Below are 59,824 nucleotides of genomic sequence, written 5' to 3' on the forward strand. Positions count from 1 at the left end.
AGTATCTAGGGGTTCCTCTTAACAATACAAAACAGAACCAGCTTGAGCCCTCACTCAGTAACCTGCGAAAGTGAACCACCCCCCCGGTGCCTCTAAGAAGCAATACTTAATAAAAAGGGAAAAGGACCGGAGTATTCATTGGGAAAACACCACAACCATAACTCTCAAACATCACTAAGAGCAACCACCACCCCAGAGTTCACTGGGCGGTGTCCTTTGCCTCTGTTTCTCACCTTGCGGCCTGAAAGTCCAACAGATGTTCCTTGGACGGGCCACTGCCCTCTCCCTCCACTGCACCGCGCTCACAGTTGCTGTCCTTGGTCAGCGAAGACCCAGAGTTCAGGGGGGGTGAGGCATCAAGCAACACCTCAGCTGGTGCAGCCACCATTACATCCAGGCTGCCTCTCCCCTGTGACATCACGCTCTGAGGTTCCAGCACTTGCCCCAGCTCTCAGCAATTGCAGCTCGCAGTGATTTCAGCAGGTAGTGGGGAACCGGGAACCTGTCCGGCACCAGGTCTCAGGCTCAGCACCCGGCTGTCACTGGTTGGGTCAGTGATCACTAGAGCTGAAAACAGGGACGCTCAGTGGAATCCAGTCAGCTCTGTCTTTACACAGTGGATAGGAGAGGATCAAATGGTACCTAGGCACAGCTCACACCACCATGCAGGAACACTTGGCCCCACCCTCTCCCCCTTTCATTGGGATTTGGCATGCCTGCCCCTTGCTTAGTGAGGATCAGTTTGGGGTGAGCCCCTCAATCGGGCAAGCTAAGTACAATTCTGCTGCCCTTTGCTCATACAATAAGGATAACATTTCATTACCTTTGCACTCAATACTGAAGTGATTTGTAACCTACTACCAGCCAAAATTGATCACTTTGGCAAAGTAGCTCCATCATGCTCTGCATCTAGGTAGAGGAGGAGTGTTCACGCAAATATGGTCTGTTCCTGAAACCTTCTTCCCCCAGCGCATCACTAGACATTAGGGGAGAGCTCATTCAGACCCTGCTTACATAAATGTCAGCCCAGACAGAAGAAGGGAAACCCAGAGTTCTGAACTCTGGTCTTTGCTAGAAAATAAAGGATACATTACTTTGTTTTAAAATTACTTTGTAGTTTAAGATGTTTAAGATTTGGGAGCTTGATTTTCAGGCATTTCACATGCACCACTAGAAACAAAGCAGATACATTTAGGGACAGGAGGGGAGCACTGTATTCCTTCAAATGAGCAACAGGCCTGTGAACACACATGCAGCTGCAGATGTCTATAAACATGCCTGCGCTTGTTTAAAGGGCCCGATCCAAAACCCACTGAAGTTAACAGGACACTTTCCACTGACTTCGATGGACTTTGGATCAGGCCTTGTGTGTCCTAGTGTGACTTAGTATGTGCATGCACATCCCGAGCTGGTTTTCTACAGCACCTTAACTCCAAAGGTGGTGTGAATTCAATAGCAATTAGGTAAGGGAGGTGAAGCTTGTAAAGTGGCTCTATCTTATAAAAGCCAAAAGGTCACCAGCAATAGACAGCTTCAAAAGAGCGTCCTGGGAGCAGGCTTTGTTTTTTTAGAGGTTCTATTTAAACATGTAATGCCATACAAGAATAAGGGCAGCAGCATGAAGGCCAGTTTCTAGTTCTTGGACATGGGTGTGTTATGATCAGTCACTTCCTAGCGAGCAGGAGAGTTTCACAATCCGAAACTAAATATGGCTGATTACAGCCAAAGGTAACAATGCTGACCTGCTACTTTAAAATCAAATCCTTAAAAAGAGATTACAGGTCCATCCATGTTAAACAAAACAGAAAATATGCCCACTGAAAGGTAACCTTAGAGCATGTCACACTGGGGCAGTGATCAAGGAGACCCTCACTTGGAAACAACAGAGGTGGGGCAGCATCCAGCACCGCAAAGGGGAAGCACAAGCTTCCTGAACACAGGGGAGGAGCAGAACCTGCTCAGAGAAGGGGGGAGGGAAGTATGCAGCAGAAGTATGTGAAAAATGTGCAGTTATTAGAAAGGGAGAGGAATAACAATGAACCAGATATGGAGGAGGAGCACAAGAGAAAGTCCTGTGATTTCTCACCTCTTGGAGGAGACTGCCACTGCAGTGAGAATGCTTGTCAGGGGAGTGGGAACACTTCTACAGCTAAGACTGCCAACCACAAACAGAACACTCTGAGTTATTAAACTCTGAGCAGTACTCTCTCTCTCACACACACACACTCACTCACACACACACACACACACACACACACAGAGCTGTGTTTACTCCTTACAAATAAAGCTCAGCAGACCTATGAAGGGGTCTCACATAAACATACACAAAAAAACTAGGCAGAAATCAAGAGGTGTAAATTCTAACATGAGAAAGTGAGTTTTTGCCAGAGTCTATTATAAACCATGAGAAATGCAGGCAGAACTCTGCTTGGGAGGAGGGAGAGGAAATTGGCTGCTTTAATACTAAATAAATAAAAATCAAGTCTCTCAGGCACTGAAAAGGAAAAGGCATTTTAAAAAGGAAATGAGATAGCAGCATGAGTCTGACTCTCCGTTGGTTTTATCAAATGTGGCACAGATTAGCTTCCCACACAGAAACATGGCAGAACATGAACAATCTCAGCCCACTGAATCTACCCAGGAGTGCAGCAAAAAGGCACTTTTGCCCTCAGAAAGCTGACTCTGTTAATGAACGGACCTCCCAGCAGTAGGAGTTGCAGAGGTGAGAATTCCCTCCCTCCCCTGCAGGGAGTAGCTCAGAGTGAAGCATACAAGGCCTGCAACAATAGGTTAAAAAAGGCAACTCGCCATCCCACTTGTGAGAACCATTGTGCACTCTCCAGCCCAGTTTCACCTTCTACTTTCATCCCCTCTGGTGTATTTTGAACTTTTCTGTCTCCAGCAAGCCTCACTAATTTTCCTTTGTCTATTGAAGACGATCAGCTTCAATCAGGCAGATGCCACGTACGGGATAGCCAGGCAACTCTACAAGCTCTGCCATGTCAACAGTAGTAGTTCTAGAAGATCTATAGCCAGGCTAACAATATTTGCACTTCTCTGCTCAGGCAAACTCTACATAGCCCCACAGTGTGAGATGCTGCAGATATAACCAAAGCTACCACAAGATGAGGACTACACATTAATAGGAAAGCCTGAGAGAAGAAGGGAAGGAGAATTAGCAGAGCAAGGTGACAGGGGAGTGAGTACATTAAACTAGGCTTCACAAATGTGTGTGATAGAGAGTTAAGTCTTGCAAAGCTCCTCGGCTATTAAGAGCTGAAAGCTCGTGGGCAGTTCAAAGACAGAGATGCTTGGCAGCAGTAAAACCCTCTGCTTTGGAGAGGTAATACAGTCTTCATAATGGAAAAGCTGCTCAGGGAACATGGTCTGAAATCAAACCCCCTCTCCCTTCCCCTCCCACCCATCTGCCCCAAATAATGAAACCATCACAGCACATGGGATTTCAAAGGTTCTCGTAGAAACCAGGCTACAAATCTATTTCAGTTGTCCAGGAGAACCAGACTAATCACAGCCCTAGTCTGAAGCAATCTAATCTGAATCATGCTGACTTGCTGACATGTATTTAATAACCCTGCATGCATTATGGCACACCCAGCCAGAGACAAAAATGACAGAGAGCCTCCTGCTTCAGTTTTCTTGGAAAACCACCACCAGTTAGAGGGGAAACGGAAGATTTATCTTCCCAGCCTCTTCCTTTACTAAACTCCTCTAGCTCCGCTCAGGAAGCTGCACCCTCTGCGGCACGTGGCTAATTACGTATGCCCTCTCCCTAAAGGGCAAGATGAGGTGAGCCCGCCATTTGGTGGCATTACATCACAAGAAGCCAGGCTCATTTGGGACAGACAATTGTGAGATCCAAGTTCTCCTCTGACAAATCGCTTTGAAACAAATGTCCTGGCATGAGGCAGCTATGGCTGTACTCTGGCTGTGGCGAAAAATCCACCTTCAAGCTCCTTTTAGTGCTGATCACGCAGACGCCTTATCCTGAAATATGGCACATCACCGCTTCCGGCATTAAACAATCGGTGCAAAACCCCAACTCCATAACTCAGAGTGGCTCACCGTCAGTGGAACAGCAAATACTGCCAAGATGTTAATGCCAAATTAGCTGAAGATTGTTCTGCACAGAGCAAACCTGCTAGCAACACACCCCCAAAGCGCAAAAGCAGATGCCAGCTGTTCCTCAACAACATGGACAATTTCATGCATCATGTTAGAAAGGGTCAGAAGACATTTTCCTATTTTTTTAATGGTCACTTTCACAATAATTTACAACGTTTGCCGTTACGTACATTATGTATCCATTTAATCATGAAAAATGCTAATTCATTCAACCCCCGGTAGAGTAAGTGCTGTCCAAATGCCCTTGCTAAGGTCCGCTACTCACTCCTCTGTTGTGCTTGACGCACCTAGCTAAGCGAGTTTCCCATGCTGAACTTGTGGAATCTGCTGACCCCTCCCCCGCGTAGGCGTGCCTAGTGTTTGTTCTCTGCTCATTGCAAGTACCAAAACTGGGGAACAGGAAACCGTGAAGCATCGGGGGAGGTAGGGTTACAGTGCTCGAGCTCTACGCTCCAGCATGACTAAGCCTGGATAATGGGACACATGTTCTAACAACTCACGGGGTCACAATTCAGGTACTTGCATCACAGCGAGACTACTGGTCTCAGTGTAGCATCGAATTAGCTGGCGTCACAAAGCTGATGGTTCAGCACAGCTGCAGGCTCTGCACGGGATAAGTCCAGAACACGGAGTCAGGCGTGAGATGCACTGGGACATGAGGTGCACTAGCTGGCAAACCTGCATGAGCTACACCTGGCTCAAGCTAATCCCATTAGTCCCTCATTTCTAGGAGCACCGAATTTACTCACGAGATTCTTAATAAAAGAAGAGACCTGAGCCCAAAATGCAAACAATAAAACAGACAAAGGTGTATAGCTAAACTGGTCCTCAACAAATGTGAGAAAGTAAATTTAAGGGTTAATCTCTTCCCCACAGCCTTAAATTACACCCTGGCCATTCCCAGTATCTCAACAATTCATTTTTAAAATTCCTTGCCAAAAATCTCTACTTTCCATTAAGTTAAAGTGTATTCATTTTTATCACTTTTCACTTCCATTCACTTCCACAGCAGATCCAGCATCCTGCCCTCTTGGGGCGGAAACCAAGGAGCAGGCTGTACTTCCCAAAGCCATGAAGCAGCCCAGCACGCAGCAAGGCAAAACTGCAGACAGCCAGTCTTGCTTAGTGGAGAGAGGGGAGAAAACAAGAGACCAGGCTGGGTGCTGTGAGGTAGAGCCCTACACAGGGCTGTTTTTTAATCCCGTTCCCGCTAGTATGGTGATGGGTCCTGCAGGACCCCAGTCCTCCGCAGGGCTCTCCTGTGAGGAATGTCAGAACTTTGTAGCGGGGGCAGGGGGAAATCAGAACTTGAACTTTACTTCTGAAAAAGGATGAGAAAAGCATTAACCTTACGCCTCTGCATGCAAATCCAAGCTTTAACCCACATACAGTACAAGAGAACCGTGGCTTCCCAAGGATCTATCGGCTAGTGCTGGTGTTACACCAATGTCAGTGTCAGCCTGGCAATCAGATCACCCATTTATGGGATGGTTTTTATTTAACACACTGAAACAAAGGAAGCGTTTTGCATAAGGCCTGGGAGGAGCGAAGAGTAATGGGTTGCTATGAGTCGTTCTTCCCCAGCATGGACGGAAACTACTTCCTTTGAGCTCCCTTTCACCAGACTTCCCTCCCACTCTGCAGTCAGTAACGTGATCCATAAAGCACCTTTGACAACTCCAGTGGGAGAATTTCTGGCACAATAGGCTGCAGCCCCTTTCAAAATGGGTTTGTTTTGTTTATTTATTTTAAAGTCCACTGATCATCACAAAAACATGGGAAATGCAACTAATGAGAAAAAAGTCCAACCAAGATCTAAGAACCCAGAGCTACAGGTAGATGTTACACTGTGCTGCGTGGCACAGGTGCGCATACAGGACGAAACGACACATGCGCACAGCAGGTAGACGCGTGAAGAGAGATGGGTTCTATTATATTAATCGCTGGACGATGACAGCGTTGAGCAGGTTGGCTTCCTTCAGGGTTTGGTCCTCGTCAGACAGCTCTTTATTCGGGAAGGTGGTCATGAGGACAAAGCTGGTAGCAGCCATCGCTGGCCGGGCATCTACTATGAAGAGCCGGATGTCACGGATGCTGTCCAAGGGGATCAAACACACAATGGTGACCCTGTTATTTCATTTACTGCACAAATGTGTGGGAAACAGACTAACCTTACCCCTCTTCCCGAAGGTGTAAGAGCCTGCAATGTCACAGCATCAACACTACCAGCAAACGGCAAAAGCCACATAAAGCAGATTTCACATTTAAGCTACTTTTAAAGATGACTTTTCATTTTCTGTTGCATATCTATACAGACACACGAGTTCCCTGAAATAACACATGAAACTGCTTTCCACCTATTACAAGTGAGGCTAAAGCCTTTGAGCATAAGCTGTGATCACAACTAGATAGTCTTTGTAACTTCCTGCCTTAAACACATGCAGTGATTGGTGGCTATACTAGTAAGTTTTTAATACCTGCAGATCACCATGGTGTCTGGACACGTCGGTGGATCAAGAGATTCCTGCATGTATAGTTTGTAAAATGCTTTGGTATCCCTTCAGGATGAAAGGTGCAATGTAATTTATAAACTGCTGGATGGGCAGGAGAGCAGCATTCCGCATAAGTGAGGCAGATCCCAGATTATCTGATCCCTTAGGGGGCATGATACCATCGTGGATAACAAGGGGGCCTGGAAAAGAGATTTGTCTTCCAGTCTCCCCTGCTTGAGCAGAGATGTGGTTCAGTTCTCCTATAAGAACTGGAGAAAAGTACGGGTGACCAGCTGTGTTCTCCAAGAATGGTTGGCTGAGCAGGACTCCAGCACAGAAGTCACATGCTTAAGTCCTACTGAGCAATGGACTCCATGGAATTAATTTTGCTCCTCCCGCTGAACCTGTTTTAAAGGGAACCTCCTCTCTCAAGCTATCTGCAGTGAAGAGAGTGGCTAAGCAAACAAGTTTTCAGAAGAAGTCAACTGAGCTAAGTTCCTTAATTATCTGAAGATGTCCAAAGACCTTGGGATAATTTAGTTGGCACTACAGACAGTTACACTGAGAATACTGAAGTGTTCAAATGAGAGATCACCAGTTCAACAGCTGTCACTGTTAGGAAAACAAATCCTATCCTACTAATATTTAACAATCACCAAACCCCGCAATAATTCTGCTCCTATTCACCTATACAGAAGGATCCCCAGAGCTCCCTTTAGCTGGCTAGCCAGGATTTTAACATCTGCTCCAGCTGTGTACAGTTCACAGTGTCACTCGGGCCTTCCCAGTTAGTAACCTGTGTTTCCCGTTGCCCTTGTACCTGTGGCTGTGGTTAAATTTCTGGACCAATCGCCCGCCATCAGCGAGCCGGATTTGGATGTTGGTGGTGGGCTCTGATTCATCAATGGTGATAGAAGAACTGGCTTTGGCTTCGTTCTCTGCCTGCTGTGCTGGAGAGCTGGTGCCCATCACCTGGGGGGCAGTGCTAAGAGGAGGAAAACATAGAGGACAGGTTTTATAAACCACCTCTTTCCAGGCCCAGGAATCAGGATTCCCACTTAAAAAGAGGCACAGATGCAAACATATTAGCACTGAGAACAGGAACTCAGGAACCAACTGGTGACACATCAGGGGCCCTCAGACACTTATCTAATCTCCAAACCAACCTCTCAGAGCCAACAGATTATACAACCTCCAATGTCTTCCAATCCAACCCCCACTCAACCTGACTTAGACATTCCCACACTTCCAGACATCTAATCATGGTCCCTACTACCTCCCCATCTCCTCGCTTCGGATTGATCTCTTGACTAACTGCTAATGAGGGTGCATATCACACACAATATTTAGCATTTACAAACATTAAAATGATTAATCACCACCGTACCGCCGCTCTGCAGGGCAGATATGTTATCCTCTTTTTACATACAAGGAAACAAAGGTTAAGTGATTTGACGTAGGCCACAGAATCAGAGGCAGAGCCAGGAATCAAACTCATGTTCCTGGCTCAGAGACACGTGCTCAGACCTCTGCAACACACTTTATATCTGCCATCAATGCCGTTTTGCAATTGATTCACAGGGGTTTGCAATAGGGAACTAACAGCAAGGAGTTAAAGCCAGTCCTTTGTATTTGTTAAAAACACCTGCAACATTAAATGCTTATAAAATGTCAGCTATTCCGTCACCCTAACAAACAGCCAAATCAACTGCTATTTTGTTAAAGAAAGAAACCGTGTGAGCTCAGATGGCCTATGGCAGCAGATACCAAATCAGTATTGCTGTCTTCTCACCTGCCCAGTTTCTGCCCCTCTCCAGTGAAAGCCCTGAAGGCACCTTTGGATTTCACAAAATCCTCGTCACGGTGGTCCTCCATATCCAAGTTCACTTGTCCACCGCGTGCTAACCTGCGGAGCTCGGCTGGGACTTCCCTGGAAGCAAGAAGAATGTGCATTGTAATAAAATCCATAGATAAAGAGCTGAAAACTACCTTCTGTTGTGTCTTGACACACAGGTGGGCTCCTCTTCTGGAGCAGCTTCAAAATGGTGCCCTCCCCTTGCCAATGGCTACAAGAGAGACAGGCATGCAGAAGAGATTACAGAACATGCACCCAGATAATGCTTGCTTCCTATTTATGCTGCCCAGGGAACTGTCACCACAAATGCCAGTCCCATCACAGGCTATTAGAAACCTTCCCTCCTGTCCCCAGGAATCAAAGCATCCTTTAGTCATCATCTCATCAGCTAAGCAGGATTTGAGGAGGACTCATCTTCCCAGGGCATAACACACATGAAAGTTTTCTCGCACTAGTCTGTGTTTAGGATAACCTGCCTTTTGTAATCCTCAGGAGTCTGCATCCCACATATGGAAGAGACTGTTCCCTCACTTCTAATCCTCAAAGTCTCCTATCCCTTCATGGGATGGGGCTGCTTCAACAGCTAAATACCTGATGTAAAGGCAACCACTGTATTTTACCCACCCCATTGCTACCACGTTAAGAAACTAATGAAAATGCTTCAGATTAAATGAGCTATTTATACTAAGCTCTGATTCCCAGCACCCTGGATTTCCTACATTCCTATATTTTAGCGTACAGGCGCTTCCTTCTCAGACACATCCCATCAGAGGTCCCCCCAAGCCTCATGCTGCATACCCTCTGCGGATAGACTCCAGAAACTGGGCATTGGATGGGTCTTGGTAGCTCCTCAGCTCCCCATTGTCTAGGCTGAATCCACTCTTCCACAGCTTCAATACGATATGTACCTGCAACCACCCCAAGCAGAAAAGTTAGCTCCTTGCCAGTGTCTTGATAAAACATAGCAATGACTGGCAGTGAAAAGCCTGCCCAGCGGGATAATTTCAGATAGAGGGTTGTGCCCCTGTGGGGACTTCCCTAAGCCAACACAGACAAAAGAAAGAAAAACTGTTGGCTGGCTGCTTGGTGGTGTCACTCCCCAATACAAAGCCACCATCACAGATCACCCTCTTTTTGGCAGGTCTGGATAAAAAGCCAAAGAGTGCATGGGACAGGTAGACTGAGCCACACACCCACCCCAGAGGTGGCCTCTCCAAGCTCACAGTGGAACACACTGGTCAGGTAGAGGAGAGAAGTCTGCACTGCTACTGCGCCTCCTCTGGGGATACAGGGAATTTCATTCTCCAGTGCTTTCTATATGCCACCTTTCAGGAGCATTAATTTCACAGCTAGAAATGTTGAGAAAAGGTCCTTGAGCTTATGAGGAGCTTCCAGGCTTTTAAGTTACACTTCAGCAGAACACTGCCTACAGAACGCTTGATTATTCATTAAATCTACAAGTGGAGGAAAGAGCACTCTCCAGTCTAAGAATTTACCAAAGCTAGGCTTACTGCACCTCAGCCTTCTATGACCATTTCCTTCTCTGGGCTCATCAAGAGGGAAAACAGATGCTTTGTAGCTAAATAAAATAATCCACTAAGGAAGATCTTTGCAAAGTTGAAGGGTGAGAGCTACTCACATCCTGACCAGAATGCTGCCTCCTCTCTCCTGACACATAGGCCGACTCCTCCTCTGGAGCAGCTCCAAGGCGGTACCCTCCCCCTGCAAATGGCTACAAGAGAGAGGCATGCAGAAGAGATTACAGAATGATATGCACCCAGACAATGCTTGCTTCTCCTTCACGAGAATATTGCCATGAGTAAACATGGGCTTCACTGTACCAGCAATATGGTTATAAGCTATGTAACACATCTCAAAGCTGCAGTGGCCAACTTGTTAGCCAATGAATCATCTGACCCCCTGAATTAGCTTTTCTTGCCATTATGGCACATATGCTAGATCAGCGCTAATGGAGGGGTAGCTGTCCTTACAAGAGAATCCCAGCACTCACCAATATAGAACAGCTGTCACTGAGCTGGTGGAGGGAGATCACCTCCATTAAAAACAGATTTAAATAAGGAAAGGAAAGAAGACCCCAGCATTCCTCACTTTTGGTCTGCTGCTCTCGCCGGGGCTCTTAGCTGGCCGATCGACAGCCACCGCTCCATGCTCCTTAGCTCCTTTGAACAGATCCTCCACCAGCTCATTGGGGCTTTTCTTCCTTGGTGGGCCAACGATCTGCTGCCCACTTCTTTCCGAGCCCCCAGCATAGAACCTGAACAGAACAAACAATCATCATCTAGGGACTTGGGGTTAGTTACTTGGACAAATGATTTTCCAGGACGTGGACCTGAGAAGCCCCAAGAGGTTACAGGAGCAGACTGAGTTTCAGGTCCAGGATGTGGCTGCCCACACAAAGAGTTTTTGCTCTTGCACAGTTGGTTATTCTCACTTTCTCTTCTATAGTCATACAGTTTACTGGGAAGTGTTCATCTACTCTGGCCAATCACTGTAACTGATGTGAACAGAAAACCATGAAATGAGGTCTCTGCCAGACTCAGCAGCTTCTTCTGTAACAGAGTTTGAAAAGCTGTGTATTAACTAGTGACAATCAAGTAATCTCCTAGCCTTAAAGCTCACAAATTTAACAAATGGGGGGAGGGAAAGAGGGAAAGGAGAGAACCTAGACTAATGGGACTGGTTATCTGCACTCCTGAATTCTACTGCCAGGTACACCACCAAGTTAAGGCACTGAACTGATCTGTGCCATTAATCTACCCATCAGTAAGATTGTTTATATACTTGGCCACCTCACAGTGATGGCTCCATTCAATTTGCTTTGCATGTCACCTATAAACTACTTATAGAATCTGAGACACATAGGGCTGGAAGAGCCCTTGAGAGATCATCCAGTCCAGCACCCTGCGCTGAGGCACAGTCAAATAAACTGAGACCATCTTTGACAGGGTGTTTGTCTAACTCGCTCTTAAAGTCCTGCAATGACAGGGATTCCACAACCTCCCTTGGAAGCCTATTCCAGTGCTTAACTATCCTTATAGTTAGAATTTTTTCCCTAATATCTCACCTAAATCTCCCTTGCTGCAGATTAAGTGGATTACTTCTTGTCCTACCTTCAGTGGACATGGAGAACAACTCATCAGTGTCCTCTTTATGACAGTCCTTAACATATTGGAAAACTTATCAAGTGCCCTTCAATCTTCTTTTCTCAAGACTAAACACGCCCAGTTTTTTAACCTTTCTTCATAGGTCAGGTGTTCGAAACCTTTCATCACTTTTGTTGCTCTCCTTTGGATTCTCCTCAATTTGTCCACATCTTTCCTAAAGTGCAGCGCCCAGAAATGGACACAGTACTCCAGCTGAGGCCTCCCCAGTGCTGTGTATAGGGGGACAATTACCTCGTGTCTTTTTAACATTCCTGTTAGTACACCCCAGAATATTAACCTTTTTAGCAACTGCAGACTCATATTTTTGACTCATTCAATTTGTGATTTACTACAACCCCCAGATTCCTTTTAGCAGCACTACTTCCTAGCCAGTTATCTCCCATTTTGTAGTTGTTCATTTGATTTTCTCTAACTAAGTGCAGTATTTTGCACTTGTCTATTAAATTGAATCTTGTTGATCTCAGACCAATTCTCCAGTTTGTCAAGGTCATTTTGAATTCTAATCACGTCCTCCAAAGTGCTAGCAATCCCTTCCCCAGCTTGGTGCCATCTACAAATTTTATAAGCAAGTCATTAATGAAAATACTGACCAATATCAGACCCAGGACTGACCCTGCAGACCCCACTAGATATGCCCTCCCAGTTTGGCAGTGAACCACTGATAACTACCCTTTTGAGTACAGTCTTAACTAGCTGTTTACCCATCTTATAATAATTCAATCTAGACCACATTTCCTAATTTGCTTACCAGAACGTCATGTGGGTGACATATGGGTTTCAGAGTCCAGGCTCCACCCCAAGGCAGAACATATACACTGCTATTTTTAGCTCTACAGCCCAAGCCCTGTGAGCCTGCGTCAGTTGACCTGAACTCTGAGACTTGGTGCAGCAAGTGTTTCTTTACAGTAGACATACCCTTACTATTCTTCCTCTCGCATCAGGATGGTTTGCTATTGAGCCCCTAATACTGTCTCTTTGAAAAACTGCCATCTTTCCTGAACTCCTTTTGGGACCTTACCTACCAGTTCTGAGTTTGTTACTGTCTGCTTTTTTAAGTCCATTGTTACTTTCACTTTCACTCCTTCCATTCCTTAAAATCATGAAATCTATCATTTCATGATCATTTTCACCCAAATTGCTCTGAACCTTCAGATTTTCAACTAATTCCTCCTTGCTAGCCAGAATCAAATCTAATATGGCTGTCCCATCGATTACTTCCTCTACTTTCTGAAACAAAAAATTGTCCTCTAATACATTCCAAGAACTTATTGGATATTTTGGGTTTTGCTGTATTATTTTTCCACCAAGTGACTGGGTAGTTACAGTCCCCCATTACTACTTGTGTTTTGCATATTTCTGTTATTTGTTCTCAAAATGCCTGATCCACTTCTTCCTCCTGATTTGTTAGTCTACAGTAGACCATGACATCACCCATTTTTTCCCCTCCTTTTATCTTCATCCAGAGACTTTCAACTGGTTTGACTCTCACCTCCTTCTGGACCTCAGAACAAGAGTACATATCGAGGTACAATGCAACACCTTCTCCCTGGCCTATCCTTCCTGAACAAGCCATAACCCCACTATACCACCAAGTCTCTGTGATGCCAATTAAGTCATAATTTAGTTTATGGAATACTTCACGTTCTTCCGGTTTACTCCCCATATTCCTTGCATTTCTGTATACGGACAGCTAAGCTATTGAGCAGCTTCCCCCATTGCTACCCCTCATGTAGCTCCAATGACCCCCGCCCCATATTTAGTCCTCTGTTAACATCACTTTTTTTTGTACCTACCTGTGGGCTTTTATCACCTGCCCCTTTTGAATCTAGTTTAAAGCTCTCCTCGCTAGCTGTCATTATAGCTGTCACTGCAGGAAATTTCCCACTAACATTTCCTAAATGATGCTCAAAAGAAGGGAAAAACCCAGATGAAAAGGGGAACTGCAACTGCATTCCCATACAGCAGCATCACAAACAAAGACATGGGAGTGCTGGGGCTCACTGCTCTAGCAAAAATGCAAACACTCATTTTGCAAGCCCTGGGATTAACTTCTCTCAACAATGGGGAGAAGGACATGCATTCAGAACTGTACTGATCACCACTGAATTTAACATCTCACAACTCTCAAACCAGTACAGAGAATTTCTACAAACAGTGCTAAGCCTGTCCTTGCAGACATCATTTTCATTGACTAGCCTTTCAGAATAAGACTCAGTGAGCATGAAAACCGGAGACTCGTCAGTAGCGATTAAAACACAGATTTAAAGAAGGTTCTGTATAGTTCCATACTCTCCCACAAGATAAAAGACCATGTGGTTTATATATTTAACCGGAGACTGACCGTTGTCCCTCTTCCTCTTCATCATCATCTTCTTGAGCATGAACAAGGTCTCTGAATGATGTCACCCGGTGGTCACTGTAAAAAGATAACCAAATAAGCGCACACATTCCCCAAAGAGATAGATAGATATCAGACATGTAACGTGAACTATAAAGCAGGAAAGTGGCTGTTATGTTGTGCTTCTGTCCTCTACTATGCATCTGGGTTAAACAGCATTTATTTCCACTGAACTTCAGTTCTTGCACTAATTAAACACCCTCTATATACTGATCAAATGGCAGCTCAGAGGGGACAGGTACTATTGCTGTCCTCATTAACCATTCAGCAAAGTCCATCTGCTCTTTCCCTCTTGGGGACTGTTGTCAAAATAAGGAAGACTATCCTAATATCCTACACCGGTGGTTCCCAAACTTGTTCCGCCGCTTATGCAGGGAAAGCCCCTGACAGGCCGGGCTGTTTACCTGCTGTGTCCACAGGTTCGGCCGATCACGGCTCCCAGTGGCCATGGTTCGCTGCTCTAGGCCAATGGGAGCTGCTGGAAGCAGCGCGGGCTGAGGGACGTACTGGCCCCTGCTTCCAGCAGCTCCCATTGGCCTGGAGCAAAGAACTGCGGCCACTGGGAGCCGCGACTGGCCGAACCTGCGGACGCGGCAGGTAAACAAACCAGCCCGGCCCACCAGGGGCTTTCCCTGCACAAGTAGCGGAACAAGTTTGGGAACCACTGCCCAACACTTAGCTCCCTCCCTGACTTCAATTAAAAACAACATACACTCTTAGAATAGTCTAAACATATCTAAGAGATCACTAGAAACAAACAGTTTTGTGCCTTTTGTGTCTTTATGATATATAAAGAAAGATCTGAAAGGTTTCTGTACAAGACAAAAAAAAGGAACCTGGATTGAAGAAAGCTGGAGTAGAAGAATTTCTGCATTTATACAGTGGGTTAATCTGGGTCCCTTCCAACCCTACGGACCTGATTCATCACTCCACTAGACCATCGAGTCACATTGGTGTAAGAATGGTGAATCAGTCTCCAAGTATCTCATCCTCTCCCCATTACATCGACAAATACCAGGTGAGTGTACGCACAATGCTTGATAAGGGGTCACGAACACAACAAACGTAACAAAGCTTCAGTCATTTCCCTGCAGATGTACTGGATTTAGGAACCTTTATTTATCCACAGAATAGTTATGGCATAATCCCGAAAAATGCAAGGTATCTAACGCGGCCCTGTTTACAGAGCCTCTGTTAAAGGTGAACGGAGTTCAGGTTACATGTCTGTTGATCCTCTGTGTTTCTGCGGAGCTACCTACTAGGGAGCTAACTGAAATGGCGATTTTTTGTGATGTGGACACTTACCCACTAGAATCTGCACTTAGACCATCAAATTCATTTTACACAGACAACTACCAATCAGATGAGAACTCTCTGTGCTTCAGATCCCTCATCTGTAAAATGGGGATAATATTTTCCTATTTCACAGGGACAAAATCAGGCCAAATTCATTCAAGCTTGTAAAGTGCCTTGACACCCTCAGATAGGCGGCGTATAGAATTGCAAACTATTCTAGAGAATTATAGTATTCTGTATTACAGAGAATGTTTAGATCTGCTGAGTTCTCTTCTGGCCCCAAAGCAAACTAAAATAGAATAATCCATTCTTCTTGAGCAATGAGGTAAAATCATTCTACAAAATTCTTTGCATAAGATGTGCAATCACATCCAAGGTAGGGGAATACAACACTGCTGGGGTTTCACAAAGGCTAATGAAACTTATGAAATAAAGCTGAACAAAATTCATGGATGTCTTCTCTGATAAGGGTCATACAGCAATGTGATGGGCATAGTGTAAGTACTTCGATAGGTGGCTTCCACTCCCACATGTATAACTGCTTAATGAGCAGACCCATATAATTTGCAAAGTTTCTCCTCACCTGGGTGCAGTGCCTCTGGACACAGAGCTGGCAGTTGGCTGAGGAAGCGTTACAATATCTTCATCACCCCCGTCCTCATAAAAACTAGCTAGAGCAATCTGAAAGGACAGAATTACAGCGGCTTTTAAGAAGACGACCGATCATCTCGTACATCATTGCTGTCAGAAAGATGTCAGAACTATATCCATTAAAAAGATTAAAATACTGCATTTACTTAGAACTTTTGTCACGCCCAATAGCTTAAGCCACATCTACTCTAAGGAATTTTACAAAACAATTTCCACCTTCAGGAGTCTTAAGCAGAGATAAGGCTCATCTAGCAGCTTCCAGTTTTTTTACTGCCATGTTAGGGGTTGCCTACACTCAGAAATGTACTGAAACATTTCTTCTGGAATAACTCCTTGTGTGGATACTCTTATTCCAGAATAAGACTGCTTGTTTCTGATTTAGCTTACTCTACTTCTAAAGTGGATTTAGCTAAATCTGAAAAAGGTAGCCTTATTCCAGAATAAGAGTATCTTCATGGGGGTTTATACACAAATAATTATTACAGAACAGCTATTTCAGTACATTTCCAAGCATGCACAAGCCCTTAATTAAATGTGCTAGTGTAGACATGGCCAGAGGGTAAGTTTGCAGGGAAAAAGGCAATTGGTCAAATAGGTGATCATGCATTCACTTACAATTTTCAGGTCCTGTTCATACCATGGCTGAATCTGTGCTAGCAATAACTGGTTTTCACCCCTTCTGACCAAGTGGATAACTTTTACAGATCCTTCCACTCTACCTGACTGGCTAAATACAGGAGTCTATATCATACACAATCTCGATTAAGCATATTTCATAGACTTTGAATAGTTTCAGGTGTCTGAAATTAGGATTATCAGAAGAATTTTCAGTGCTCTTAATATATATAAGGGGAAGGAGGATGATCTTGGGAACTACAGGCCAGTCAGCCTCACCTCAGTCCCTGGAAAAATCATGGAGCAGGTCCTCAAGGAATCAATTCTGAAGCACTTAGAGAGGAAAGTGATCAGGAACAGTCAGCATGGATTCACCAAGGGCAAGTCATGCCTGACTAATCTAATTGCCTTCTATGACAAGATAACTGATTCTGTGGATAGAAGGGATAAGATGGATAGAAAGCTGGCTAGATTGTCGGGCTCAACGGGTAGTGATCAATGGCTCCATGTCTAGTTGGCAGCCGGTATCAAGCGGAGTGCCCCAAGGATCGGTCCTGGGGCCGGTTTTGTTCAATATCTTCATAAATGATCTGGAGGATGGTGTGGATTGCACCCTCAGCATGTTTGCAGATGACACTAAACTGGGAGGAGAGGTAGATACGCTGGAGGGTAGGGATAGGATACAGAGGGACCTAGACAAATTGGAGGATTGGGCCAAAAGAAATCTGATGAGGTTCAGCAAGGACAAGTGCAGAGTCCTGCACTTAGGATGGAAGAATCCCATGAACCGCTACAGGCTAGGGACCGAATGGCTAGGCAGCAGTTCTGCAGAAAAGGACCTAGGGGTTACAGTGGACGAGAAGCTGGATATGAGTCAGCAGTGTGCCCTTGTTGCCAAGAAGGCCAATGACATTTTGAGATGTATAAGTAAGGGCATTGCCAGCAGATCGAGGGACGTGATCATTCCCCTCTATTCGACACTGACGAGGCCTCATCTGGAGTACTGTGTCCAGTTTTGGGCCCCACGCTACAAGAAGGATGTGGATAAATTGGAAAGTGTCCAGCGGAGGGCAACAAAAATGATTAGGGGGCTGGAACACATGACTTATGAGGAGAGGCTGAGGGAACTGGGGATGTTTAGTCTGCAGAAGAGAAGAATGAGGGGGGATTTGATAGCTGCTTTCAACTACCTGAAGGGCGGTTCCAAAGAGGATGGCTCTAGACTGTTCTCAGTGGTAGCAGATGATACAACAAGGAGTAATGGTCTCAAGTTGCAGTGGGGGAAGTTTAGGTTGGATATTAGGAAAAACTTTTTCACTTGGAGGGTGGTGAAACACTGGAATGCGTTACCTAGGAAGGTCGTGGAATCTCCTTCCTTAGAAGTTTTTAAGGTCAGGCTTGACAAAGCCCTGGCTGGGATGATTTAGTTGGGGATTGGTCCTGCTTTGAGCAGGGGGTTGGACTAGATGACCTCCTGAGGTCCCTTCCAACCCTGATATTCTATGACCACACAGCCTGTTTGGGTTAATCACACTTCTATAAAATCTTATGCCTCAAGCTAACAAAACTCAGTGATAAATATTATTTACCTGAATAGGAGATTGCCTCAACTAGTTACACAGATATTTGTAAATTTCAAAATTACAAAATGGAAGTGATTTGTCACCCAGTTCTTGCGCTTGATGACTTAATCTGCCTCTAAAGAGTTTCAGTTCATATTAAAGTATAACAGGTATGGGGGGGGGCGGCATTACTGCACAATATTGTGAGTCAAGACTCTTGGCTCCATCGCTGTGTGGACCTGGCTGGACAAGTCACTTCACTACTGTGCCTCCCTTTCCCTATCTGGATAATACTTATGTCAATGGTTCTGTGAGGCCTAATTAATGCTAGTAAGGAGCTCTGAGATTTTTGGATGAAATGATGTGCCAGAGAAATGCGACGGGCAGGGATGCGAAGGGCATGCAACAGGCGCCTGCAGGGGTTTACAGGAGAGCTGGGAACTCACTGCAGCCACATCTTGAGAGAGGCGACCAGCTCCAGGACGGCTCCTGAGTGACGGAGACCGAGTCTTCCGCAGGCTGGTGGGCGGGGGACGGGTTTGCACAGAGCAGCCAGCGGCCAGTTCAGGGCGTGCAGCGCCTGGGGGAACAGGCCTGGGGGGCCCTTTGCTCGCGCGGGCACCGGCCCGGCCCAGCCCGGCAGGAGGAGCGGCCTGAGCCCGGGGAGGCGCCGGGGGGCGCTGGCCGGGGTAGGGAGCAAGGGGAGCAGGGCCGGGCCAGCAGTGAAGGCGGGGCCGCGGGCGGGCGCCGGGGAGGGGAGGCCGGGATGGGGGGAGCGAGCCGGAGGGGCCGGGGAGGCCGGCCCGAGCCGGGCCCGGGGGAGGGGGGAGGCCGGGCCGGGCCCCCCCATGCCGGGATGACGGTGCGGTTCCGCGGCGGCCCCTCCCCCGGCCCGGCGCGGCGCTACCTGCAGGTCCCAGCCCGCCGACTCCAGGAAGAAGCGGGCTCGCTCCTCCTCGGTCCCGGTCACGGCCACGAACTCCCTCAGCGCCTCCTGCCGATCCGCCATCTTCCCGGTGCAGCGGCCAATCCCCCCCGGCCCGCGCCGGAGGCCGCGCCTGGCGGGCCGGGCGTGCAGCACTCAAAGCCCTCCGTGCGGAAACGCGCGCCGCCCACAGCGCCACCTGCCGGCCCCCAGCGCGACGGGCAGCGGGAGGCTTCCGGCCGGGCGCAGAGGCGGACACACGCTGCCCTCTGCTGGGGGGAGATGGAAACGCAGGGGCCCCTGGGGAGATGGAAACGCAGGGGCCCCTGGGGTCCCCAGTTCAACCGCCTGCCCCCGGTTCCCACGTGGGTCCCGTCCCACCAAGGTCCCTGCTGGGTGCTCAGCCCCCTCCTGCATCTGACCCCCAATCACACCCCCAGGAGCTGGGCCAAGGGAGGGAGAGACACGGACCGTTCCAGGGCCAGCCGGCGCCGGGGCTTAGGGCGCCTCTCCTGGGGTGCGTCAGGACCCCGGCTCCGCCGAGCTCGCGGGATGTGGGCTCAGTTCCCAGCCCTGTCACGGCCTCCACGGACAAACCACTTACGCTAAGAGCTTTAAAAACGGCCACTGGTTCTGGGTGCCCAACTTTCAGAACTGGGCCACTGGTTTCTGGGGCCCAGTTTTCAGAAACACTCAACATCTCACCGTCCCCCACTGGGAGCCACCATGCGAAGGGTGGCCTCTCTGGAGAGCAAGCCTCCAGGAGCGTGCCCCAAACCGGAGCCACTCCAAAATCACGGGGCTGCTTTTGAACATTTTGGTCCCGATCTCTCTGAGCCTGAGTTCTCCTTCCACACAATGGGGATAATAACCTCAGCCTACCTCACAGGGTGCCAAAAAGATAGAAGCCCAGACCCTCCAAGAGAGGGGAACTCAGGCATGGGCAACACTCAGTCGTTTGTGAGCTGCTCCGATACCACGGTGGCGGGGCCATAAAAGGACTAGGCAGATTAGACAGACGTGAAGGTTTGTCGTTAAAACCATTCCCACAGTGGGGGAAACACTTCCACCAGCAGAACCCAGACTTGCACACTCTCCCCGGCAGCATGCAACCAGCAGGGTCCCCGGAGATAACGGGCTGTAAGAGCAGGTCACACTGCAGTTCTGCTCTGCAATACGTCCTGTGACAATGGGATCGGTGGGCAGGCAAGTGAAGGACTCACGGCACATCTGGGGGTGAATTCAGGCATCTTCAGAGCAGCTTATCTTAATACAGAAGTAAATGCAAAAACTGTCCTGCCGTCTTAAGCCCCAGAGGCAGGAGGCTTCAGACCGAGGCTCAAAGCAGCAATTCCCTGTTCTCATCTCCCCCCATGTCCCAGAGCACAGCCCCATATGGCCACCTCCAGGATCTGACGCTGCTTAAAGCAGAGGCTGGTTATTAACAGCCAGACCAGCACGTTGTTTCATTTTCACCTTATTTGGATTTTTATTTCTCACCAGATTTTTTTCCTCATCCCCCTTCTACCCACATCAGGCTGTGACACCGTTTTGGTTACCCAGGGTGTCTGCGGTGAATTATTAGTGCTTTGATAAGCGGGTTCTCCAGTACGGAGGGGAGCTGTGGTACAGATTACACAGCCCCCCATCCCCAACCCTTTCCATACACAGAGCTCCAAACCTTTGGCAGATGCTCTCTGTGGCCAGGGGGACTGTGCTGCAGACAGCTGACATGGTCCTCCAGGCAAGCAAAGAGAGACCCATGAGCAGAGGGGACTCTTCTGTGCATGGACCAAGTGGGTTTCATTCCTCCAACCCCATATTTTCTACCCACAGTTGTTCCATCCTGGCACCTCTTGTGGATGGAGACCAGTCTGCTGCAAATTGAGCCAAACCCTGAGTCCATGAGGTACTGGGCTGGGCACCTGGTTCTGGGCAGAGATTGGTCCCTGATCCTAGCTCTGGGTCTCTCAGGTGCAGGCCCCATGGCTGATCCCCTTCTGAGGCAGTGGGACCCCACAGTCTGACTGCCTCAGACCCCAGACCCAGTGCTTCAGCCCTCCCAAGCTCCCAGTGCTTAAACACTCTCCCCTCAAGTCCACGTGACTGTGGGAGCTCTGGTGTCTAGCTAAACCCTTCAGCAGGGCAGGAACACACCTAACACAGGCTTAGCAAAGGAGATTCTCACCCACAGCTGCGTGGGGGTCATTTGGGTGTGTGTTTGTTTTGAGCACAAGGAATGAGGAGGGCTGGCCGCCCATAACTCCCACAGGACTTGTCAAAGCAGCAGTCTTGCTAAGGCCCAACATTCAAAACAACCTGAGTCAGACCCCAAAAATCAGGAGACAGCCCCCCTCAAATTATGAGATTAAAAAAAAAGATGAATGGTTTTTGAGCTGTCTTCTGGTTTTTGACCCCACCCCACCCCACCCCATGTGTGTGTGTCGTGTTGTGTTGCCAGTTTATAGTGGGGGATACAATTTTGGCCACTGCATCCCGACAACAATTAATTCCATGCCCCAGCCCCCACATCAGCTCTGCACCCCCAGCCCTACCTCAGTTAATATCGTGCCCTCCAACCCTGACCTCTGCCCCAGCCCATCAACTCCGCCCACCCAGCCACGCAACCCATTCTGCAGCGCCCGGTGCCCCCAGCTCCGCACCAGTTAGTTGAGTGGCCCACAGCACAGCAGGGGTGCTTTATAAGCAGTACAGACAGCAACACACTGATCAGCCATTGCATTAGCTCATCACTCAGGGGGCGTTAAGGTCGCTGCTGCAGAGAAGGACTGCCAGCTCCCAGGGGCTTTCAGGACTGTGGGCATCAAACCCAGATCTCAAAACACTAGGAAATGCTCAGCCCAAGTCCCCACAACCTACGCCCACAGAAAATGCTTGATTTGGTCCTTGACTGACTACATGGGACAAGTTTGAGAGTAGCAGCCGTGTTAGTCTGTATCTGCAAAAAGGACAGGAGGACTTGTGGCACCTTAGAGACTAACCCATTTCTTTGAGCATGAGCTTTCGTGATAAATTTGTTAGTCTCTAAGGTGCCACAAGTCCTCCTGTCCTTTTTACATGGGACAATTAGCTCTGACTCCGTGGTAGGTCAGCCCGAGGACTCTGCATGTCCGGGTAAGTGCAGCCCCCTTCGATGGGGTCTATTTGCAAAGGGAAGTGATTACCGAATTACCTGCTGCCCTCTCACAAAGGCAGGAGGCTCCAGCCAGTCTGAAAGTAGCAGGAAAGGCGTAATAAAGCTCTATGGATTGTGAGCTCCCTGCTCGCATCAGCCCAGGGGGCCAGGGAGTCGTGCACAGTGAGTTCGTTCTTCGGAGGTTGCCCAGAGCCGAGAGGCGGGTGATTAATGGGGTGTGGGGGGGAGCTTCCATTTATCACACTGTGTTGTGATTCCCACAGTCAGGCCCAATGGCCTCTTCCCGGAGAACGATATCATTTAAAACCCCGCTCTCCAGGCTGCTCCCGTGATTGGTCAGGGCAGACCCAGCGGTAAGAGCACGTGACTAGCTCTTTCCAATCAGGTCACCGGGTCACATCTGCAAAACACCCAGCTCCTGCCAGCCCAGGGAGCAAGAGTCTGGGCCTCAGGGTCGAACCCGCAGGACTCAGGGGCGCTGCTGCGGGGCCACACTATGTGTTAAACAGAAGTAAATTGCATTTCACCCCATCTTAAAGGAATAAAATCAATAATTAAATTTCTCAGATTTGAGCTTGCTCCCTGAAGTGAAGGTCAGTGCAGACAGCGCAGAGAGACAGGCGGAGTGGCCAGAAGCCAAGTCAGGAATTCCATGTCAGCTGCTCCATCAGGAGGTGGATGAGCTTGGTGGGTACATCCCATCAGGCCTGGGCTCCCTCTGTCCGACCAGCAGGGCTCACTGCAGGTGCATCCGTGGACCCATTTCCTGGCCTGCGGGGATGGAGGCGCAGACAGAGACGTTGGCAGGTGGCGACGGTGCAAGAAAACCAGGAAACAGCCCTGGGGCTGCAAAAGGAAAGAATCCAACTGAAGAAGGAGAGTCAGTCAATGACCCTTCCCTGAGCATTAGCCCAGCCCAGCCAGGAGCCCCCCAGGGCAAAGTGTCTCCAGCGCCTCACATCCCTGTGCTGGAGAACGTCCAGACGGTAAATCATCGTTAGTCTGGCAGCGGAGGTGTTAATTCTCCAAGGCCCATTGCTCCAGGGGACCCTGCCAACCCCACCGCAGCCCAGGGCTGGCTGCGTAGCAGGGGAAGAGTGCAGTGGGCCCAGTCCCCCAGCCCCTGCCACTGATACCCCCTGGCTGCTGGGACAAACACAGGGTGGAGGGCCCTGCTGCCACTTCTGCGTCTCCGGAGGATGAGGGGAGGACAGCCCTTCTGCTGGCCGTCAGGGGAAGAGGCCCCTGCTGCCACTCCTGAGCAGAGGAGGGGCCCTGCCACTGCTCCCAGGAAGAGGGTGGGGGGCCCTGTCATTGCTGGGGGGAGAAGGGGAGCCCCCATCTGCCCAGACACCCTCCAGCCTAGCCCAGATCACAGCTCTTGTATGCCCATGTGGCTAAAGCCTGGACTGCATAATCCAGCCCTGCCTGAGCCAGTTACTCTCGTCTTCCCAGGAATCACCTTCTCCCAGCAAGTTGTGACCCCAGAGACATCCAGAGCATAACGCTCCCTTCCCCAGGGGGCTTTGTCCCTGGGCTGCCGCATTAATGCTGCTCATGCTAGTTCCTGTGCTCTGCCCAGCGCAAATTACAGAAAAGCGACAGGTACCCTTTGCTCATCATGGAGAGGAAGGAGACAAGGAGGAAGGCGGCAATCAGTGCCTTCTTCAGGAAGAGCCAGATCCAGAGAGTGGGGCTGGCTAACGGCCCCCTACCTGTGGTAGAAAAGTATCAGATCAGCAAATGGACAGGAGCCCCCTGGGAGTGTCTGTGAAGTGTGTGAGCGTGACCTGCCCAGAGTGTGACCCACCCGGCATCTCCACCGAGGCACAGCACAGACAGAACTGCTGGTTCTTAGCCATCCCGCACATGCTGCCATGCCCCTGCACCAGGCTCAGATCAAGCTGAACCTTGACCTAGCCCAGCAGGGGATGCTGAAACCCTCACGGATCCATGTTTTGCTGGAGAGATTTGCAGAGAGAAATTAACAGTTCATTCCCGTACCTCTCCCCCGTGGGGAAACATGAGAAGGGAGGAAAAATAGCAAAAAGGGTCCCCACCCTGCTCTGCATGGCTTCTCTCTCACACACACGTACACAAGCATTTGCTGCTCAGCTAGGTGTGGGGGAGGCAGGAAGGGGGAATCTCCAGAGCAAATCCAGAGTTAGAGCAGAAATTCCCCCGGTCCTTCCTGTACTGCGGCCCCCTCTGAAGAGGCATAAATCTTCCCCTGGCCCTACTTTAACACCGGTTCAGTGAACTCCCTGGTGAGTGTCTGGGCTGAGCTGGGTTTCTTCCCCTCCCTGGTACCAGCCCCTCGTGGGGAGGGACGTGTGGCTGGGATGGGAACTCACACTCACCGCTCACAGACACGGCCGTGCCCGCGCCGGATCTGAACTCCTCAGCGGTTCCCAACACCTTCTTAAACTTCACACAGCGATAGGTCCCGGCGTCCGCGGGGCGGGTGTCACTGATGCGGATGGTGAAGTCTGTGTCAGAGCCACTCACAACCCGTGTCACCCGGGGGAATGATCCCGCCTGTGCATAAACGAGCTGCCGGTCCCCGCCCGAGCCCTTGAACCACTGCACGGGTCCTACTGGAGCGAGGCCGGTCACAGAGCAGGTCAGAGTGAGAGTCTCTCCCGCGGACACCCGCACGGCGTCCTGGGGCTGCAGCAGCTGGAACTCCTCGGCCCCCGCGGCCCCTGGAAGGAGAGAACAGGCCAGGCTGGGGGAGGCTGGTTCACAAGCCCCCGCCCCGCAGCAGCAGGGGGCTGAGCCCCAGGCACCGGGCACCGCTGTGTGGATCCTGACCCCAGCCCTGCCTAGAGCCGGGCCCTGCCCGGGCGGGGGGGCTTCAGCTCCCTGGGGAGCGACTCTGTGTTGCTCCACAGCGACCCCTGCAGGCTGCCCCAAAGCCGCGTTTCCAGAGCTCCGCCCCGGCTCCCGGGGGCAGGCAGGGACCAGGGAGCGGTTCGCTGAGCGTGAGCAGGGGAGCCGGGGCAGGGACAGAACCTCATGGGCACGAGCAGGGACAAGGGCCCTGAGCCCCCGCTGCTGCGCTGCTCCAGCCACAGAGAAGGAGCTTCTGGGTGGGTCACTTACTGCCAATGAACGGAGGGTTATTTTGCCCCTGGATGGCCCCACACAGACATGGCACCCGATGGAATCTGAAAGCAACACGATTTAAAGGGATAAAAAGAAATATTTTAACCCACATCTGACTAACCTGTGGAATTCACTGCTGCAGGATATTGTTGAATCTAACTGCTCTGTAAGATTTCTACAGAAAGATCAGACGTTTATAAAAATAAGAACAGCCCCTGCAGTGGCATGAGCTGGGAACAACTTTAGACACTGTTTCCAGTTCTCACACTCCAAAGCATAAGGTGATCACAAGCTGGGGTCAGGAAGGTTTCCTCTGGGATATAAACTACACAAGGGTTTATTCCTCCCTTTAGAGCACCTGGCATTGCCCTCTGCTCAAGCAGCAAGAAAGCAGACAAGCCGGCTTGCGCTCGCGTGGGCCGTGTCTGTGTTCTGCACTCACCAGGCATTTCCAGGAGAAGCAGCAGCACCAGCCATGGAAGAGACAATCCAGACACAGGGATCGACAGAGCCATTTTGTTCGCAGAGGGGCGACCTGTCAGCACCACGGCCTTTGCCAGCTCTCCGTTGTCCGAAGAGATACTGAGAAGTTGGAGGTGCAGGATCAGCCCTTCCCCTAATGCAGAAGGAAGTGGGTTGCGTTAGTGACATTTCCTCCTCCCACCTCTGGGCAGACTCAACTGGTTTTTCCCACCATGAATTTTACTTCTCACAGCGAAGCGGCTGGTGACCCGTGTTCTCTCATGAAGCCTCATGTAATCCAGCCCTTTGTGTGCCATGATCTTAAGCAGCCATGCTAACGCTGTTGGGGTATTGAAGGATGGAGAGAGGGGCCCTGGCAGAGTGCGGCTCTTTGGGAAGGGAATTCCCTGACAGCCTTTAAATCTCCCTCCCGAACACCAAAGCAGAGCATTTACCAGCCACTTCACGTTGAGAAACACTGTCCAAAGAGACATCGGAAAGCTGGGCCCGGAGGCCCCTGTTCTGGAGCTAGTCCCTGGCTGTGACTGCTACCAGAGAGGCTCCTTCAACACACGCCTCCGTGTGGGGATGGCACATGGTCACTCGTGGCACCTGATGTGTTAATTAGAGATGGGCTGGGTAGGGAGAGGGTGAATCTGAATTAGGTCTAGGCTGGAGTTTGGGTTTGGGAGTTAGTTTGGATCCAGTTTGGATGAGAGAAGAAAGAAGGTTTGGCTAAAAGCACTGGACTCGGCTCCAGGAGATGTTCAATTATCTGTGACCTTGGGGAAGTCACTGAGTCCTTCACGGCCTCTGCTCACATCTTGAAATTGCCTTTGTCTGACTTGGCTAATTTGATGGTCAATTATTTCGGACGGGGAATTGCCTCTTACACTGTGTTTGTACAGCACCTAGCACCAGGGGCCTAGATCTCAGCGCTGTGCTCTAGACTGGAAACATAATCCTGATGATCATTAATAAATCAATGGGGGCAGGTATTAAACCATGTCCCCCTTCAAATATATGCGTGGGTTAAGATTTGAGCGTCTGTTTTTGTCCCATTTCTAGTCTTAAAGCTCCATCAGCCTCTGCTCCACTGTGTTTTCATCTCTGTGCTTCTGGCGTCCTGTTTGCATAGGTCCTGGTTCTCAGCTGCTTGATCCATTACGTCTGCCATGAAACATTCCAGTGAGCACCAAGCAGCGAGGTGACGGGTCTCTGAAGTGTAATCGCGAAGGGCGTGACACAAGAGCTTTGGGTTTTGCAGCCATACTGCTAGTTTAATCATTTTTCAAAAACTGACTCCCCACCCTCCAGCCATGAACATCCAACCCACATCCAGCCCCAGACTCTGCACAGCCTACCTGAGACTTGCCAAGAGAAACAGACCCAATGGGCCAGATCAAAACCTCCTGCCATAAAATCCTGTGCGGGGCCAGGGAATTGCCTCTAAATTCTTCTGTCGAGGGCAGAGGAAAGAGTGGCCTTTGCCCCCATAGCAGCAGCAGTGGGTCTGGCCCCAGACACTGTGGAGCTCGCTGTATCCACCAGAAGCCAGGTCCATCAGCCAGAAAGCTCTGTACGGCTGCACCAGCTCTGGGGCCCTCCGCAGCTCTCTCCAGCTCCCTGGTGGGGTGACTCCACTGGCCCCCCCACTGCCAGGCCTCCCTCTGCCAACAGCGGCCCCTGGCTGCCACAAAAGGGAGGCAGGTTGTGTTGTTCGTTGTGGGTCTCTGGAAAATGTCAGCCCACCTGGGCCGTAGGGACAGAGTTGCCATTGGTGCTGCGAGAAGATGCGCGTGGGTCGGTGGACTACAATGCCCAATCCAAAGCAGTCCCAGGGCAGCATCTGCTGGCAGTAAACACCTTGGGCCCGGCTTTTCGGTGGCTTCAACTTATCTCCAGAAATTGCACAGGCCCATTTATCGGCCACACCCTCTGGACATGGAGTTCCCCCAGTTTGGCACATGAACAAGCTGGGTGGTGCTCAGCTTCCCCTGCTTGTGCCAAGGCCCCTGGTCCCTGCGGACTGTACACTCAGAGCCTGGGAGGCCGACCCAGGAGATCTGACCCTGGGCGTGTCACTTGGTTTTACAAGGACCAATCAGGGTGGGTGGCCAGAGAACTCCAAAGGGACTCAGCAAAGTCTGAAATTCAAAACGGGACCAGCCAGCACAAAGGGTGTGAATACACCATGAACCGTCCTAGTGTCCAGATAAACCGTGCGCCCCGACCTTAAGTCTCCAGGCTCTTCTGGATACAGAGACAGGTTTCCCAGACAGACTATAACCGTGTAGCCACTTTATAAATAACACAAGCAATGACAAATGGTAAGAACAGATGAGTCGCTATGTTATCTAGTCACTCACAGACACTTCTCTCAGGTGGGGTAAAAGATGCTCCTGTACAGTGTGTGGAGGGGGTTTCTGCCACCCAGGCCCGCCTGAGACATGGGACTTTAAAACAGCTACAAATGTTAGGGAATTGCTCCGTGACATTTCCCGTCTCCCCACCCCAGCTCTTCAGTCAGGGGTGAGTTCAAGCATTGCCAGAAATTATTACACAAATTTCTCCTGCCTCTTCATGGCCAAGCAGAGGCAGGAGGTTCCAGCCGGAGTCCAGAATCACAGAAAGGCACAAGCCAACTCTACAGATGGTCTGGGCTCCCTGCTCCCATCACTTCTGTGTCCCAGAGCACAGACCAGCAGGGTCAGCTACAGGATCCAACCTTGCCCAGAGCAGAAGGCGGGTGCTTAACAGGAGGAATGGGGGTGCAGCGAATCCCTTCATTTTCACTTTACTTCGGTTTCCATTTACCACCGTGTCTTCTCATCCCTCCCATCTCAGAGTCAGGCCCAGAGGCCTCCTGCAGGATGATAATAGGGTTTGATCAGGCTGCTCCATCACTGGGCCAAGTTCGACCAGTTCTCTCCTGCAAGTCATGGCGTCACATCTTCAAAACGCCCAGCTCCTGCCAGCCCCGGGAGCAAGAGCCTGACCCTCAGGGTCGAACCCACAGGACTCAGGGGGGCTGCTCCAGGCATTACACCCCCATATTCCGCATATACTAGTTTTGCTCTCTGTAGTGAAGGTAAGAGCAGACAGCACAGAGGGTTGGGCTAAAACAGTGCTTCTCAAAGTTTTTGTACTGGTGACCCCTTTCAAATACCAAGCCTCTGAGTGCGACTCCTCCCCCCCAGAAATTAAAGACACATTTTTTATACTTAACACTATGTAAAATACTAAATTTAAACCCTATTGCTTAACATGAATTTACCTTTTCCCATTGCTTTTAAATTAAGCCTAAAATACATTTTTATTGAATTAAATATAAGCAGAAAAGTTATTTTTAAGTAGAATTTTATTTTAATAATAGACAGCAATTAATGACCTGAAGCAGCCAAAAACCAGTGAGATGGATGATGCTGTTTATTTGACACAGGAAGTTTTATTCTTGGTGTTGTTTTAGAAAGGGTGCATCTGATGTCGTCCTTCACATCTGTCTGGGTCCAGCTTCCTGCACCACAGATCCAACTTCATCTGGAAGGCTCTGTTTTTATTAGTCAGGTCTATTAATGTTGAACGTTCTCCCTGAAGCGACAGATTGAGATCATTAAGGCTACCAAAGATATCAACTAGGTATGCCAAGCAGAGAAGCCATTTCTTGTCCCTGAACGTTTTGTTCAGCTCTTGTTTCTCTTTTCGCAGGAAAAGCTCTGCCATCTCTTCACCAAGTATAAAAACGCGCTTTAATGTGCGTCCCCTAGGGAGCCATCGGACTGGAGTGTGGAAAAGCAGAACTTCATCTTCACTTCCCGTTTCCTGGCAGAGCTCTCGAAAGAGATGGCTACTCAGAGCATGAGCTTTAATGTAGTTTACTGCTCGTCGAACAACATCCACGACAGCATTAAGGCCTATTGGCAATGTCTTTGCAGCTGGGACTGGACGATGGATTCCACAGTGAGTGACAATCCCATTAGGTGAGACGCACTTTACCTTCTGCTGAAAGCCAGACCACGCACCCATCCTGGCTGGAGCACCGTCCCGACAGATACCACAAAGATTCTTCCACTCAGTGTCTCTGCTTTCCAACAAGGCGTTCACCTTACTGAAAATGGCCTGCGCCATTGTGGTTGTTCCAAGTTGTTCACAGACGAAGAATTCATCCTTCACATCCCCGGCGTTAACACACCGTACGGATGCGACCAGTTGTGCGCAGCGAGTAACATCAACTGTTTCATCAAGCTACAGGCTGAACATACTGAAAGCAGAATGTTTAATTTCAGGCACAACTTGTTTCTTGATATCTTCAGACATCTCACATATTCTGCGCTTCACAGTGTCATGAGACATGGAGAGCATATTCCAGTTTTTGGCAATATCTTTGCCAACCTCCATCTTTTTGCCTCCTGGCAGAATAAGCTCCTCGCCTCCAGTACACGGCGCTTTGGTACAGGCAGTTCGTAGGGACACAACGTAAGAGGCCTCCACCGTTGAGGACATTTGCTCTCGGAAACTTCCATCAGAATCAAGCCCGGCCGCCTTCGTTGCGTCTTCTCCGTGTTTCGATTTTTCGCCTCGGGAGGTCTAGTTTCCAGATGTCGCTGCGGTTTGCACGGTTTCACTGATTCAGCAGAGAAGATTTCACAGCAAATGAGGCATTGCGGTTTTTCAATACCGGAGGTGAGGATATTGGAAAACCCATTTTAATGTAAGACGAGATACAGTCGTTTTGTAGCGGTTTTAGCAGGACAGGTGGCCATTCTTTTCAGGAGAAGGTTTGCGCTTGTGTGTCCGACTGTTAATTCATAAAGTACCTGTTCAGCTGCGAAAGAGTCAAGCCCTCTAATGTTGTCTCAGTATCAGGACCAGCCATAGGAAAAATGGAGCCCTGGGCAAACTTCTATTTGGCGCCCTTTTTTGGGGGGTGGAGCAGGGCTGGAGGTGGAGTGGAGCTGGGGGTGGGGCTGGGCTGGAGGAGCTTGGGGCTCTGAGGTCCGCACATGGCGGTGACGGGGGCTCACAAGCGCCTGGCCGGGCTCACAGCCCTGTGTGAAGCAGGGCTGGTGGTGAACCACCTCGTGCCTGGCGGAGCTCCTGGCTGATAACCCTCAGCATGGCCGGGCTCCGCCTGACAACCCCTGTACAGGGATCGGGGCTCACAGCGTCCTGGATGCCCCAGCTCAGGGCTCACAGCCCCACGCCTGGCCGGGGTTCGGGCTCGCAGCCGTGCACGGGGGTCGGGGTCAGGTCTCACAGCCCCAAAGCCCTGCACCTGGCCAGAGCTCAGAGCCCCACTCCTGGCCAGGGTTGGGGTTGGGGCTCGCAGCTCTGCAGCCCCAGACGGGGGTTGGGACTCACAGCCCCGCGCCAGTGTCAGGGTCGGGTGTCGTGGTTGCAGCCCGGCACAGGGGTCGAGACTCATAGCTTGCAGCCCCGCTCCTGGCCAGGTTTGGGGTTAGGGCTCGCAGCCCCACATTGGGGTGGGAGTCGGAGCTCGCAGCCACGCGCCGCTGTTGGGGTCAGGGCTCGCAGCCTGGTGCAGGGGTCGCAGCTCATGGCTTGCAGCCCCACGCCAGGGTCTGGGCTCGCGACCCCCCACACAACTGGGTCGCGATCCCAAGTTTGAGAACCAGTGTGCGAGAAGGAGCAGGGAGCCCAGTCAGGATTCGCAATCAGTAGGCATGAGTGAGCAGTGGGTATGTCCCGTCAGGGGCCTTGGCTCAATCAGATTGGCCAGCAGGGGTCACTGCAGTTCCACCATATAGGGACTCCTTTCCTGGACTGCAGAGATGGAGGCTGCTGACAGAGAAGCTGGCAGGTGGCGACAGTGCGAGAAATCTGGGAAATAGACCAGGGGCTGCAGAAGGAAAGAATCCAACAGGTGAATGAGGAGAGTCAGTCAATGACCCTTGCCTTAGCATTAACCCAGCCCAGGGAGGAGCCGCCCAGGGACAAACTGCTCTAGTACGCTCCATGTCAGCCCCATCACGCCCTGAGCTGGGGGCGGGGTGTCGGGGAGCAGTCATCTCACGCTGTATGTTTAACCGAGGGGAGATTTACTCAGGGCTCTGACTCTCCTGAATTTCCAGTGACTGTGACAAGCTGGTACCTGAATTCTCCCCTCCCTAGAAAGGGGAGGGACCCTCCTGGTCAGGGATCAGGACTGGATCAGGAGTATTAGGAAGCCCAGAGGAGAGTGATGCTGAGGAGGATTCAAGGTATAACTGTTGTGTTCCCTGAGGGATGGTGTCACCAGCTTTGGGCTGAGGATCAGGCTTTGCAGGATGGAACTAGCTGGGGGTTTGTCTCTTTGGGGCACAGATACGGGGACCTGGGCGGCAATGCCAGGGGAGGCTGGTTAACAGCAGTCACAGGGCTCTGGAACTAAGGAATCTGGTCCACAGCCACGAATGGGTCGCTGGGACCCTCTGTACAGGCCCGGCGCAGGAGAGAGTCAGGGATCTGGGAATGCCGGGCCCTCGGCTGGAGTGGGACTGTTGTTCTTGGGGGTGAATACCTTGGGGCAGGATTTCCAGCAGCGACATGGCTAGGACAATGTGCCTAACATGAGATAAAAGGGAACTGATCCCCTGTGTGTCCCTGGCCCCTGCAAAGCTCCCTCGACCCGCCTGGCTGTTTGGGGCAGGGATTCCGGAGCTCACCAGGGGCCCTGGACTGTGTCCCCCAGGGAACCTGCCCCAGCGGAACCCGGGAAGGATTTACCAAACGGAGGGAGCATGTGGAGAGGAAGCTTCATGTGAACAGGAGAGGAGCAAAAGGGCTTCTATGTGACAGGGGCGCAGACAGTGATGGAAAGCCTGGCCAGCCCTGCCAGTTCCCCATGGAGCTCACCCTGAGCCAGAAGGATCCACTCTATGGGGCAGAGCAATTCATTTTGCACTTGTACACAATCCTTGGGGTCTCTGATGCCCGGTTAGAGCAGCAGTTAGTGCCCAGGGAGATGGCCACCTGGTGATGGGCCCCTTTGGGCTCTAGGAACTGCATTGGGGCCCTGAAAAAAACGACCCGGCCACTCGTGATCTGGCCTGGCATCAGACTGGGAGGATCTGTATCCTATGCGCAACCCCAGAGACATCCAACCCCACGACACTGACTCGCTGTGAGACATTAACGCTTCCTGCTCTGCTCCTGGGCTGCAGCATTACAATCAGTTCCCTCTGGCTCCTTTTTAATGCCCCAGGGTAACTCACAGAAAATCAACATTTACCTGGTTACTCTTTACTTCTCAGGAAGAGGAAGAGGAGGAAGGCGGCAGTCAGCATCTTCTCCAGGAAGAGCCCGATCCAGAGAGCGGGGCTGGAGAACAGGCTCTGACCTGCAGTGGAAATGCCTCAGATCAGCCAATGGAGAGAAACCCCCAGCAGACAGGAGAACTGCTGGTTCCCGGCCTTCCCGCCCTGGCTCACGTCACCTTTACCAGGCTCCGAGGAAACTGGCCTTCCACGGGGCTTGGCAAGTTCCTACCTGTGAACAGCAGTTTGGCAAATGGCCTCTGCAGAGTTTGCCCAGCTCTGCCTGGCAGCTGTATCTAAACGCGGCTGGTTGGCCCCACGGAGGCCCAGACTCTACAGTGGAGACCTCGAGCTTCGCAGAGCAGGAGAATAAGGACTCAGGAACCACCTGCACTTTTACTTAAAAGCCTCAAATCCCTGAGCAGTGCCGGAGTCCTTGGATCACCAGCTCTGCGGGAGTCACCGTGTTCGAGCCCCTCTCCAAAGGACATTCACACCCTGCAGGGCTGCAGAGAGCATCTTCCCTCGGCACAGAGCGCAGCCAAAGTGGCATTTCCTGCTCTCAACCTTCCCCTTCCCGTGGCGCCCACGGGCCCCAGGAGAGCAGAGCTGAGCAATAATCCTGGAATAAAAGAGTCGCTGTTACACTGAGGCGCTCCACTGCTGGAGATGGGCTGAAATGACCCCTGGGTTCAGCAGAACAGACCTGGCATTTCCCTGCAGTGCAGGGAGGGTTCAGCTGCACATTTACCTGCATCAGGTGAAGTACCATCTTTGCTTGGCTTAGGAGGTGGCTGGGAGATTCTCAGCATCTGGCTGGCACTGACGGGGGGCTGGGAATCGTGCACAACCCGACAGGTGAACATGGACCGATTCCTCTGTTCAGTTGCTTTGACCTCCAGGGAGCTCTGCAGCGTGTACGTCCCATCTGGATTCTCGGCCAGGGGGGAGGATTTTCCAAGGTTCGTCTCATTTCCATTCTCCAGCCAGGTGAGACTCGCGTCCTTCAGGTAAAACCCCTCCGCGTGGCAGGTGAACGTCACAGACTCGTTCAGTGCGACGGGCGCTGCTGGGTCACCCACTCGCAGCCTGGGTGGAACTGAGAACACAAATATCCTGTGCTCGGCAGCTACAGAAATTCTCCTTTTCCTGCTGAGTCAGAGGGAAATTTCTGGGGCTGGACAGACTGACATTCCCCCTGAGCCCACGTCCCACTTGCCATGTGATATTTTTTCAAGGGCAAAGAACTTTGGTTATCTCTAAGTTGCCTTCCCACGTGTGAGAGCTTTGGCCCCCTCACAGGAATAAACCCAGGGGAAGGCAAATGTTTTAAAATGAGCAGGCTGCAAAAACCCAAGTCTACCCAGTGTCCCCAATTTCCTTCCCCTTCTCCCTAGAAAAACCCCTGACAGACCCAGCTTGGGTACATTAAAATGGAGAGTGGTGTCTTACCAGGGTTTAAACAAAGTCAAACACCTTCTTCCTAACCCTGCCCTCCACTGGGCTGGAGTAGGGGATGTGCCAGCCCAGGGCAAAGAGTTTCAAAGTTTTAAGGGCACAAGGCAGAGTCCAGAACTGAATCTGGATTTCAGTGACTCCCCTCTTACCCCCCACTACCCAGCCCAAAGGAACCAAAGGCTGAAGGATCCATCTCTGCCCCTCCGCAGTAGCCCCAGCTGGGCTCCTACCTCGCAGGGCCTCTCTGAGGTTGTAGGACCCACGCAAGGGAGCCGGTAAGGTGCTGTGCTCTATCTGACAGGTGAGCTGGGAGCGGACGTCTCCTCGGGTCAGGCTCAGTCCCACGGTGCTGGACATGTTGTAGGAGACGCTTTTGTGTTCGGGGAGAACCTGGGGCTGGGGGGCTGGGAGTTTGGTCCCATTTTTGAGCCAGGTCACAGTGATATCTCTGGGGGAGAATCCTCCTGACGTGCAGGTGAAAGTCACTGAGGGACCCGGCTCCGCCCTGCTGGGGGGGCCGGACACGGACGGGGCCGAGGGCCTGGCTGCAGGGAGGAGCGTTTATCAGTCAGATCCCTGCGACTGAGAGCCCATCTCCCCACCCCATGGGGCCTGCTTCCCCACAGGGACAGCCTGAGATCGGGGGAGGCACAGCCATTGAGTAAATGCAAAGGCGGGGGTCGAGGGGACAGACTAGGAGAGTCCTTGCTGGGGCTGGGGAAGTGTCATAGGAAAAGAAGAAGAAGAAGAAGATCCCAGTAACTCCCTGGCTGCAGCCGAGCTCTGTGCCCACAGCCAGAGCCCTATGGGGGATGGGGGAAGGGGGGTCGAGTAGATTCCCCCCAGGACTGTGTCTGGCCGCAGGTCGGTTCTGCCAAGGAAGCACAAACTCTGAGCAGCTGCCCCAGCCTGCCTGGTCCTTGCTCCCTGTCTCCCACTGGGGCTGCCCCGGGCACTGGGGGAGGGGGGAGAGAAACCCCCTGGTGCTGGAAGCGAGTCCCCCGAGTAGGTGAGTGTGAGGAGTCGCAGCCGGCTCCCCAGAGGGCCCCCCACATCCCCCGCCAGCAGCTCCGGCTGCTCTTTCTAGAGGGGCCGAGTGGGAAGAATAAACCCAACACCTGAGACCCCCCCCATGCACCCACCCGGCCAGTCACCCCCACTGCACACCTGGTGCACCTGGCACTTCGTTTTCGTTGGGGGGCAGCGATCCCTGGGGATAGAGGAGAAATTTCTCCCCCTTCTCCCCCATCTCGCTAAAATCCACAGCACCCCCTCCCCCCGCGCCCCCACACAGGTGTAGGTCCCAACCCAGGTCCCACTGTCTCGGTGGGAAGCGCAGCTCCCCGGGGAGGGTCCGGGCGGAGCGAGGTTGGTCCCCGCCCTGGTCCCAGCCCCCGATGGGCAGGGGTGAGTGGCTGGGATGGGAGCTCGCCCTCACCGCTCACAGTCACGGCCGTGCCCGCGCCGGATCTGAACTCCTCATCGGCTCCCGCCCCCTTCTTAAACTTCACACAGCGATAGGTCCCGGCGTCCGCGGGGCGGGTGTCACTGATGCGGATGGTGAAGTCTGTGTCAGAGCCACGAACAGCCCGCGTCACCCGGGGGAATGATCCCGCGGGTGCATAAACGAGCTGCCGGTCCCCGCCCGAGCCCTTGAACCACTGCACGGGTCCTACTGGAGCGAGGCCGGTCACAGAGCAGGTCAGAGTGAGAGTCTCTCCCGCGGACACCCACACGGGCTCCTGGGGCTGCAGCAGCTGGAACTCCTCGGCCCCCCCGGCCTCTGGAAGGAGAGAACAGGCCAGGCTGGGGGAGGCTGGTTCACAAGCCCCTGCCCCGCAGCAGCAGGGGGCTGAGCCCCAGGCACCGGGCACCGCTGTGTGGATCCTGACCCCAGCCCTGCCTAGAGCCGGGCCCTGCCCGGGCGGGGGGGCTTCAGCTCCCTGGGGAGCAACTCTGTGTTGCTCCACAGCGACCCCTGCAGGCTGTCCCCAGAGCCGCGTTTCCAGAGCTCCGCCCCGGCTCCCGGGGGCAGGCAGGGACCAGGGAGCGGTTCGCTGAGCGTGAGCAGGGGAGCCGGGGCAGGGACAGAACCTCATGGGCACGAGCAGGGACAAGGGCCCTGAGCCCCCGCTGCTGCGCTGCTCCAGCCACAGAGAAGGCGCTTCTGGGTGGGTCACTTACTGCCAATGAACGGAGGGTTATTTTGCCCCTGGATGGCCCCACACAGACATGGCACCCGATGGAATCTGAAAGCAACACGATTTAAAGGGATAAAAAGAAATATTTTTAACCCACATCTGACTAACCTGTGGAATTCACTGCTGCAGGATATTGTTGAATCTAACTGCTCTGTAAGATTTCTACAGAAAGATCAGACGTTTATAAAAATAAGAACAGCCCCTGCAGTGGCATGAGCTGGGAACAACTTTAGACACTGTTTCCAGTTCTCACACTCCAAAGCATAAGGTGATCACAAGCTGGGGTCAGGAAGGTTTCCTCTGGGATATAAACTACACAAGGGTTTATTCCTCCCTTTAGAGCACCTGGCATTGCCCTCTGCTCAAGCAGCAAGAAAGCAGACAAGCCGGCTTGCGCTCGCGTGGGCCGTGTCTGTGTTCTGCACTCACCAGGCATTTCCAGGAGAAGCAGCAGCACCAGCCATGGAAGAGACAATCCAGACTCAGGGATCGACAGAGCCATTTTGTTCGCAGAGGGGCAACCTGTCAGCACCACGGCCTTTGCCAGCTCTCCATTGTCCGAAGAGATACTGAGAAGTTGGAGGTGCAGGATCAGCCCTTCCCCTAATGCAGAAGGAAGTGGGTTGCGTTAGTGACATTTCCTCCTCCCACCTCTGGGCAGACTCAACTGGTTTTTCCCACCATGAATTTTACTTCTCACAGCGAAGCGGCTGGTGACCCGTGTTCTCTCATGAAGCCTCATGTAATCCAGCCCTTTGTGTGCCATGATCTTAAGCAGCCATGCTAACGCTGTTGGGGTATTGAAGGGTGGAGAGAGGGGCCCTGGCAGAGTGCGGCTCTTTGGGAAGGGAATTCCCTGACAGCCTTTAAATCTCCCTCCCGAACACCAAAGCAGAGCATTTACCAGCCACTTCACGTTGAGAAACACTGTCCAAAGAGACATCGGAAAGCTGGGCCCGGAGGCCCCTGTTCTGGAGCTAGTCCCTGGCTGTGACTGCTACCAGAGAGGCTCCTTCAACACACGCCTCCGTGGGGGGACGGCACATGGTCACTCGCGGCACCTGATGTGTTAATTAGAGATGGGCTGGGTAGGGAGAGGGTGAATCTGAATTAGGTCTAGGCTGGAGTTTGGGTTTGGGAGTTAGTTTGGATCCGGTTTGGATGAGAGAAGAAAGAAGGTTTGGCTAAAAGCACTGGACTCGGCTCCAGGAGATGTTCAATTATCTGTGACCTTGGGGAAGTCACTGAGTCCTTCACGGCCTCTGCTCGCATCTTGAAATTGCCTTTGTCTGACTTGGCTAATTTGATGGTCAATTATTTCGGACGGGGAATTGCCTCTTACACTGTGTTTGTACAGCACCTAGCACCAGGGGCCTAGATCTCAGCGCTGTGCTCTAGACTGGAAACATAATCCTGATGATCATTAATAAATCAATGGGGGCAGGTATTAAACCATGTCCCCCTTCAAATATATGCGTGGGTTAAGATTTGAGCGTCTGTTTTTGTCCCATTTCTAGTCTTAAAGCTCCATCAGCCTCTGCTCCACTGTGTTTTCATCTCTGTGCTTCTGGCGTCCTGTTTGCATAGGTCCTGGTTCTCAGCTGCTTGATCCATTACGTCTGCCATGAAACATTCCAGTGAGCACCAAGCAGCGAGGTGACGGGTCTCTGAAGTGTAATCGCGAAGGGCGTGACACAAGAGCTTTGGGTTTTGCAGCCATACTGCTAGTTTAATCATTTTTCAAAAACTGACTCCCCACCCTCCAGCCATGAACATCCAACCCACATCCAGCCCCAGACTCTGCACAGCCTACCTGAGACTTGCCAAGAGAAACAGACCCAATGGGCCAGATCAAAACCTCCTGCCATAAAATCCTGTGCGGGGCCAGGGAATTGCCTCTAAATTCTTCTGTCGAGGGCAGAGGAAAGAGTGGCCTTTGCCCCCATAGCAGCAGCAGTGGGTCTGGCCCCAGACACTGTGGAGCTCGCTGTATCCACCAGAAGCCAGGTCCATCAGCCAGAAAGCTCTGTACGGCTGCACCAGCTCTGGGGCCCTCCGCAGCTCTCTCCAGCTCCCTGGTGGGGTGACTCCACTGGCCCCCCCACTGCCAGGCCTCCCTCTGCCAACAGCGGCCCCTGGCTGCCACAAAAGGGAGGCAGGTTGTGTTGTTCGTTGTGGGTCTCTGGAAAATGTCAGCCCACCTGGGCCGTAGGGACAGAGTTGCCATTGGTGCTGCGAGAAGATGCGCGTGGGTCGGTGGACTACAATGCCCAACCCAAAGCAGTCCCAGGGCAGCATCTGCTGGCAGTAAACACCTTGGGCCCGGCTTTTCGGTGGCTTCAACTTATCTCCAGAAATTGCACAGGCCCATTTATCGGCCACACCCTCTGGACATGGAGTTCCCCCAGTTTGGCACATGGACAAGCTGGGTGGTGCTCAGCTTCCCCTGCTTGTGCCAAGGCCCCTGGTCCCTGCGGACTGTACACTCAGAGCCTGGGAGGCCGACCCAGGAGATCTGACCCTGGGCGTGTCACTTGGTTTTACAAGGACCAATCAGGGTGGGTGGCCAGAGAACTCCAAAGGGACTCAGCAAAGTCTGAAATTCAAAACGGGACCAGCCAGCACAAAGGGTGTGAATACACCATGAACCGTCCTAGTGTCCAGATAAACCGTGCGCCCCGACCTTAAGTCTCCAGGCTCTTCTGGATACAGAGACAGGTTTCCCAGACAGACTATAACCGTGTAGCCACTTTATAAATAACACAAGCAATGACAAATGGTAAGAACAGATGAGTCGCTATGTTATCTAGTCACTCACAGACACTTCTCTCAGGTGGGGTAAAAGATGCTCCTGTACAGTGTGTGGAGGGGGTTTCTGCCACCCAGGCCCGCCTGAGACATGGGACTTTAAAACAGCTACAAATGTTAGGGAATTGCTCCGTGACATTTCCCGTCTCCCCACCCCAGCTCTTCAGTCAGGGGTGAGTTCAAGCATTGCCAGAAATTATTACACAAATTTCTCCTGCCTCTTCATGGCCAAGCAGAGGCAGGAGGCTCCAGCCAGAGTCCAGAATCACGAAAGGCACAAGCCAACTCTACAGATGGTCTGGGCTCCCTGCTCCCATCACCTCCGTGTCCCAGAGCACAGACCAGCAGGGTCAGCTACAGGATCCAACCTTGCCCAGAGCAGAAGGCGGGTGCTTAACAGGGGAAATGGGAGTGCAGCGAATCACTTCATTTTCACCTTACTTCAGCTTTCATTTACCACCGTGTCTTCTCATCCCTCCCATCTCAGAATCAGGCCCAGAGGGCTCCTACAGGAGGATAATAGGGTTTGATCAGGCTGCTCCATCACTGGGCCAGGGCAGATCCACTCAACCAGTTCTCTCCTGCAAGTCATGGCATCACATCTTCAAAACGCCCAGCTACTGCCAGCCCTGGGAGCAAGAGTCTGACCCTCAGGGTCGAACCCACAGGACTCAGGGGGACTGCTCCAGGGCCATTGGGTCTCATAGACACAGTGTGTGTTCCACCAGAATCATGTGCGTTGTACCCCATATTTCAGCTCTTCTCCCCGAAGTGAAGGTCAATGCAGACAGCACAGAGAGACAGGGTGAAGGGGGCAGGGAGCCAGGTCAGCAATTCCCTGTCGGCTGCTCCATCAGTAGGTGGGTGAGTTTGGCAGGTACAGCTCAACAGAGGCCTGGGCTCCATTGGCCTGGCCAGCGGGGGTCACTGCAGCTCCATCGATGAACTCATTTCCCAGACTGCGGGGATGGAGGGAGGTGCAGACGGAGAAGTTGGCAGGCAGCGAAGGGTGCAAGGAAACCAGGAAACAGAAGTGGGGCTGAAATAGGAAAGAACCAAAGAGATGAAAGAGGAGAGCCAGTCCATGACCTTCCCTGAGCAGTAACCCAGCCCAGCAAGCAGGCTCCCCAGGGCACCGGCCACACGCGCCCAGGCAGGAGGGGAAATCATCATCCAGCTGAAGGTTTAAACTGAGAAAAAAGGTCCGTTGAGACTTTGCTTCTGAAATTTCCTGTGATTATGAGAAGCTGGAAATTGAACTCCCCTCCCCTAGGACAGGGGACGACCCCTCCAGGTCCCAGATCAGGGTATGGACGGCAGGAAGCACTGAGAAGGCTAAGACCGGGGAGAACTACAGCTGTCCCCCTGGTACCTTCTCGGGAGGGTGCCACCAGCTTTGGGCTGGAACCTGGGCTGGCCCGGACAGGGAAGCCCCGAGTGGAGCGAGCTGGGGTTTGTCTTGGGGATAAGGCAGGGTGGCCTGGGGACCACCACCAGGGAGGGCATGTTACATCAGCTGCAGACTGACCTCACACTTGGGAAGGCAACTCCCATCTTTTCATGTATATATACCTGCTCCTGTATGTTCCACTCCACGCATCCGATGAAGTGGGTTCTAGCCCACGAAAGCTTATGCCCAAATACAGGGGTTCGTCTCCAAGGTGCTACAAGGACTCCTCGTGGGATCAGCTACACGGCATTGTAACGAAGGAGGAGTCCTGCAGGAGTCCACCCCAGAGACAGCAATTGGGCATGGCCACTTGCATAGACACCACTGAGAAATGAATCAGCCCCTGGTAATGCCAGGGAGGAGTTGACTGGGCAGGGAGAGGGTTAATACGCTGGTGGAAGGTTGCCAGCAGCTACCTGTTTGGGACCTTATGCTTAGCAACAGAAGAAAATCTCCCACCTGGTCTGGGCCCAGCAGGGCTCACCCTTACCCAGCTGGCTGTCTGGGGCAGTGACTCTGGCTGGCCAAGGGCCCTAGAGTACAGCCGCTGAACGCTGCCGCCCATCACTGCTATGTTAGTGGAGTTAGCGAGGCCAAAGCTGGCTCAGAGCGCCCCCCAGGTGCAGCAGTCACCCCTCGGACTGCAGGGTAGACACGCTCGGGTCTGTGGGGACGCCAGAGGGGCACCGCGCTCTAACCTGGGTGACGTGGAGAAGCCAAGGAAAAATGAAGCTCCCTTGTCCCTCCACCCAGGCCAGCAGGCCCCGCACCTGGGCACGTGCGGGGTGCGGGGAGGAATTTGTTTCCCAGGTCAACACGAGCTTTGGCCTGGCTGCAGATCCTGTCTACAAGAGTGGCAGCTGGGGCCCAGGGACATGGTTACTTAGCGATATGTTGTGGCATCTAGGAATCATCAGAGAAGCACTAGACTCTGGTCCCTACTGTTCTGGGCCAGAATCGAGCTGCTAACCCAGAGGGGCAAGGGGTTGTATCCGATTAGCATCCTGCAGACACCCGGTGTCCCCCAGTGCTGACGTCCCTGCATGGTGTCAACTCTTCCTACTCTGCTCCGGGGATGCAGCCTTGAGTTTTCCCACTCGCTCCATTGCCCTGGCAGCTCTTCCCCAAGGTAAATCCCAGGAAGGAAGTGTTTACTTACTACGTGACCCGCTTCCTCTCAGGAAGAGGAAGAGGAGGAAGGCGGCAGTCAGCACCTTCTTCAGGAAGAGCCCGATCCAGAAGGCGCAGCTGGAAAACAGACAGTGACCTGCAGTAGAAATCTATGTGATCAGCAAGCGGCCAGGAGTCCCCTGGGGAGCTTCTGCTCATGCGTCTGAGGCGTGACTGGGATCTGTACAGTGGCCTCTCTCCTTTAAACAGACAAGGGGGTTCCTAGAACTGCCCCTTTGCCTGCCTGGGACAAATCTAACCCTCCACCAGGTGCTGCAGGCGGCTCGGAGATCCTCAGCGTCTCACTTGCCTGACGGGGGGCTGGGAATTGTGCACAATCCGACAGGTGAACACGGATGGATTCCTCTGCTCAGTTGAGTTCACCTTCAGGGAGCTCTGGAGTGTATATGTCCCGTCTGGACTCTCAGTCATGGGGGAGTACTCTCCTAACCCGTCTCGTTTCTGTTCTCCAGCCTGGTGAGACTCACATCCTTCAGATAAAACCCCTCCACACGTCAGGGGAATGTCACAGACTCGTTCACTGCGACGGGCACTGGCGGGTCAGTGCCCACTCGCAGCCTGGGTGGAACTGGCAAACAAATGAAAAACATCATGGAAATCTCGATGTACAGAAATGCTCCTTTTCCTGCTGATTCCAAGGGATATTTCAAGACTTGAAAAACATCCCTTCCCCGTGGCCCACATCCCACTCCCCACCAACAGGGGAGTTCAATTCTCTCCTTCATTGGAGTATGCTCCCAGCAATACCCCCCTCCGTCCTGCATGGCAGAGACGTTTCAGATGATCAGCCCTCCCGGCTCCCTTCTGGGATGAACAGGATCAGGAGGAATCCCAGCCCAAGGGGGAATCTTCCAAAATTAAAAGAGCCTGAGAGTAAGAGATGGACACAAGCTGCTGACTCCAGATCTGAATCTGGATATTAATGCGCCAGGGAGCCTCTCCCCACTTCATCCAGCCCTGCCCCCCAACGCTGGGGTGGAGCAGATGCCTTAGCCTGATTTGGACTCCGTCACTGCTGGAGGTGGGAGGCTCTGGGCACTGCTGAAGTGCTGCTATGAGACTGGTTACTTGGCGAAGGGCCCTTCTCAAACCCAGCCCAAAAGGCGATGGGTCCGTCTCTGCCCTCACACCCCCCAGTAGCGGAGCCCCCGGTGGTCGGCCCCGGCTGGGCTCCTACCTCGCAGGGCATCTCTGAGGTTGTAGGTCCCACGCAGAGGAGCCAGTAAGGTGCTGTGCTCTATCTGACAGGTGAGCTGGGAGCGGGCGTCTCCTGGGGTCAGGCTCTGGACACGGTGCTGGACATGTTGTAGGAGACGCTCTCGTGTTCGGGGAGAACCCGGGGCTGGGGGGCTGGGAGTTTGGCCCCCTTTTTGAGCCAGGTCACAGCGATATCTCTGGGGGAGAATCCTCCTGACTTGCAGGTGAAAGTCACTGGGGGACCCAGCTCTGCCCCGCTGTGGGAGCTGGACACGGACGGGGCCGAGGGGCTGGCTGCAGGGAGAAGCGTTTATCAGTCAGATCCCTCTGCGACTGAGAGCCCATCCCCCCGCCCCATGGGGCCCGCTTCCCCACAGGGACAGCCTGAGATCGGGGGAGCCACATCCCCTGCCCCATAGCTCATCTGGAGTACTGTGTCCAGTTTTGGGCCCCACACTTCAAGAAGGATGTGGATAAATTGGAGAGAGTCCAGCGAAGGGCAACAAAAATGATTAGGGGACTGGAACACATGAGTTATGAGGAGAGGCTGAGGGAGCTGGGATTGTTTAGCCTGCAGAAGAGAAGAATGAGGGGGGATTTGATAGCTGCTTTCAACTACCTGAAAGGGGGTTCCAAAGAGGATGGCTCTAGACTGTTCTCAATGGTAGCAGACGACAGAACGAGGAGTAATGGTCTCAAGTTGCAGTGGGGGAGGTTTAGATTGGATATTAGGAAAAACTTTTTCACTAAGAGGGTGGTGAAACACTGGAATGCGTTACCTAGGGAGGTGGTAGAATCTCCTTCCTTAGAGGTTTTTAAGGTCAGGCTTGACAAAGCCCTGGCTGGGATGATTTAACTGGGAATTGGTCCTGCTTTGAGCAGGGGGTTGGACTAGATGACCTTCTGGGGTCCCTTCCAACCCTGATATTCTATGATTCTATGATTCTATGATTCATGCCAAGGCGGGACAGGACAAAACTAGGAGAGTCCTTGCTAGGAATGGGGAAGTCTCATAGCAAAGGAAGAAGAACCCAGTAACTCCATGGCTGCATCCGAGCTCCGTGCCCACAGCCAGAGCCCTATGGGGAATGGGGGGTGGGAGGGGGAGACTCACCCCAAGACTGTGTCTGGCTGCAGGTCAGTTCTGCCAAGGAGGTGCTAACTTTGTGCAGCTGCCCCAGCCTGCCTGGTCCTCGTTCCCTGTCTCTCAGGGGGATGCCCAGGGCACTGGGAGGGGAGGGTAAAACCCCTTGGTGCTGGGAGCAATCCTGGGAGGTGGGTTTAAGAATGAGTCGCAGCCTGTTCGGCTGGAGGCTGCGAAGGGCTGTACAGACCAGCCCACCCCCGCCAGCAGCTACAGCAGCTCCTTCTGGAGGGGGTGCAAGAGAAGAGAGAAGCATCAAGCCCCCCCGACCCCTCCCCCATGCACACACCCTGCTGGTCACACCCCTACAGCACACTACCGACCCCCCCACGCACACACCCTGCTGGTCACACCCCTACAGCACATGCCCGACCCCCCCACAGCACATGCCCGACCCCCCCCATGCACACACCCTGCTGGTCTCACCCCTACAGCACACACCCGTCCCCCCCCATGCACACACCCTGCTGGTCACACCCCTACAGAACACACCCGTCCCCCCCCATGCATACACCCTGCTGATCACACCCATACAGCACACACCCATCCCCCCCCATGCACACACCCTGCTGGTCACACCCCTACAGCACACACCCGTCCCCCCCATGCACACACCCTGCTGGTCACACCCCTACAGCACACACCCGTCGTCCCCCCCCATGCACACACCCTGCTGGTCACACCCCTACAGAACACCCCCGACCCCCCCCCTGCACCAGCGAGGAGGGCACTGCTTTGGGTGTCACCTACTTCCCATAAAGGGAGAGACACTTTGCTCCTCAGACAGCCCCACCCAGACATGGCAGCCCCACTTGGCTGGCCCAGCTCTGTAGCAAAGTGCTGAGTAAATGAAACTCTCACAGACTTGACCATTGTAAACTCCCCCATGGGACTTTTTCAGGTGCCAACTCTGGGGTGAGAGGTGTCAGGTGAAGAGAAGGGAATGAAAGGGTAGGAACAAATGACCAGTTCTCAGGCTGGAAAGGGGATGGGAACCCAGGGCTCAGTATTAGGCTGGATGATCTTCTGGGTATATATTAAGTATCCACAAGAGCAGTTGTACAGCCAGGTGACAGCTAGAAAACAAACTGATTGATCAACCTGGGGAGGGGGGATTGTGCGGTCAGGAGGAGCAGTGCATGCTCATGGATTCTGACCCTGTTGTAATTTCTCAGGACAAAGGTCTAGGCAGCTCAGTGAAGACAATTTCTCAATATACATGAGCTGCAGAAAGAATGGAGTAAGACAGAAGAATCTGTGAAAATGGGGCTGGACCATAAGGTCCCAGCGCCGCTCCTGGATCCAAACAGGATCTCTGCACACGCACAGAACCCCTTCCATTGCGATGGGACGGAGGCAGAGAACAGCTTGCCAGGACCAAGCTGATCACCAGCTGGGGTCAGGAAGAAGTTTCCTCTTATGGTATAAAATAATACAAGGGCTTAGATCTTCCACTGACGCATCTGGAACTTATCACTTTTGCAAGGAGCCGGAAAACAGTCTAGACGGTTTGTGCCCACATGGGCAATACATGAGTCTCTTACTGGGGATTTCCAGGAGAAGCAGCAGCACCAGGCATGGCCGAGACAGTCCAGACGTCTGGGTCAAGACAGCCATCATGGTGGCAGTGGGAAGACCCTTCAACACTGCAGCCTTTGCCAGCTCCCCATTGGCTCAAGAGATATTGAGAATTCGGAGTTAAGGATCAGACCATCCCCTGATGCAGAAGGAAGTGGATTGCATTAGTGACACTTCCTGTTTTGAATCTGTGCAGGCTAAACTGTTTTTTCCTTACTATTAATTTTACTTCTTACAGCAAAGCGGCTGGTGACCCGTGTTCTCTCATGAAGCCTCAGATAGTCCAGCCCTCTGACCCCCATGAAATAAAGCACCCATGCTAACACTGCTGGGGTATTTAAGTGGGGAGAGGTGGCCTTGGCAGAGTGCTGCTCTTTGGGAATCCCCAACAAGGAAATCTCCCCCCTCCCCCCAGAAAAAAAATCAAACCAGAGAATTTACCAGCCACGGCATGTTCAGCTACGCCCTGAGACCCCTGTTCTGGAGCTATTCTCTGAGCAGGGCTGTTAATCTGATGGGCCCCTTCATTGCTCATCTGAGTGGGTGGAAGTCACTTGGCCACTCACAGCACCTGAACCGTGTTAATGGGCCAAGGAGGTGGGGTTGGATCTGGATTAGGTCTAGGCTGGGGTTGGGGTTGATGGTGGAGATCTTATGAGATCCGTTTTTCTCTGGAGAGCCAAACCTGGGCCATGAAACGGGTCTTTTCCTGTTTTGGATCCAATGCAGAACTCACTGCAGGAGCCAGGAAGGTCTTGTGGTTACGGCACAGGTGAGCTGGGTTCTTTCACCATATCTGCTACGGAGTCACCTCCTGGGACCTGAGGCAAATCACTTACTGTCTCTGGGCTTCTGTCTCCAGTGCTGCAGTGGGGAAAGCAGCACCTTCTTTTTCCTGCCCCTTGTCTGTCTCGGCTTCTTAGGCAGCAGGTTCTGTGGGGTAGGGACTGTCCAGTACCAGTGCCTAGCACAATGGGGCCCAGACACTGTTGTGTCCTCTAGCACCCTGTAATAATGATAACGAAGAAGTAAATGGATGGAGTGATGAACATGAGACCCTTGCCTTGAAGGGGTTTGGATCTGAGATACCACTTCGGGTCCATGCCTAGTGTTAAAACTGTATAAACATTCCCTCCCAGTGTTTTAACTCTTCGTGAATTTGGGCACAGCCAGTTCTTTTCCTGAGCGATGGCTCAAGCAGCAGGGCAGGCTCTGAATGTGTTAATTATGCATGTGCCAGTTGTTTCTGTTTCCTGTTGTGACTTCTCATTTTCCTTTGCCAGCTGAGCTGGCTGAGCTCAAACCATTGTTGTTAATCCCACAGGGCTGACTGGTCTCCAACCTACAGCCCTGCAAATGGCTTTCTGCACGTCGGCGTGGCTTCAGCTGCTGAGCTTGTTGCTGGGTGTCTCTTCCATGGACAAGTCAGGTGAGTACAAAGCGGGCAAGCGATGGGGGCTTTGCAATACAATTTGGCTGGGCTAAGGAGCAGAGAAAGAAATCAGCCAGTTAGGGATCTCCGTGCAGGGGGGAGACAGATAACTATTTGTAATGGGTGTGTGTGTGTGTAAAAAAAGTCCCTGTTTGACCTCTCCCTCCCTTCCCCTTTTGCACGTTACGTGTCTTTTCGGGTTATAAGCTCTTTGGAGCGGGATCGTGTCCATGTGTTTGTACAGTGTTCAGCTGCGCCTGTCTTGACTGGGTCCTCTGAGCACTGGGGTAACAAAAGTGTTTAAAATAACCGCAGAGCATTTACCCTCCCGGGGAGGCTGGGATGCAGTGTTGCAAGGTGAAAGGTCTTTCCATGTATTTCCCAGTGAATGGGACTCAACTCTGCAAAAACATCACAGTTCTTGGACTCTTTTCCAGGAGCTCCTCTGCAGTTTTGCTCCAGGTACATGCCCACAGCACAGATCAGGCAGCACACGCATGTCCTGCGCACTTTCCTTGCACCCAGCCCTGCACTGCTGTGACCTCCCTCCTGCAGAGCTGGGCTGCATGGAGTCCCGGCAGAGCTGCTCCCATATTGCCTGCTCGGTTTTACCGCAGAGCACCGAGTGATGTCAGTCCTGGAAGAGCTGCTGGAACCCAGCTTCTTAAAGAGCAGCAGACCCTGGACAGAAAACTCCTGAAAACCATTGTACTTAGAAACGAGTCCTCCCCGCCTCTTCCCGCATTTGCTGCCTCTCCGCGGGCTTATTCCCTCTCAGCGAGAAATGCAGGGGAACAGGGTCTTGGTCTGAGCAGAGATCTGACCCGTCCGCTTCCCCCTCCCCTCTCCCTTTGCCATCACAGCTCTGATGATCTCCCAGCCCAGCTGCTCCCGGTGGGGAATAACCAGCAATAACGCATGACCTCTTCAAGAGACAAAGTTCCTGCTTTCGTGCGACCACCCCGAGTTTATAAATAAAAAAAGGGGAAGAGAAATGCACAGCCATAACTTGCAGAGTCTCTCTGCGCGGAACGTGGTTTCCAGGTTTGCCTGTTCGGCACAAGCAACACTAGGAGCCAGTTTTGCCGCGGCGGAGCAGGTGTCTTCACCAGCGTCCAGCCAGGAACATGGCAACGCACGACCTGCCCCAGACTCTGCGCTGAGAGAACCAGACTCAGCCCCTCTGCCCTAACAGCCGTGGGATGTGCCCAGGGTGGCTCTCTGAATTCTTTCGATGAGGCAGGGAAAGGGCAGGCTTTGTTCTGCCCCCAGCAGCACTAACCCCAAACGTTGTGGATCTCGAAGGATCCATCGGAGACCATGGCCACCAGCCTCCAAGCTCAGCGGCTTCAAGCCGACTCCCGGGCTTTCTTCAGCCCTCCCCAGCCCCTGGCAGCACAGCTCCATGGGAACCCCACTGACAAGGCTGCCTCGGCCCCGCAGCTGCTCCCCGGATGCCCATAAGGGCTCGATGCCATGGAGCGAAGCTCCAGAAGAGGGTGCATGGGGGCTGCTGGGCAGCGTTGCCACAGGGTTTGGGGGGACATAATCCCATTGGATCTAAGGGCTACCAATCCCAACACAAGCCAGTTCAAGAGCAGAGTCTGGGCCTGTGGGCCAAAGCATCCAGCCAGCCTCAACAAGGCATCTGATAGGGCATGCAAATTGTGCACTCCCCCTACCCACCACCCCCACAAATCTTTGCACATGCAGTCCCGGAGTTGTGCACATGAATTGGGTAATTTGGTGCCCAACCACCCATCTGCCTGGGCAAACGCCCGTCTGTACCTGCTGATTTCAGACATGCCAGCGTGGAGGCCCAGGCTGGGAATTTGCCCCGGGGTTGTAACTTGGTTTTTGTTTACAGCACAAGGAACATTAAAGGTTCAGGTGGGAACAACCCCCCATCTTGATTTCCCGGGGCTCAGCAAGGTGAGGGGTTTAGGTAGGCTGGAGCAGAGTGCAGGGAGGTAAACGGTTAAACCCAACAGACGTCAGAGTGCCCAGATCTACTGAAAGAAAAGGAGTACTTGTGGCACCTTAGAGACTAACCAATTTATTAGAGCATAAGCTTTCGTGAGCTACAGCTCACTTCCTCAGATGCATATCGTGGAAACTGCAGCAGGCTTTATATATACACAGAGAATATGAAACAATACCTACTCCCACCCCACTGTCCTGCTGGTAATAGCTTATCTAAAGTGATCATCAGGTGGGCCATTTCCAGCACAAATCCAGGTTTTCTCACCCTCCACCCCCCCACACAAATTCACTCTCCTGCTGGTGATAGCCCATCCAAAGTGACAACTCTTTACACAATGTGCATGACAATCAAGTTGGGCTATTTCCTGCACAAATCCAGGTTTTCTCACATCCCCCCCACCCCCATACACACACAAACTCACTCTCCTGCTGGTAATAGCTCATCCAAACTGACCACTCTTCAAGTTTAAATCCAAGTTAAACCAGAACATCTGGGGGGGGGTAGGAAAAAACAAGAGGAAACAGGCTACCTTGCATAATGACTTAGCCACTCCCAGTCTCTATTTAAGCCTAAATTAATAGTATCCAATTTGCAAATGAATTCCAATTCAGCAGTTTCTCGCTGGAGTCTGGATTTGAAGTTTTTTTGTTTTAAGATAGCGACCTTCATGTCTGTGATTGCGTGACCAGAGAGATTGAAGTGTTCTCCGACTGGTTTATGAATGTTATAATTCTTGACATCTGATTTGTGTCCATTTATTCTTTTACGTAGAGACTGTCCAGTTTGACCAATATCTATTCAGGGGACACCATCACAGGGCCTAATAACATCAGCCACACTATCAGAGGCTCGTTCACCTGCACATCCACCAATGTGATATATGCCATCATGTGCCAGCAATGCCCCTCTGCCATGTACATTGGTCAAACTGGACCTTGCACCTTCAAAAAGCGTTCTTTCCCCGAGGGAACTTAGTGACCAGCAGGAGAGTGAATTTGTGTGGGCGGGTGGAGGGTGAGAAAACCTGGATTTGTGCTGGAAATGGCCCACCTGATGATCACTTTAGATAAGCTATTACCAGCAGGACAGTGGGGTGGGAGTAGGTATTGTTTCATATTCTCTGTGTATATATAAAGCCTGCTGCAGTTTCCACGATATGCATCTGAGGAAGTGAGCTGTAGCTCACGAAAGCTCATGCTCAAATAAATTGGTTAGTCTTTAAGGTGCCACAAGTACTCCTTTTCTTTTTGCGAATACAGACTAACACGGCTGTTACTCTGAAACCAGATCTACTGAGGGCTTCCGAAACCACGTCTCCCGTTCCTCGTGGGTGGAGAGGAAGGTCTCACCGACCACGCTGGGAGAACTGTGCAAATAATACCCAATATCAGGAATAATAACAACGCATTATCCCTGTCATTAACTAAAACCCTCCCACTGTCTCTGCGCTGCAGGGGCCGGGGGGGCCGAGGAGTTCCAGCTGCTGCAGCCCCAGGACCCCGTGTGGGTGTCCGCGGGAGAGAATCTCACTCTGACCTGCTCTGTGACCGGCCTCGCTCCAGCAGGACCCGTGAAGTGGTTCAAGGGCTCGGGCGGGGACCGGCAGCTCGTTTATGCACAGGCGGGATCATTCCCCCGGGTGACGCGGGCTGCGAGTGGCTCTGACACAGACTTCACCATCCGCATCAGTGACACCCGCCCCGCGGACGCCGGGACCTATCGCTGTGTGAAGTTTAAGAAGGTGTCGGGAGCCAGAGAGGAGGATAAGAAGGGGTCGGGAAGCGATGAGGAGATTAGATCCGGCGTGGGCACAGCCGTGACTGTGAGCGGTGAGGGTGAGCTCCCATCCCAGCCACACGCCCCTGCCCGCCGGGGGCTGGGACCAGGGCGGGGAACAAACCCAGCTCAAACTCTTCCTGCCCATTCTGTTAGCTATTCTTGTAGCTGTAACATGCCTTGTGCGGTAGAGAAGACACCGGATTCAGCAGTAACAGAGATAAGGATGAATCTCAGCAAGGCTGCAGGACGCAGGCACCCCCTGCGGTTCTCCAGCTTCCAGACTAACACAGCCCGGGCTGCCCAGTGTCGCCACGCAGCGCCCCTGGATCCTGGCCTGGGTTTTTAACGTAGATTCCAAGGCCAGAAGGGACCTTTGTGTCTAGTCTGACTTCCTGTATAGCACAGGCCAGAGAACTGCCCCAAAATAATCCCTAGAGCGGATCTGTTAGAAAAACATCCCAGTCTTGATTTAAAAATGGTCAGTGATGGAGAATCCTCACAACCCTAGGGAACTTTTCCCAGTGGTTAATTACTCTCACTGTTAAAAGAACAGGAGGACTTGTGGCACCTTAGAAACTAACCAATTTATCTGAGCATAAGCTTTCGTGAGCTACAGCTCACTTCCTCCAATGCATTCAGTGGAAAATACTTCCGATGAAGTGAGCTGTAGCTCACGAAAGCTCATGCTCAGATACATTGGTTAGTCTCTAAGGTGCCACAAGTCCTCCTTTTCTTTTTGCGAATACAGACTAACCCGGCTGTTACTCTGAAACCTCTCATTGTTAAAAAATGTACGCCTTATTTAGCTTCAACTTCCAGCCATTGGATCATGTTCTACCTTTCTAAACTGAAGAGCCCATTATTAAATATGTGTTCTGCAATGTAGGTACAGTACTTATAGAATATGATCGAGCCATCCCTTAACCTTCTCTTTGTTAAGCTACACAGATTGGACTCCTGGAGTCGATCACTGTAAAACAAGTTTTCTAATCCTTTAAATAATTCTCGTGGCTTTTCTCTGACCCCTCCCCAATTCATCAACATCCTTCCTGTAGTGTGGGCACCAGAACTGGACACAGGATTCCAGCAGCAGCTGCACCAGTCCCAAATACAGAGACAAAATAACCGCTCTACATCTACTCGAGAGTCTCCTGTTTATGCATCCTAGGATCTCATTAGCCCTTTTGGCCACTGTATCGTGCTGGGAGCTCATGTTCAGCTGATTAGCCACCATGACCCCCACATCTTTTCCAGAGTCCCTGCTTCCCAGGTTTGAGTCCCCAGTTGTGTGAATGTGGCCTCGTTCTTTGCTCCTAGATGTATATATTTGCATTTAGCCATGTTAAAAAACATTGTTTATTTGTGCATAGCTTACCAAGCAATCCATATCGCTCTGTATCAGTGGCCCGGCCTCTTCATTATTTACCATTCCCCAATTTTTCTGTCATCTGTTCACTTTATCAGTGGTGATTTTATTTTTTCTTTCAGGTCATTAATAAAAATGTTTAATAGTGTAGGGCCAAGAACTGATCCCTGGAGGATCCCTCTAGAAACACACTCTTTCAATGATGACTTCTGGTTTACAGTTACATTTTGAGACCTATCAGTTAGCCATCTTTTAATCCACTTAATGTGTGCCATGTTAATTTTATATTTTTCTAGTTTTTCAATCAAAATATCCTGCATCAAATGCCTTACAGAAGTTCAAGTATATTACCACTATTACCTTTACCAAACTTGTAATCTCATCAAAAAAAGATACTAAGTTAATTTAACAGGATTTATTTTCCATAAACCCACATTTATTGGCATTAATTATATTACTCTCCTTTAATTCTTTATTAATCAAGTCCCATATCAGCTGCTCCATCATCTTGCCAGGCATCAATGTCAGACAGCAGGCCTATAATTACCTAGATCATCCTGGGGACCTTTTTTAAATATTGCACAACATTAGCTTCCTTCCAGTCTTCTGGAACTTCCTGGGTATTCCAAGATTTATTGAAAATCAACATTATTGGTACAGTGAGCTGCTCAGCCAGCTCTTTTAAAACACTTGAATCCAAGTTATCCAGACCTGCTGATTTAAAAATATCTGACTTTAGTAGCTACTGTTTAACATCCTCCAGAGACACTAGTGGAATGGAAAGAGTGTTGTCATATGACATGACTACATGATATGTTTTTTCCCCAGTATAGAACAGAAATATTTATTGAACACTTCCGCCTTTTCTCCATTATTACTGATAATTCTACCATTTTCAAGTAATGGATTAGTTCCATTGTTAGGATTCTTTTTGTTCCTAATATTTTTTAAAAACTCCTTATTGCCTTAACTCTGCTGGTCATAGATTTTGCCTTGTATCCCTTTGCTTCCCTTATCAATTTTCTAAAATTCCTAGCTTCTGATTTATATTCATTAGTATCAACTTTCCTTTTCTTCCAATTGTTTTATTTATATAGATATAGATAAATAATAGCTGCCTTCACTGCCTCTTTAAACTAGGTAGGTTTTTTAACCAACATGGCCTTCTTTATCAATTGTGGCTTTTGGGGCATCTAGTAGAGTGTTCTTAAACAATTCCTAATTATTCACTTTTTTCTGTTTAAATTCTTCCTCCCACATGATTTGGCTCATAATTATTTTCAGCTTTTTGAAACTGGCCCTTAGAAAGCAACATTTATATATCTATATCACTTGTCTGGACTTTGTTCTGTTTGCACATCATAAATATGATCAAATCATGACGGCTTGTACCTAAGATACCATTGTTTTTTAGTTCTGTGTTCAGTTCCTCTTTATCTATCATGACAAGGTGTAATATAGAATTCCCCTGTGTTGGATGCAACGTTTTTTGTGTTAGGAAATTGTCATCTATAATGTTTAGAAATTCCAAGGATGTTTTAATACTGGCAGTATGAGACCCCTAGCATATGTCACTCAAATTGAAGTGCCCCATCCTGTTCCCTAGTATAATTTGGGGGTCTGTAGCAGACTCCAATTAATACCCCATCTGGTGCTTTACCTGTTAGGACATTGATCCATAAGCATTCAAAATCATTTTCTTCTAAGTTATCAGTGAAACAGGTAATGCCATCTTTGATATAGAGTGTCACGCCCTCTCCCCTTTTGCCCATTCTGTCTTTCCTAAAGAGGTTTCAGAGTAGCTACACTGACCATTTCCATCTCAGCCGATTGGTTCCCTGGATTCAAATTCAAACCCTCGGCCGTTACAGGAGCAGGGCCTGGATCCAGTCCCAAAAAGACACAGTCACCCCCCAGCAGGGTCTCACAGCTGATATCCTGGAGAACCCCAACGACCAGCCCGCCCAACCCCTCCTGGGCAACCTCGTGATCCCAAGCTTCCCAGGGATCACCATATCGACGCCAAACTTAGTGTGGACACCCAATCAGCATCGCCCACTGCAGCCCAGAACTCCTGAGCTCAAGCAATCTGCCGGCCTCATACATTCCTAAAGAGGTTGTAACTGTTGATTTTAACATTCCAATAGTGTGCATCCTCCCACCAGGTGTCAGTAACACCACCTAGATCAAATGCATGCTCATAAAGGAGCCATTCCCATTCCTTTTTGGTACCCAGGCTCCTAGGGAGTCCTGGAAGGTGACTGTGGACCGCGCTACAGAAGCATCGCAGACAAACTCACCAGTCAGTTATTTATGCACTGCAGAATGGTCTCTGCCAACCCCTGAAGTGCAGCTTGTGCCTCTAGGTTTTATTTTCCCAGATCGCCACCAGGTTGCTGTGTCTGCTGCTGCCGGGGCAGTCTGTGTCCTCCTTGTCGTTTTAGTCCTTGTCTCCACTTACTTCTTTGTGAGAAAGAAGAGAGGTGAGTGCAGCATTTCAACCAGCCTGTTCCATTTACTCCAGGGCTATTTGCTGGTCCTAGCATGACTAACTGACCTCGTTGTTTCTTTCCTCTGCCCATCTAGGCAGGAGCCCCTCCACAGCCAGGTCTGTATAAAGCTGGTGTTAATTCAACAACTCTTAGTCAAACTAACGCAGTCTCACCTGTTCTCTCTCTGTCTGACCCAACAGCCTCCTGGCTTAATTCCCTCAAAGCATGTTGTGCTGTAAAAGATCTTTTTATCCATAACACTTTGCTGTGTCTGCTTATTGTGACTGGAATTCTACCCGAAGCCGGACTCCAGTAGTTTGTATCTATGCTGGGACTAGGTGTTTCTCTGGCACCTGTTACCTTGGTATTTAAGAGCCCAGCAAAGCAATATAAAAAGCAAGCGCACAGAATGTCCGCCTCCAAAATCACCCCCGAATACAAAGCCGATTTCATGTCTGGCCAAGAACCCCAGCCAAACTTCCAGGGCCAGATTCTGTCCCTGGGATGGACTCAGCTCCTTTTCTTCTACACAGTTCAGTTCTTGGGGGGGCAAAATCCTCTTATCTGTGTCTAATTAGGATTCTCTTTCCCACAGGTCTCAGACTCCCTTTCCGGATACCACGAGGACTCAGAGCCAGGTATGATGTGATGCTGATACAAAGGGAGAGTGGCCCTCTTGGGCACGTCCACAGTTCAAGCTAGGCGTGTGGTTCCCAGCTTGAGGAGACATGTAACCTGCACTGGCTCGGATCAAGCTTGGGTGCTAACACCAGAGTGTAGCTGCCGCAGTGGGAGCAGTGGGAGAGGCTAGCTCCCTGGGTACACACTCGTCTAAGACCTAGGCATGGTCTCAGGGTGGCCATGCCCGTGGCTTCACTCTTGCATGAGTGTGTCTCCTCGACCCGGGAATCGCACCCTCAGCTTTAAGTGGAGACTTACCCCCAGCTGCATTGGGCCTCCTCACTGCTTCCTAGGATCAGGCCCGCAAGGTTTTGGCCTGATGCATAGGGGCTGGGGGGGTTTGGTCCTGTTCCCAGGATGTCTGAGGCTGCACAAAACCCAACGCAGCAGCCCCAGCTGGGGCGCAGGGGCCCGGCTGCTCCCCTTGTGATCTCCCAAATGGGTTCACTGAGCGGCCCAAGAGGCCATCTGGGCTGTCACTTTCCAGCTTGCACCACCTCCCAGCAGTACGCAGAGGCACTGGCCAGGGTCTCCTCTCACTGGTGGAAGGCGGGAGTAATTCCACTGAGGCCAACACAGCGACACCAGTGTAACCGGGGGAGAGTCAGGCTCATCGCCCCATCGTCGCTGTTAGAAACACCGGGATCACAGAGTTCCAGGCCAGAAGGGGCCACCAGATCGTCCAGCCCAACCTCCCGTATGGCACAGGCCACCAACCCCCAGCACCCGCACGCTGACCCAGCAGCCCCCTAGAGACAGGCAGAGGATAGAAGGGACCACGGTAATTCCCATGGAAAGAGAAGTCAGTAACATGGGGCCAGGCTCTGTGCTGTGCACAACAGGAGCAACTGGGGCGAGGGGGCTGTTCTGCATGCCAGCCACACCCCCTCGCACCCTGTCACACCCTCCCCCTCCCCTGGGATGCCCCAAAAGTGCGGGCTGTGAGGGGAGAGAGCGTAGGGCCACATGACAGCAGCCTTATGCGCTATGCCTAGCTGGGGGACATGCCCACCAGGGGCCTCTCTGGCCCTGTCTACACTGCAATCAGGTGTCACTGCGGCACGTCGACAAACCCGAGCTAGCTCACTAACAGTAGCAGTGTGGCCATGGTGGCACGGATGGCAGCATGCCGCCCTGGGGACCCGGGTACATGCTCAGGTGGCAAGCCCAGCCCACCCTCACGACACTGCCATCTTGACAAGCTGTTTGGATGAGAGCTAGCTCAGGATGCCTACACGTGCTGCAATCACAGCTCCGACCGCTGCGCAGACGTGCCCACGGCCATCCTGACGACTCCCAGACGTTACCAGTAATGGGGCTGCAGCGGGGAGCAGCACCAGGCCCAGGAAGGGGTCACGTTGATTTTCCTGGCTTGCATTGGAATCAGAGTTTAACCCCTTCCTGCCCCTGCTGTTGCTCAGACACGGGGAGATTTTCCAGCCTGTGGCTACTTCCCCCGTGGCACACTGCAGCTTGGGTGGTGTTTCAGCCGCTGGGCTCAGGGTCCTGTTGGGGTTTCTCTAGAGCCTCCGCGTTCTTTTTTTAAACCCTGGCGTCTGAGTGTGTGACTCACTGGCAGCCCAGCTGGCATTAACCCCTTCGGTGCCAGGCGTGGACTGTACCCAGAGAAGTCGGGAGCCTGCACGCCGTGTGGGGATGTTTTATTGAACGGTGCAGCATCCAGCACAAACCAGGGCACACAAGGACCGCTCTGGTGGCTGTATGTGCTGTGAGCAGAGAGGGGCTGAAGAAATAAACTGCTTGGAGGGCAGGGGGAGGAAACTGGTCGGTTTGGGCTGACAGTAACTTTGCAATCTCTCCACTTTTCCTCCTCTCTGCTCTTTGGGTGCAAAGCTGCACAACAGCGGGCCAGGGAGTAATTAAGAGGGATAAGAAGAGGGCAGTTTGTTCTTATAAACACAGGGATGCCATACCGTGCACGTGCTCATGCATAACTCAGGGCGTACATAGCGCTCGCTGCTGTACCCAGGAACCAATTCATGAACCCTTTCTTTTTAGCCCAGTGATGACAAAGACCCAGACGTGCTCTACGCTGACCTGCAGCACCCAGCCAGGCTCCAGCAGCCCAAGCAGAGCGCCCCAGAAGAACATTCTGAATACGCGGCCATTAAGGTAACCCCGGCCATTGCCACGTAGAGGGAGAAGGCAGCGTGGCTCTGGGCAGCCTCGGAGAAAGACTTAAAGAGCTGCTGTCGGAGAAGGAAGCTGCAGCTCTCTGCCGGGCACAGCGAGAAAGGAGAAGTGAGGGCAGGTTCTAAAATTCTATCATCCGAGTCACTCAAGGTCTTCCCCGTGGGGGGGCCCGGAACTGACACAGCGTCTCTTGTTCCCCCTGGCACTTTGTTTCGATTTCGCTGTCAGCGTGGGTGTGACTCCGAATCGGGGGAACTCATGACCTGGAAAGTCAGCAGCCACCTGGCATGTTCCTGTTTTCACAAACAATTAAAGATTTCAATTATATTCTCTCTAAGCAGAGCCAACGGCGATTTGCCCTGTGAAATCTGAGCCGCGGCCTTTGAACGGATGGTATCGGAGGCCAGCACAAGAACTGCCCCTGTGATTTCTGAGGTTGCTCTTAGGAGGAAGTCTTCTAAGGGTGGGACACACACATAGGGCTGACTTCTCTTTTTCCCAGGGGTTCCTCCACCCCCAGGCCCCGCCCCCACGCCGCCCCTTCCTGCCCAACATCCGTGGGGGCTCCTGGCTGCAGTCCAAAATGACAAACCAAACAATCCTGCAGCCCACAAAACAGCCCGGGCTCGCCCCGCGCAAGGCAAATCGCCCTTGGGAAGGGAGGCTGGGTTTCTAACCCCTCGGGCGCCTGGGGGGACCCTGGGCTCTCGGGGAAGCAAAGCAAACTGGAGATGGCCCCTCTACCTCTCCAGAGGATCCAGCAGCAGAAGCTCTTCAGCAGCTTTCCTGACCCACAGCTCCTTCTCAGAGGGGTTTGGGAGCTCCAGCCCTGCTTTCCTCCGAGTGCCAGCCTGCACCGGGCTTGGATCCCCCCTTTCAAGGGGCTGCCCCTCTCCAGGCTTGACAAGCCACAGCGGTGGCTGGTGTGGGCCCAGAGGAGCTCTTTAACCCCATCCTGGCAGGGGAGGGGGCCGGGAGAACCCATCCTACCACAGGGCAACTTGGTCACCGTCTGTACGTACCTACAAGGGGAACTCATCGATAAGCAAGGGCACTTCAGTCTAGCAGATAAAAGTATAACACAACCCAACGGCTCGAAGTGGAAGCTAGACAAATTCAGACTAATACATTTTAACAGGGACATTTTAACATTTTAACCACTGGGACAATTTACCAAGGGCCATGGTGGATTCTCCGTCACTGGCAATTTTAAAATCAAGACCGGATGGGTTTTTTTCTAACAGATCTGCCCTGATTCAAGCAGGAATTAATGCAGGGAAGTCCTGTGGCCTGTGTTACACAGGTCAGACTAGATGACCACAATCAAACCTTCTAGCCTTATGACCTAGGAATCATAGGCCTGGTCTACACCTAAAAATTCGATTGACCCAGCCCCATCACTCAGGGCTGTGAAAAATGTCGCGCCTTGTGTGACGTAGTTAGGTCACCCTAAGCCCCACTGTAGATGCAGCTTCATCTTCTGTCGGCCTAGCTCCCCCCCTCGGCAAGGTGGATTATATACATCGATGGAAAGACCCCTCCCATCACGGTAGGGAGCGTCTACACTACGGTGCTGTAGACACTGCCCTACCGAGAGGCTAGACAGCCAGCATGACTAAAGGAACTCTGCACCAGGGGACGGCCCTTTTGAAGATGATGAAGGGGGCTGCTAAATTGTGCAGGACCTTCCATTTCAGGGGATCAGCCCCCCAGTTTGAAGGTTTCCTGGCACCTGTGGGAGCCCGCGGTGTTTTCGGCACTTTGGAGAGGAGGGTTGAAATAGTCACTGGAGGGAAATGATTCC

At 51.7% G+C, this 59,824-nt stretch overlaps 4 protein-coding genes, 1 long non-coding RNA gene and 1 pseudogene across 9 annotated transcripts; 2 read left to right on the forward strand and 4 right to left on the reverse strand.

The window, feature by feature from the left end:
* Positions 1-5,860: 5,860 nt before the first annotated feature.
* On the reverse strand, positions 5,861-19,260 carry NSFL1C (NSFL1 cofactor). Its single transcript, XM_084645885.1, has 9 exons — positions 19,105-19,260; positions 15,953-16,050; positions 14,017-14,091; positions 10,600-10,765; positions 10,130-10,222; positions 9,289-9,398; positions 8,428-8,565; positions 7,456-7,620; positions 5,861-6,237 (listed from the first exon to the last, which is right to left on the reverse strand). The coding sequence occupies exons 1-9, from the start codon at positions 19,204-19,206 to the stop codon at positions 6,075-6,077; spliced, it is 1,110 nt and encodes a 369-aa protein (XP_084502011.1). The 5' UTR covers positions 19,207-19,260; the 3' UTR covers positions 5,861-6,074.
* A 3,598-nt stretch (positions 19,261-22,858) lies between these two features.
* Positions 22,859-30,352, reverse strand: LOC311529415 (uncharacterized protein; the record flags this gene model as incomplete). The annotated part of the gene is made up of 5 exons (XM_084645392.1): positions 22,859-23,125; positions 23,889-23,994; positions 24,640-24,984; positions 25,830-26,003; positions 30,112-30,352. 5 exons carry the CDS (start codon positions 30,350-30,352, stop codon positions 22,981-22,983), a joined length of 1,011 nt encoding a protein of 336 aa, XP_084501518.1. The 3' UTR covers positions 22,859-22,980.
* On the reverse strand, positions 29,232-37,272 carry LOC311529365 (signal-regulatory protein beta-1-like). 2 transcript variants are annotated; one of them, XM_084645316.1, is made up of 6 exons: positions 37,194-37,272; positions 36,002-36,346; positions 34,794-35,108; positions 33,857-34,204; positions 33,081-33,188; positions 29,232-31,709 (listed from the first exon to the last, which is right to left on the reverse strand). In XM_084645316.1, the coding sequence occupies exons 1-5, from the start codon at positions 37,264-37,266 to the stop codon at positions 33,085-33,087; spliced, it is 1,185 nt and encodes a 394-aa protein (XP_084501442.1). In that variant the 5' UTR covers positions 37,267-37,272; the 3' UTR covers positions 29,232-31,709; positions 33,081-33,084. The 2 variants fall into 2 exon arrangements, with proteins under 2 accessions (XP_084501442.1, XP_084501443.1); XM_084645317.1 differs by lacking the exons at positions 34,794-35,108; positions 37,194-37,272 and having other exon boundaries at positions 36,002-37,111.
* LOC311529366 lies at positions 36,129-38,237 on the forward strand. Its single transcript, XR_014713819.1, has 2 exons — positions 36,129-36,264; positions 37,105-38,237. It is a non-coding gene; the product is annotated as an uncharacterized lncRNA (long non-coding RNA).
* Positions 38,238-42,459: 4,222 nt separating this feature from the next.
* Positions 42,460-46,174, reverse strand: LOC311529416 (signal-regulatory protein beta-1-like; annotated as a pseudogene). The gene is made up of 4 exons: positions 46,086-46,174; positions 44,525-44,637; positions 43,391-43,704; positions 42,460-42,781 (listed from the first exon to the last, which is right to left on the reverse strand). The product of its transcript is annotated as a signal-regulatory protein beta-1-like (transcript).
* Positions 46,175-46,814: 640 nt separating this feature from the next.
* Positions 46,815-58,357, forward strand: LOC311529286 (tyrosine-protein phosphatase non-receptor type substrate 1-like). 3 transcript variants are annotated; one of them, XM_084645159.1, is made up of 7 exons: positions 46,815-46,904; positions 47,457-47,561; positions 51,003-51,383; positions 55,075-55,176; positions 55,280-55,301; positions 55,781-55,823; positions 57,886-58,357. In XM_084645159.1, exons 1-7 carry the CDS (start codon positions 46,856-46,858, stop codon positions 58,021-58,023), a joined length of 840 nt encoding a protein of 279 aa, XP_084501285.1. In that variant the 5' UTR covers positions 46,815-46,855; the 3' UTR covers positions 58,024-58,357. The 3 variants fall into 3 exon arrangements, with proteins under 3 accessions (XP_084501285.1, XP_084501286.1, XP_084501287.1); XM_084645160.1 differs by having other exon boundaries at positions 51,003-51,377; XM_084645161.1 differs by lacking the exon at positions 46,815-46,904 and having other exon boundaries at positions 47,424-47,561.
* Positions 58,358-59,824: the final 1,467 nt, after the last annotated feature.

Source organism: Lepidochelys olivacea, assembly GCF_965140295.1.
Source record: "Lepidochelys olivacea isolate rLepOli2 genome assembly, chromosome: 13".
In the NCBI taxonomy this organism is placed as follows: Eukaryota; Metazoa; Chordata; order Testudines; family Cheloniidae; genus Lepidochelys; species Lepidochelys olivacea.

Bases quoted from the DNA above. Each gene is read 5' to 3' on its own strand.
- NSFL1C (XM_084645885.1), bottom strand. From the start codon at position 19,206: ATGGCGGATCGGCAGGAGGCGCTGAGGGAGTTCGTGGCCGTGACCGGG. The intron at 14,092-15,952 runs GTGAGGAGAAAC...ATCTTTTTACAG, and splicing joins TCCAGAGGCACTGCACCCAG to TGACCACCGGGTGACATCAT. The intron at 9,399-10,129 runs GTGAGTAGCTCT...GGGTGGTTGCAG, and splicing joins GGCAGCATTCTGGTCAGGAT to GTACATATCGTATTGAAGCT.
- LOC311529365 (XM_084645316.1), bottom strand. From the start codon at position 37,266: ATGGCTCTGTCGATCCCTGAGTCTGGATTGTCTCTTCCATGGCTGGTG. The intron at 36,347-37,193 runs GTGAGTGCAGAA...CTCTCCTTCCAG, and splicing joins GCTTCTCCTGGAAATGCCTG to AGGCCGGGGGGGCCGAGGAG. The intron at 35,109-36,001 runs GTGAGGGCGAGC...TCCTCCCTGCAG, and splicing joins CACGGCCGTGACTGTGAGCG to CCAGGCCCTCGGCCCCGTCC.
- LOC311529286 (XM_084645159.1), top strand. From the start codon at position 46,856: ATGCAGAACTCACTGCAGGAGCCAGGAAGGTCTTGTGGTTACGGCACA. The intron at 46,905-47,456 runs GTGAGCTGGGTT...TTAATCCCACAG, and splicing joins GTCTTGTGGTTACGGCACAG to GGCTGACTGGTCTCCAACCT. The intron at 55,302-55,780 runs GTCTGTATAAAG...TCTTTCCCACAG, and splicing joins AGGAGCCCCTCCACAGCCAG to GTCTCAGACTCCCTTTCCGG.